The sequence below is a fragment of the Artibeus jamaicensis genome, unplaced genomic scaffold, assembly GCF_021234435.1.
Source record: "Artibeus jamaicensis isolate MK-2021 breed Jamaican fruit bat unplaced genomic scaffold, CSHL_Jam_final contig_3176, whole genome shotgun sequence".
NCBI lineage: Eukaryota > Metazoa > Chordata > Mammalia > Chiroptera > Phyllostomidae > Artibeus > Artibeus jamaicensis.
In genome coordinates this window covers 2,197,072-2,257,183 of record NW_026521740.1, presented here as the reverse complement: position 1 = coordinate 2,257,183, position 60,112 = coordinate 2,197,072, and the positions used below count along the sequence as shown (strand labels likewise).

At 36.6% G+C, this 60,112-nt stretch overlaps 2 protein-coding genes across 2 annotated transcripts; one reads left to right on the top strand and one right to left on the bottom strand.

The window, feature by feature from the left end:
* Positions 1-3,722: 3,722 nt before the first annotated feature.
* GJE1 (gap junction protein epsilon 1) lies at positions 3,723-31,732 on the bottom strand. Its single transcript, XM_037144799.2, is given in 6 exon segments — positions 3,723-3,884; positions 3,886-4,057; positions 4,059-4,102; positions 4,652-4,837; positions 5,894-5,934; positions 31,627-31,732. Coding segments are annotated over 6 exon segments (711 nt in total).
* A 3,303-nt stretch (positions 31,733-35,035) lies between these two features.
* On the top strand, positions 35,036-51,482 carry NMBR (neuromedin B receptor). The gene is made up of 3 exons (XM_037144857.2): positions 35,036-35,457; positions 47,049-47,397; positions 51,081-51,482. The coding sequence occupies exons 1-3, from the start codon at positions 35,036-35,038 to the stop codon at positions 51,480-51,482; spliced, it is 1,173 nt and encodes a 390-aa protein (XP_037000752.1).
* The last annotated feature ends 8,630 nt before the right edge of the window (positions 51,483-60,112 follow it).

The following is a 60,112-nucleotide window of genomic DNA, read 5'->3' as shown; positions in this document are numbered from 1 at the left end:
TTTTGCAAAATGATGAACAGTTTTGCAGTGTGTTTGTTCACCCATTATCTTGCCATTGTACAGAGAAGGTGCCCAGGTATACTTCTTGCTCAATGCTGCTGACTAATAACATTGTAGGCATCAATTTTTCCTTCTAGCATCAATGACTTCAATACTTTTTCTTTCTTCTGTATCCCATACTATTACCTTTCACTTTATTTACCTCCATGAATAGCCTTTATTACTTCTTTATTTTGTTTTAGCCCACATTTTGAGAATTCATCTTAAAATGATTTACATTGCGATGACATCATTTTCAAGAAACAAGATCTCAAGCTCTGAACTTTTCCTCTGTTTACAGTTCTCTAATCAACACTAAACTGTCCCAACCCCTGAAGGAGCTGCTTTATGTCCTCGTGTTATCCCCACTTCATGTCCTTTGTCTATTTTTGTTTGCAAAGTCCACCACCTTACTCTGGGACCTTTTGTTTTTTCACCCAGCAAGAAACTGAGTTCTGTATTCTCCCCAATTTCAGCAACATGTTTACCACCACTTGAGGATGTATTTGCTACTAAGGGAATATTTGTGCCCCCAACTACCAAATTCATATGTAGAAACCTAACGCCCCATGTGATCACATCAGGAGGTGGGACTTTTGGGGGGTGATACATTTCTGTTCTTTATGAGCTATCCAGTCTGTGGCATTCTGTTACAGCAGCCTGAACGAGCAAAGGCATTATGATTTCTTTCTTTTACGACCACTATCCTGACTTTCTGGTCAGAAGTTGCTGAGTTGGTAGAAAAGTTAATGAAGCAAAGCAGAGTGGCATAATCATAAGTCTCTTTTCTCTGTTCTTATTTATTCTCTTGTGTCACTTCCAGATTCTCAACTGCAGTTGTCCTTAAAGATCATCTCAAAAGTTTTTTAACAAAAGTCACATCTAGGTCCCACTACCAGACATTCAAATTCAATGATCTGGGTTGGATCCTAAATATTAGTATTTTGAAAATGTCTCCAAGAAATTTTAATGGCATATCTAGGGTTAAGGAAAAGTGCCCTAATGAATCACTGTATGCACCGGATTCTTTAAGCCTTCGCAACTCTTTTTCAAGCTAGACCCTCTGCCCTAATTGCCTTAATTAAAGGCTGTACTCACTGCTATGGAAATCAAGGTCACCAAATAGGAATTGTTTCACCTTGCCTCTGCCACAAAAAAAAGTAATAATAACTAGCCAGCATTTATTGAGCATCTATTATGTATCATGCATTTTTCTAGGTTCTTTATATCGACTTGTTTAATCTTTATTACAACCCTATGAAGAAATTAGTATTATCATTTTCATTATTTTGCAGATGGGAAAAATGAGAAATAGAATTTATGTGACTTGTACCAGGCCACAGCCAGTAAGTATGAGTGTTCAACATTAAAATCCATGTTCTTTCATTTCAGAGCTTGTCATGCCAACCTAACCACTACTACTTGACTTTAATGGCTCTCTAGACCAATATATTCTTCTTATGTTTTGTCTTTGCTCCACTGCATCATACTTTGTCTGAAACAAAACAAAACTAAACAAAAACACCATTCTTTCTTTCCGGGAGAGCTGCACCTTTTTGTTATTTTCTTAACTTCTCCCTTTAGGAATAGAGGTTGCCCAAGGTCCCTTTCTCAGTTGCATACATTCTAGGAGTGAAGGGCAAAATATCCAATTAGTTGCAATCACTAGAATTATATATTTCTCCACCTGCTAACACAGTTCTTTTTTTCCTAAGCACAGTACTCCTGTCAGCAGGGGATAATTGATATGACGGGAAAAAGTAACAGAGATATTGTGAGCATAACAGTGCATTGAGATTGTGCTACAAATCAACATTAAGTTAGTTTACCTTGTTGATGTTTTACAATGAAGAAGTTACTATGATGCTTTACTCTGAAGGAAGACCTACACTCTCCTCCATCCAGCTCCAATTAATTGTTGAAAAATCTAACATGACCCTTCAGGATACAGATGGAATCTTGGCCAGTGAGGGAAAGGCAGAGATAGGGTTTGGGGGTAACCAGGGAAAAAATAAAAGGGAGAGAGACCAGACTGACAAATGTTTTGATGGAAAAAGCTAACTGTTTCCCTCCACTCCCTGGCCTCCAGTGTACGTGTGATCATCCCGCAGTGGAATTTTCTGTTCTTAATGTGGTCACAGCTATTTTGGTGGTGAATGGTGGGCTAAAACAGTGTACCACAGGTAGTACATACCTATTGTTGTATCCTTTGGGTACTTTGTGTAGGGCAGAAACTTGGGTTCCAGTATCTTGGGGCTCACATCTATTAGTTTAGCAAGCCCTAAAATAGAGATAGTTTTTCCTTAAAAAGTTCTGCAGAAGACTGAAAGAGAAGACCTAAAGGGAAGACCTTGATGGCCTGGCCAGGCCTATTGACATGTCCATGGCTGGGGCAGGTCCGGAGCTGAAAATTACAGTTTATTTTTTATGAACATCGTTTTTTTCAGCACCACTGAATTATGTTGGTAAATTAAAAAAAACACAACTATATATTTGTAGAACTATTTCTGATCTCTCTTGTGTTCCTGTAATCAACATACCTATCCTGTATAGATCCATACTGTTTCAAAGGAAGTAAGTTTGATTTTTCTCCTGTGTACTCATGTGGAGAAACCCTCACTAATTTAAACACCTTAGAACTAAAAATTAACAACAACAAACAGAAGCTGAATAATACTGAGAAAAAGACTGAAAACCTCAGTATTTGACTGACTCTACTCATTTCTCTAATAAGGTACCAGTATGAGGCTGTCATTCATAAAGTTCTTATATGACTTCAAATAAGGATGATTCTTAGTAATGTAAGCAGATAAAAAGAAGTGTATTAAATTGATATAAAATTGCCTTTGAAATAATTTCATGGCTATTTAGAAAGTCTAACTTATTGTAAATATAATTTTCCACTTCAATAATCTTGAGTATAGAAGTGATAGTTATACCTATGAGCACAGAGGTTTTAGTTTTGCAACAAGAAACAAGAAAATCTCCCACAATATTTTCATAACTTTTTTATTTATTTGGAGACTATATTAACATATCATTTAATACTTATATTTTTAAGAAAACAAGTAGAGTATAACATTAAAATGTAATTGCTCCATTTCTCCAAGTTAATGATCAAATATACAATGACTCTTTTGATAATTAACTTAACAACATTTGTGCTTAAATAAGTTACACTTTACTTGACTGCAAATATACTAGCATCCTCAGAGTTTAAGCTACATAGTTCAGGGGAAAGGGAAATGGCTTTAGAATGAGGTCTGGATTCTAATATGGTTGTATGAATTTGGGCCCATGTATTAACCTCCCTGAGTCTCAGTTTTCCACTCTGTATAAAAGGGATAATAAAAGTGTCTCTGGCCTCACAATACTATGCTCTGTTAAGATCTCATATCATTGTATATGAGAGAACTCTGTAAAAGTACTATTAAAACATGTTAACATTAGTTCTATGTATATTTTCTAATGCGTGACAAAATTAAAATAGAATAAAATGTTTGTTTAAGAATCCCTGACTTAGAACCTAGTATTATATTTTATATTAGACCTAAATTTTAGACCCACTGAGTTTAAAGAATAAATATTTATATTTGAGATTAGATACTCACTGAATGAGGTAAAAATAGATTAAAATGATGGCTAAATAATTGTGGCATGACTGTAGGGAATCAACCTTGGGGTCACTGCTTAATTAGAAAGCACAATCTAAATATGATCTCGAAAACCTCAGTAACACATAATATCACTGTAATTACAGTAAATGTATACATTGCAGTGAGAAAACTGGTCTTCTCAAAGTGTTCTGGCCCCATGCATTTTATAATAGTAAGTTTTTTTCCCAATAGATCCGGTATCACACAGGTAGAGAGATTTGATTTGGAAGCCAAAGAGGTGAATGTGAAGCCAAAATACCACCTCTAGACTAATTCTTAACACTGCAGACGGGATGTAAATCAGTGGGGATGGCCTTTTGAAGAAGGCATTCTTGATGGTGCTTTTACATGAAGTGTAAAGTAGCACCAGGGACCAGGACAACCACTGGTTGTAAAGCCCAGAACACCTAAAGTATGTCAAAAACATCTAATATATCTGATAGCTATATATCAACGCATAACCAAAAATGCTCTACAAAAACACTGATTTTCAGGAGAAGCCAACTTAAAAATCCCATGTTTTATGTCTTAGAAGAAATAAAAATAATATAATGAAGATAGTAATGCTTACCATATCTCTTTTAATTAATAAGATGTTTAAAACTTTAAACATCTTAGTAATTGTGCAAATGTAGTCGTACTTTACTATCATCACCTACAAATTACTCAGAATGATGAAGTACTTTATTTTAGTAGCTACCTGACCTCCATTTTCTAACTACAGGCCTGCAGTATAATTATACTGATAATACAAATAGATAATAGAATGTTGGAGTTGGAAGCAACTCTCAACCAGCTCAAATTTACTCACCTGAAGTAAACAGCTAGTTACAAAATAGTGATAATGCTAGAAACAATATCTGATGAGGTATTCTTTATCTTATTATGATATTAACTTACATTTAAAAGAAAATTTTATCTGGTGTAGAGTAAGGTCCGTGGGCACACAGGAAAACCTGCTGTGGAGTGACTGGCCTGAACTGGTTTTAGCAGAAGTGGTTTATCTCCCTCTTGTAGGGATCACAACTGCAGTGCAAAGCCTCACTTCCATAGGCTGCAAAGCCCAGCACCCACAGAAAGAACATTTGGACGGATCCCGAGACAAGGGTACAGAACTGACTGATCACAGTTGGAGGCTTCAGCTGCTATAGTTTTAGAGAAAAATAATCTTTTGAAAACAAACATTAGAGAAGGATATTTTATTGAACTTTTTGCATTGTCACATTTAAAAAATTAAGATTCATGAAGTTTTGAGGCAAGAAAGAACCTTAGAGATCATCAAACCCACTGCAAACCCTGCATTGTGAGATTCCTCAGCCCTTTTTACTCTGAAAATATAAGTATGACAGTCAAAGAGTGTCATGAAGCTAATCAAATGTATAATTTGGGAAATACTTAAAACACTTGAAATTCATTGGATATCCCTAATCCTTTTCTAATAAAATTAAGAAAATCTTAGAATATTTAGGGTCTCTTCTGGGAAAATAAAAAACAAATCCAATATTAAACTCATACTATCTTAATAACCAAATAATGTCTATTTAATTGTCGTTACAGTCTATTTTCTACTTTTTTAATTGAATTGTGATAGAGTGAGTTATTTTAAAACACTAGGAGCTAAAAAGTACTTTCCGAAATATTCTAGTTATAGTTTTAAATTCAGAATATTTTTCAGACTATAAGACACAACCTCCCCCCCAAATTTGGGAGGAATAATGGTTGTTAATGATGCTGTTGAGTTCTGTTTACATTCACATTGGTAAAATATTATTTATGTTACTAAATATTTTACCACATTTTTTGCTTCAAAATTTTTTCCTATTTTCCTCCCCTAAAACCTATGTGCATCTTATGGCCCCCCAAAATAAGATATATGGTTGATATTCATACAAGGTCTGGCACAAATTATGCCCCTTTGTTATTACCAAATCTTTTATTACCAAATCATAAGCATGCAATTCTGTAACATTAACAAGATCACACTGAAGTACATTGCATGACATTTTAGTGAAATGTTCACATTAATGCTATAAACTATCACCCCCATATGAATACCCTACCAACCATACTCAAACAGGCATTGCTTCTGCTGGACCCTATAGTGTTCTCTGTATGTAGAGGAAGTTTTTAGTCAACATTCACAAAAATGAGGTTCAAATACACAGAAAGGACTCCTACAGTTTTTTGATAATACTTACACATCCTTCCTAGAAGTCTTTGATGTCATTTAGAGACGTGTCTCAGGAGGCGAATATCCTGGCAACCCTGGAGGTTAATTTTTGATCCACCTTGTCAATTGCCTTCTGCCGGGATCAAACTCATGTTGCGTCTTGACTTTTATAGCAGGAATCACCCCTGCGCATTTCTCTCTGCTCCTCCTTTTTTGTCTTTTTTTTCCCCACAGATATCTGGGACCCTAGTCAACTTTCTTATCTCAGTCCCAAAACAAAAGAAAAACAAAAAAAGAAAAGCCTAGGGCATGTGGTCAATCAACTACAGGGTTAGCACAGCCAGCAAAGCAAGAGGCCAGCTGGACAAGGGCTCTGAGCCCTGGATGGCTCTCAAATATCTGAGAATTACCTCTGTGGAGATCAGTGAACTCCAGCTTAGAGTTTTCTCAAAAATGTCATGACTTATTTTTTCCTTCAATTTACATGTGTGTGAATGAAAACATACGTGGGAAATATTCCTGATTCTTTTTTTTCCATAAAATGGAACTAATTTCTGAGAAGTTTAAAAAATTGTAGCATTGGCTATGATAGTTATTACATTGTTGAATATCACTGATGTGTTGCTATATTTGTCTTTTGGCTAAATGCTTACCACAGGCATGGGAAAATCTGCAGTTAGATCTCTGTTCCAAGGAAAAAGATAGGGTACTGCTAATCTACTCTAAAATGTAACCAGGATCCAGCACAAATCATGTGAATGATTCCTCCTCCCTTTCTTTTGTCCTGCATTAGATATACATCACTCACTAGACACTCTTACAGGCGCTGATGGTCAGCAGGGATCAAGAAGGATGAGTGGTTGCCTTCAGATGGAGACATCTGCTTAATATCTTCCATCCACCCAGAATGTTGCACTGCCCATAGTGGATCAAATCTACTTTCTTCACCTGCCTTTCTCGTCTTCGTTTTGTTTGTGATCTGTGTAAGTCGTGACCACAGGAGAAGTGACTGTGACATATGTCACTGTAACCAAAGGGCAAGGGTCAGTGGCCCTGTTGAATCAGAGTTGTTCTAGATGGGAAAAAATAAAAAATGAGCAAGGTAATAATCCTTCAGAGCTCTTAGGTAAGAGAGTGTGAGTATCTTTCCTCAGAAACAGAATTGCAGGTTTGCTGTGTGCTGAGATCTTCAAAGGGGCATCTAAAAGCCAAAGCAAACATTGGCATGGGGGGCTGGTTCTGCTTTGATTTCTGCCATTGTACAGCAATAAATATTTTTGTGCAGACAAATATATGCTAGTGTCAGGCATGTAAAAAAATTCATCGGTCTTGCTGTGTTCCTTCAGAGACAAAATAAACTTGAAGTATAATCGCACGTGTAGAAGAGAAAAAAAGTAGTATCATTTTCATTGTTGGTATCTATGACAGACCAAGCAAATCATACTGTCTTCACCTTACAGGCTGTGACCAAGCTGAGTTGTAAGACAAAGGAATATGGCAGAGAGAGGCCAAAATATCGCCCAATCATGCTCTTATTACCTCAAAGATTGTGTTGGAGGGCAGACGTGGCTTATCTCTTTGGGAAAGTGTTATTTTTAGATGCAGTAAAGTGCTAAGAAATAAATGATGTATGCCCAGTTTTACCTTCCAAAGTGTAAGGTAAACTCACCGCAGAAGTTAGCAATTAACAGTGAGGCTGGCCTGACATGTACGGTAATTGGTAGGGCTGTTATTCAGGGTAACACCCAGAGCTTCCTTAAATGCTAACAGCTGCAAGTTTTAAAAGCAGAAAAAGAGGGCCATTGCTAATGTGTAAGCATTTTTAAGTCTTCTGCTTGTTTCAAGTTTACTAAAGTTTCATTAGGCAAAGCAAGTTACTGCCAACTCGGATTTAAGAAGTAGCTTGTACCTTTTAATGGACTTGCAGGTACATCGAAGGGGTATGGGTGCAGGACTAAGAAAACTGCAGCTAATTTCATATCTTACCACACAGTGCGTCTTCTGATCACGTACATTCATCTCCCCCACAGGTCTTCACCCTCATCCCAGGCCGTCAAAACTCTCATCTAATTATAATATTGGGGTTAAGATCAGGATATTGTTATTTGCATCACGTGCCAATCTGGATATGAGTCAGATGAGGCTCCCTGTAATCCAGACTCCAATGAAACAGAAGGAGAATTTATCTTTGATTCAAGATCAATATATGATGGTGATACAGGGGTGGGATGACTTCAGTAGTTACTCTCACTTCAAAAATGGAAGAGCAGGAAGCACACTTGTGTCATCAGTTCATAATAATTCTGAAATCTTGCAGGAAAGATCTTGCCAGTTCTTCCTACTCTGGAGGGAGGGGAGTGATTCATGAATAAGCCACAATTCTATTCCTTAAGAGCTTTCTCTAGTCTACTATATTCTTACTAGAGCAGATAGGGAAAGAAATAAAAAAAAACTTTCTTATAATAAAAATCTAATAAGAGTGATTTTATATACTAATACGTGTTTTAAAGAAATTATCTCCCTGAATTCTTACAACTCTCGAAGTAAGCACTCTTATCATTCTATTATGCAGATGAGGGTTTGGGAGGTTAAGTAATTTATCCAAAGTCACAGTCAGTAAGTGGCAAAGCCAGGCAGTGACAGATAGTGAATGGGTTGGTAGTTGTCAACTGGAAGGCTACGGGGCACATGGCAGTTTGGTGAGGTTGATTGCTGGGGCCCCAAAACACGGAAAGTTAAAGGGAGATAAGCTCAGGCTTTCTTTCTTCTGTGGAGAGCTCAGGGTGTTATCGGGGTACACGGCAGCTGGACAGTGCTGCAGAACTTGGTCCTCACCCCAGACTCCTGCCCAGGTCTCATGTAAAGAGGAAAGGCCAAACAGAGGGCTAACTGAATAGAATACATACTTGAGAAACATGAAAGACTTCACAGAAGTGAATTCAGCTAATGGTTCTTCCTCGTTTGGCATCAGTGTGAGGAGGAAGGAGCATATGGTATTTAAAATCACAGGTTCTAGAATCAGAGAAACTGAGTTTGAACCTTGGTTTTACCTCTTGGCTTGATCCTTGGCAAGGAAATTCTTTACCATCTCATCTGTCTCTCCAGTGGGGGGTGACAGTGGTGTTTGCCTCATAGGGTTGTTGTATGTGGATTATTAAAGCATTTGAGGCAGCATTCCTCCTGTTGTTAATGAGAGCCTGAAGCCTCTATTATTTTATATTAATCTTTCATTTTTATGTAGACTACAGACAATTCAAAAATTAATTCTTTCTTAAGCAAGGGTGAGTCACCACTTCCATCTAAACAACTTTTGTGTTGGCTAGAAAATGAACAAGTTGTCTTTTTACAGCTTTTCTTATTTCTATCTCTGTTTAATCTTTTTGGGAAAGGATGTTCTCTTCCCACAGAGTCTATAAAGATGTCAAGACGTGAACTTTTGTTCAGCGAGGACTAGTGGGTCTGAACCCCAGGAATGCTTCTAGGAAATTTGATCATCAAAACTACTTCTCCCTGCTTTATAACATCAGAGAGATGCACATTAAAATCACAATGAGATTTCACCTCACACTTGTCAGAATGGCCATCAATAATAAATCAACAAACAAGTACTAGTGAGGATGTGGAGTAAAGGGAACCCTAGTGCACTGTTTGTGGGAATGCAGACCAGTGTGGCCACTGTGGAAAACAGTATGGAATTTCCTTAAAAAACTAAAAATGGAACTGCCTTTTGACCCAGCGATTCCTGATGGGAGGAATATACCCTAAGAATCCGGAAACACCAATTCGAAAGAACCTATGCACCTCTATGTTCACAGTAGCGCTATTTACAATAGCCAAGTGCTGAAAACAGCCAAAGTGTCCATCAATTAATGAGTGGATCACAAAACTGTAGTACATTTACACAATGGAATAGTATACAGCAGAAAGAAAGAACTCCTACCTTTTGTGACAGCATAGTGGAACTGGAGAATATGATGCCAAGTGAAATAAGCTAGTCAGTTAAAGATAAATACCATATGATCTCACCTATAAGAGGGATCTAATGAACAGAATAAACTAATGAGCAAAATAGGACCAGAGGCACAGAAATATGGGACAGACTGACAGTGGCCGGAGGGGCAGGGGGAGGGGGATACTGGTGGAAAGAAGGAGAAGGGATTAGTCAAAAAACATGTACGAATGACCTATGGGCATAGACAACAGAGTGGAGATTGACTGGGAGCAGGCGGTGGGCAAAGGGGGGAAATTAGGACAACTGTAATAGAACAACAACAAAAAAGAAAAGAAATACGAACAGCTAAAACAAAAAAGAAACAAAAACTATTTCTGTTTTCTCAGCTCCAAAGATTTAAAAAATGACCAGGATATCTTCATCAATTTCCTGAGTAAATGGCCTAAAAGTTGAGGCAACCACATCGGCTTGCTTGCTTAAAATTGCAAAAAGCTTCTAATCTCAGATAGGTAAAAAAAGGCAAGCTCAGGTCCACCACCACTGCTGCAAACACACACACACACACACACACACACACACACACACACGAACTACTGACTTTATTGATCCCCACTATCTTCCTGTAGTACTTTTAACTCTGAAAGTCACAAGTGGTCATTGAATAGCTACTCTTGATGTCCTAAAATTTCTGAGGTTAAAAACAGTTAAGACTTGTGGTCCAACTCAGAAAGGGGATAAACCTATAATTTTGTGCAAAACCCAAGACAGGACTGAATGCAGTGAAAGTATGGAAACCCTACACATAATGGCTAATACATGAAAATCAATCCATAAAAGTTATTTATTCCTATTGTCTATAATCTGTTCTAATCAGTACTTTAAAATATAGTTTCATGTATTGCTTTTAGAGCTATAATTCTTTATGTGTTTGTGCTTATTCATTCATTTTTTTCATCCATGCAATAAATATTTGACACCTACAGAGCCAGCTGCCCAGCTGCTCTGTAGGTGCCGGGAGTGTGCAAGAATAATGTAGCCCCTGTCTGCATGGAGCTTACAGAAAAGCCTGTGTACCTGTATCTATGTATGTATGTACGTATGTAGGTAAGTATGTATGTATGTATATAAATATGCATGTGGTTGATACATACTGTTGAGAATTTGCTTAAAATGAGCATTTATATTTAATCCTTCAGAATACAGTCACAGACTATTTTGGCTGATTTTACATTTGGTAAAGCAGGGAAATGACCTCTATATAAATTTCCTCTTTAACATTCTTTGATTTTTCATAACTTTGCATTGTTTCAGTAATTTACCGTCTCCTTCATGAGATAGCCAATGAGTGTTGAATGGGATGGAATAGATATCAAGTTAGGTACTCAAAATAGTGTGTTTCACAGAAGGGCAGCAAAGATAAGGCAATCTGGAGAGCTGCCTCAAGTCATAAATCAAAATCCTTAGCCAATTCGCATCTCATTGAAATCTCTGACCTGCCAAAATTGTGTTTGTCTTTCTGCATGAATAATTTATATTTTCTGGAATGAAATTGGGTACTGCTTAGAAAAAGGGTCAATAATCAATGATGTTATTTTAGCCAAAGGATATAACCATCTGGGTTACATTTGCACTTCTCCAAAAGAAATAACCTGGATTCTACAATCTGTAAATAATTTCACAATTCTGTGGTTTCATGATTCTAAGTATTATAGCCACACCGGGAGCTATTGTACTAGCTCTGAAATTTATTGTCAGTAATTTGTATTGTGACAGTAATTGCTGGAACTCATGGTAAAATCGAAGGCCTCATTTTCCTTTATGAGTAAGTTAATATTTCAGATATTTCTAAACTACACGATTTCTACTTATAGAATTCATTTGCCTTATTTCTTTTTCAGATAGTCTATTCACATAGCCACATCCACAAGAGAACACAGTCTGTAAATCCAGAAGACCTGAGTTTGTGTCTTTTTCTGCAACGTAAGCATTCTGGGTTAACTCTGTGACTTTGAGCTTTTCCTTCTGCAAAATGGGGGAAATTACTCTTACCTAAAAGAGCTATTGTAATTAAGTAAAAGAATATGTGAAATAACATCTAGCACAGCACTTGATATATAGCTGGTTTCTCCATAACTATGATTTTCCTTCTTGTTTTAAAGACTGAATGCATTCTATCAAGTTTGAGAGGAAGAATACCAAGTAGGTTAAAAACTTGGGTTATAAATCAGCAAACATATTTGAATCTTGTTATAGGTTCAAAATGCTTGTTATAAAAATGCCTCCAGAAAATAACCTAACAACTCTAAGCCTTAGTTTTTCTCACCTGCTTGGAATTTGTTGAACTTTCTGAATCTGTCAATTTGTTTTCAACAAATTTTTAGGGGTGGGGGAAATCAGCCATTATTTCTTCGGATATTTTTTTCTGTCTCCTTCCCTTTCGTTCTGGGACTCCAATTACTTATAGGCTAGACTGCCTGATATGGTCCCGAATGTACCTGATCCTATCTCAATTTTTTCATTGTGTTTCATTGTAAATAGTTATTATGCTAATTCCATTGATCTTTTCCTCTGCAAGATTTCATTGAAAATTGATCCTATTTATGGCACTTTTTATTTCTGGTGTTTTAATCTCTGGGTCAGGGCTTAGTGCACCATGGTGCATGGGCCACACACCTCCTGGAAAACACTGTTTATTGCAGCAGAGTCATGCCTGTTTATCTACGTATGGTCTAGGGCAGTTTAGTGCTACGAGGTCAGAGTTGAATGGTTGCAATAGAGACCATATGGCCCGTACTCTAAAATATTTACTCTCTGGCCCTTTAAGAAAAATTTTGCCAAACTTTCTGGAGCCAAGCCATCTCTACAAGTTGAATTTGGGTCTTTCTCAATTTTCCATTTCTCTAATCACCATGTAAATATTTTCCTTTACCCTAGTAAAGGAAAGGATTTCCATCATTTCTGTCTTTTTTGTGTGTCCATTTCAAATGGTCAATTTCCTTCTCATTATAGGTTATTTATTCCTGTTTTTTTAACCTGATAATTTTAACTGAATGCCTGACATTTTGTTGGTTGCTGAATTTTATTGTCTTTCTTTTAATAGTGTTAAAATTTGCTCTGGCATACAGACAGTTTACTGGAATCCGTAAGATACCTTTGAGGTTTGATTTAAGCATTGTTCAGGTAGCATTGGATTAGCTTATAGTAAAGGGCAGATTTAGGGTCACAACTGAAGTAATATGCTTCTGAGTATTCTTCAGGGTATACATGGTATCACAAGGTCTTTCCACTCTGGGGTGTGGACACAGACTACTGTCAGCCTAGTTTATATTTCAGATATTTTTGTTAAGATTTTATTTATTTATCTTTAATGGGGAAGGGAAGGAGAGAGGGAGAGAAATATCAGTGTATGGTTGCCTCTCGTGTGTCCCCTGCTGGGAACTGGCCTGCAAGCCAAGCGTGTGCCTGGACTGGGAATCGAACCGTGATAAATGCTGACTATACCTTTCAATCTGCTCAATTTTTCTGGTTATTTCAAGGAGTTACTGAGTATTATGCACTGTAACTAGATCCTTTAGATTTATTGGTCACAGAGTTATACTCGTCTTTCTGAAAAATACTGAATTTTTAAATTTGTAGTTGTCCAGTTTTTTTTTTGTTTGCTGTGAAACAAATATCTGTAGGAAGATAAACACCGGACAGCAAATATTTTCTGTGAAAATATTTCATATAGAGCTAAACTCAGAAGCTCAGGCTTAATAGTATTCCTTTGTGCTTATTCCTGGATTCACCCCAATTTCTGCAATGTGTGTTCTATAAGTCACCAATTAGTTGTAATTTTTCAATGTAGGACATAATGAGAAAGTATAAATGCTTTTGTTGCTTGCCTCAGTGTGGGGAAAATTAATGACTGTTTTATGTTTGGCAAAGGGAATACTCAAACTGCTTCTTAACTTCAGCATACTTTGAATCATGTTTTGCGTAGTACACATAGCATTCCTTTAATTTATAAAATGCACATAGGATTGAACTTTAGTGTATATAATTAGTCTTATATGCATAAACGCCAGATTCCTGAATTAAAACTCTGTGCTCAATTTCTGGGCTATCATTAGAACTTCCGTTCCTTATTCCCTCTGTGACAAGTTACCAGAGAAAATTCATTGCTTTGAATAATAATGAGCTTGAGACAAATTTAGCCCTAGAAAGTTGATTAATGTATTCCCCTGTTATGAACACCTAATATAAAACCACCTTTGCTCCCTTTTACACGGAAAGCTTAATGTCCATTTTTCTATGAATTTCTACTTATTAAGTATTAAGATGTGCTAATTTATCTTTAAAATGTTAATACAGATCTTGGTATGCAAATGTACTAGAGCTGGTGAAATAGGAAACCATATGTGAAATGATTGTATTAATATGCTACTGACTATAATTTGAGTTTTATGAGTCATATGAACTAAAACTGTCACATATTCTCTGATCATTTCAGAAGGAATGATTTTTCCAGTTTTATATGTTAGGGGTGTGCTGTTTTCAGAGCATTGTTAAAGGTCTTGTGAATGTCTAGTGACCTTTAGCGACCTTATCATCACAGGCATTCTTGTGATGAGTGGCAAACGATCCCAGTATTTATATTATTGAGATACAAACAATTTAAGACGAATCCATGTACTGTAAGTTTCTATATTTTTATCTATAAAATATATATAAGACTTCCTGACTTAGTTTGGGTGAGGGGGCAGTTCTCTGATACTATTAATCATGGTGTTAGAAGTTATTTTGTTAAAAGCAACTATGGAGTTATCTGGTTAACAGTGGATAAAATTTACGGTAATAATAATACGAAAGATGATTTGCCAATAGGCCTGTTAAAAATGCGCAACACTGAATTATGAATGGAAAGTTGAGTGGATAAGAAAATAAAAGGACGTGTAAATAACACATGGCTGAGAATTGCTTGTTGATGTCAGATGACACCGATCTCACGAAACAGCATCACCCTGTGGCATGTGTTCCCTTGAGTTGGTAGACAGAGGGATTTGGAATTGACTGGTACCACAGATTTCATATAGAGCTCTTCCACTGATTCCTAATAGGTCGGAATTCAAAAGCACTAGGGTTCCATGTCTATTAAAACCTACTGGGGTTTCATGACTGCCAGTCAAAGCATGGCTTGAGGATGAGTCCTTCACAAATGACTCTAAAAATGGGACTCCTTGGAGACCATTATCTGTGTCCACACAAGATTTTAATAACTTTGAATATCTCTTGATAGACAATTATTCTTTGTACAGCTTCTTATAGTAATTGTGGGTCAAAGATAGATTCTTTTGTGGGTGTGGGTGTATGTGTTTGTGTTGGTATATCTTTTTTGTGGGATTAAGAAAATGCAGAGCAATGGTTATTAAAGTTCTTTCTTTGATTGAATAATTTTATTAAATTACAATTCAAGGTCTTTAAATAATTTTAATGGCCATTATCTCTATGTAAAACTCCAAAAGATCTTAGTGTTTCAACTTGATGTCCACATGGATACATATTAGAGCTGAGAACTTTGAAAGAACTAATGTTTATAGGAAGACAGAGCAAAACTTCATTTCTAGTATCAATCTTCCCTCCTCTTCATTTGCACTACTTCAACACTAGCAGAGTTCAGGTCTGCTGTAATAGTCTCTCAATTGTTTTCCTATGGCCATATTACCTGCTCAAAATTTTTACACCAAATGCTAGGATAATCATTTTATATATGGCTTTATTGTTTCTCTCCAAAATCCTCTGTTATTCTCCAACTCTTAATAACCATAAACCACACACTTTAATTTAACATTTGTATTAAAGATTTTATTTATTTACTTTTAGAGAGTGGGGAAGGGAGAGAAAAACATCAGTGTGTGGTTGCCTCTAACATGCCCCCTACTGGGGACCTGACCCTCAGCCTAGGCATGTGCCCTGACTGGGAATCAAACCGGCGACCCTTTGGTTCACAGTCTGGCACTCAATCCACTGAGCTACACCAGCCAGGGCTAATTTAACATTTTGAGTATTCCACAAGTTAGATTTTTTTCCATCTGGTCTCCAATCCATCTAGAAAAAGCTATGCTTCAGCCACTTTGGAATATCTCTTATACAGCAAATGTGCCTTATTTTACTTTATTTTATCCACTCATGGATCTTTCACATTTTCCAAAAGGCTCTGCTTTACTCCGACCCCCAATCACATATCCTATACTCTTCATCTTCCCCACTGACATCCTATTTGTTGTTCAGACTAAATGTAAATTTCTTATGTCAATGTTTCCATCCCTGGTTAAATGAGCTACTAGCAAACTTTTCTCTCTGAATTTTTAGGACATTTGGCAACATGCAGGACCTAATACCAGGACACCCGACATCCTCAAAGTATTGGGAAAATCTCTCCATCTCACAGGTACACAACTCAGAGAACAGACAGACTCTCAGTGAATTAGAAAAAAGAAACTAGCTTTTTAGATGAGTGGATCAAAAAAATCTGCATTACTTCTACAGCATGGAATACTTTTTACACAATGGAAGACAACTCCTAAAACAGAAGGAAATCGTGCCTTTTGCAACAGCGAGGGTGGACTTGGAGATTACTGTGCCAAGTGAAATAAGCCAGTCAGAGAAAGACAAGGACCCTATGATTTCACTTAGGGGTGGTGAAAAGGAACTCAGTCCTTGCAGATGTAACTCCTTGACAGACTGTACGGCTTAGCAAACGGAGATTCATTCGATTTCAGTTCTCTTTTGCATCCCTGTCTAGCTGGGTGACCTTGGACATATTACTTTATCCCTCCAGACTTAGTTTTATCCCTTGTGAAATAGGGATAATAACATGGAGTTCATAGTGTTGGTAAGATGACATGAGATAATGAATGAACTGTTTCGCTAGATATTCGGCATATAAACCCTAATCAGTAAATAGTACTGACCTTTACAATTATTATGTTTTATGCTACCACTACCCTTAGTTTCAGGGCTAGTGTGTTTTTGTCATTGAATTGAAGTTTCTGATACAAAAATTCAATATATTTATAGACACAGATGCACTTTTTTTTACTGAAATTTTTACTGATCATCATTATCAAGCCAGTGCTTCTTAAGTAAGTATTAGCAAGACTACATTTTTTGAACCGTGAGGCATTTTCGTCTGCTGTTGACGTTAGCTCGACACATACTGACATACGAACCCAGAGAGAAAAAATAAATATGAGGAAGGTAATAGTCCTATTAATACCCTGATCTTGACTTAAAATTATGATGGAATTTGAGGAAGACATCTGTTAGCATGATCAATCATCCTCATCCAAATAATAAGAGCACTTTCCATTTTCCGAAAGGCTGTTTATAAAAAATATCAGATCACTGACCACAAACATTTACCCCCCCTAGTTATTTGGGGGGAAGGGGGAATAGAGATGATTCTCATGCAATGACAAAGTAAAAGGCCTTGGCCTTGACCGATGGAAATTAGCTTCAAGGCGATAAGGTAATTTATTTTTTCAGCCTAGACTCATTCAAATTCTTGTTTTCTCTGGCAATATCGCTGGAGGTTATATTCAGTGGACAAAATTCATATCAGTCTTTTAACCTCTCCAGAGCACTTTGTAACTGCATGTATCGGCTTTGAGTGGAGCTTTTCCTGTTTTATAATTGGCCTTTTCGTGCTGAGAAACCTCTGGGGGGTCAGGAGAGACAGCCAGGGAAATGTGAATGTAGGAGGGAATGGGGCCAAAGGAAAACTTCTCTTAAACATTAATACATTTGCATGTGCAGAGTGTGATCGACTTGTATGTTTTGGCCAGGCTTATTTACAATATATTAAAGTCTTTATGTGAAAAGGAAGGAAACACTTGGGCAAAATCAGCAATTCAGGCAAAAATGGCAAATGTTTACATGTTTACAGGCATGTGGATGTTTCTAAATCAGTAAGCTGCTTGTTTTGTGGTTGGAGGCTACAGATTAGAAAATATTCAATGTGAGCATTGTTTGCTTTCCCGGGCCTGGTGTTCTGCCTGCATTAGGGGTATGGTCGAAAAAAGTGAGTGTGATAAATGTATTTAATCAGCTACATGAAATTATTTTATTGTTAACGATGATGTGTTGTTTTATTATTTCTTATTGTTTTATCACTTTAGACAAGATGTCCATAAAGGTCATGAAAGAACTAAAGCTTGTGAGAACTTTTCTTATGTGGAATCATTACGGTTGAATATCAGTGAACCTGATACTTAACTACTAAGTTCCTCATGACTCTTAAATAGTTTCAGCAAAATCAGAAGTTTCAATTACCAGCTTTTCATAGTTCATATTCAGTAGTATGAGTCACTGCATTTCGAGAACTGAAAAGTCATATGACTTTCGCCCCTTTATTTTTATTAGAAATGAAAAGATATTAAGAAAGAATTTCTAAACCATCAAGCGCAGAAAATCTCTTTTTAATAAAATAAAATATTTCAGCTTTCCAAATGCTTAGATCAATTGAGCCTAAATTATTAGCATATCTTGGTTCAGAAGTTCAGTTGTGCCATTTAAAAAATGTTTGGGAAAATATTAAACAAATGGAAAAGGTCATTTTATGGTAGGTTAAACTGTATAGAAAATGTGACATTAAAAAAATTTTATGGTCCCCAAATATTTTTCACGTGCATTGTTGTATATAATTATTATAAATCTGTGATATAGCTAGAGTAGGTATGGCTTAATATTAGTTTTCATCAAGGTAAAGCCTCTTTTAATCAAACTAAGTATTGCACTTAAACAAGTGAAATTTAAAGCTAATTCTCTTTTTCTGAATTTCACTGTTCTTGTTGCTGCACTTATACTGAGGTAGTTTGGATGAAAAGGAAATGCTGGAGATACAATTATTCTATTATCATCCTTTTGTTACTTCCATTTAGCTCCTCTTCCGTTTACACCAAATTGACTTGTAACTGAGACTTAGGAAATGTGACCAGCACTCAGTAGGTGGCGCTAATGAGACATAAAACACTGACTTGTCACCTATTGTCAAAGATTTATTATTATAGTGTAGTAATGAGGATGTTGGGGGAAAGACAAGCTGATTGTACTGTTTTCCACCTGAGGAGTTGCTGATGCCACATCAAATTATTTTCATTCAATTTCTACTTTATATTGGATTTGAAGATAATATTTAGTCTTGTTTATTTCATAATATTTGAAAATATTAAAACACCTCTTTCCACAGAAAACTAAGCCTAGTTGTTTGCCTATAAGAACTGCCTTCCAGTTACATGCTGCAAGGCAGAAAAAATAATTGATCACATTGTGGTGATTCTGTGAAATACAAACATGGAATTCAAAAGATATTCTTAGGAGCTGCTAACTCACAAGGATTTATAGTCCTGTTTATCTTTGAAGGAGACCTAGCAGATTATTTTAGGCCAAGGGTTTCAAGTTGAAAATTTCTTTTGATTTCTTGGTTCTACTAAATATTCAGAATGAAAACCAGATGTATTGTGGCAAACACATGGACCTTTCTGAATAGGAAAATACAATTTAACTAGGAAGGACTGAAGTACATGCTTACTTTGTCAGTCTAACAACACAAATGACATTTGCTTTTGTGTTAGGTATGGGCTTGGTGGTGTGTGAGCAGGTTCTTTGAGTGGTTCCCCATTGGGAGTGAAAGAGCTGCATTTAAGTGGGAGTTCAATGGAGTTTTCCAAGTTACATTCCTACAAGGATTAGACTATCACTGATATTTCTGGTATCCCAAGTTTTTCAATGTTTAACTTTCTTTTTCTAAAACCTCATGTCATTCCAATTCTATGTTCTACTTTGCCTAAAGTAATTCATTTTACATTTTTGTGAATCCTAATTGAAAGCAATGGATGGATAACCCTCTTTCAAAGACGTTTCCTCTTAAGTGACTATGGTTAAGAGACTGCTACATAAGTGAAGGGTAAGTAAATTTTTTTTATAAGTAGCAATTGGAAAACTCATAGAAATTGCGTGAGTATGTAACCAAAGCAACTCTTTCTTGTTAAGAAAATTATTATTCTTTCTTTTTTATCAAATATCAGAAATTATGACTGTTGCCTTTATTGCCTTTTCCCAACGGAAGTGACCTCTTCCCTGGCACCAGATTTTGTTGTGCACAGTGGGTGGGCCAGGAACCTCTCCTCAGTGAGTTGTGGTTTGAGTATTTGTGGGCAGAGCCACAGATCTCTGATCATTTTATAGGGTTGAGTGGAAATGGTTTCCCACTGGGAGGCATCTTCTAAAACAGCCCAGTGAGTTATCAGTGGGATTGTCTGAGAAAAATTTACTGCAGTTTCTGTCCCCACATGGTCAACAATTGGGTCTGACTTACTTGTATTTATTCATGGAAGCAAGCTAACAAGGAGAGTGAAGTGAGTTAAATTCCCTGTTTAGAAACTTCCATGATTTAAGGGGTCCATGAATTCTCTGTAAATGGACTACGCAGTTAAATACAAGCTAATGATGCTACTCTTCCTCTTCCTCTTCTTCTTCTCTTAACACCTGTATTGATACACAATTTGCATACTACACCATTAACCCATGTGAAGTACACAATTAGATGGTTTGTAGTATATTCACAATTGCATAACCATCACTGCAATGAATTTAAAAGTATTTCATTACCCACAAAACAAAACCCATGCTCATTAGCACTTTCCCCATCTCTTCTTTTTTAGAGGATTTCATGGTTAGTCACTGTGTTGTCATTTATTAGGTGTGCTATTTCCTTATTTATTTATTTATTCATTTCCAGAGCGAGGGGGGAGAGTGAGGGAAGAAACATTGAAACATGTGTGCCTGTCGCAGGCTCCCAGCCGGGGACCTGGCCAGCAACCTAGGCATGTGCGCTGATGGGGATCGAACCAGTGACCTTTTTGTTGGTAGGCCAGCACTCAATCCACTGAGCCACAGCAGCCAGAGCTCCCTATTTCTTGTCATTTCCCCCCAACTCCCCAGTCCCAGACCACCACTGAGGTTCTTTCTGTCTTTATAGATTTGCTGATTCTAGATGTTTTGTATAAATTTTATATAAATGGAGTCATACAACCGCTGGTCTTTGTGGTTGTGTTCTTAGCATAATATTTTCAAGTTTCCTCTATATTGTGACATGCACGAGTACTCGATTTATTTTTCATTTCAAATTATATTCCACTGTATGGATATATCATATTTTATCTGTCCATTCATTAATGAACATTAAAGTTGTTTCTACTTTTTTATAATTCTAAATTAAGCTACCATTATTTGTATATAAGTTTGTGTACCATAAGTTTTCAGTTCTCTTGGATTTATACTTAGGAGTAGACTTGCTGGGGAATGTGGTACTTTGTAATAATCTTTTGAGGAACAGCCAGGTTGTTTTTTACAGTGGCTAAACATTAAAAAAAAATTTTACCAGCAAAGTACAAGGGTTTGAAAACCCCCACATCCTTACTAAAACATATTTTTAAAAATATCTGTTTTTTAAAAATTATAGCTATATTAGTGGGTATGAAGTGGTCTTGATTTGCATTTTCCTGATGGAAATGTTGACCATCTTCTCATATGCTGATTGGCCATGTACACTTTCTTTGGAAATCTCTTTGGATTTATATATCTTCTTTGGGTCTATTCATACTCTTTGTGTGTTTTTAAATTGTGTTATTTATCTTTTTATTATTGAATTGCAGAGTTTTTTTTTTATATAGTTTAGCTAGAAGTCCCTTTTAAGATGCATGGTTTATAAATTCCATTCTGTGGATGGCCTTGAGATCATTCTGGAAAACACAGAAGGGATGCTCCTCTTTCTATCTGATTTTAATAATTTGAGTCTTCCTTCTTTTTCTCTTGGTCAGGGTAGCTAATGCTTTATCAATTTACTGATTTCTTTAAAAAACAAAGTATTGATTCTATTATTTTTTGCTGTTTGTTTTCTATTCTTTATTTTATAATCGTTGCTCTAACCTTTATTGTTCCCTTTCTTCTGCTCGAATGCATACTTTTCAGTTTTTCTTCTCTTTTTATTGCTTTAGGAAATAGGCTAGATTATGGAATTTAGATTATTCTTTTTAAATATGTTTTTAGAGCTATACATTTCTCTCTAAGCACAGCTATAAGATTTTTTTATGTTGCATCTTATTTTCATCTCAAAATACTGCTAATTTATCTTTTAATTTCTTCAACACATTAGTTATTAAGGAGTATGTTTAATTTCCACATATTTGTAAAGTCCCCAAGTTTCTTTTTTATTTATTGTGAATTTTATTTCATTGTGGTCGGAAACATACTTTGTATGTGATTTCAGTAACATTAACATGTATTAAAGCTTATTTTATGGTCTAGCCTAACATTCTCTCTCCTGGAGAATGTTTCCTGTGTGCCTGAGAAGAAAATGTATTTTGCGGTTGCTGTGTGAATTGTTCCACAGATGTGTGTTAGGTCTAATTGGTTTATAGTGTTATGGTTTTCTTGTTGCTCTTTTGTGTAGTGATCTAGACATTATTGAAAGTGAGGTATGAAAGTCTCTAATTATTATTGTTGAATTGTCAATTTCTCCATTAAGTTGTCCAAATTTGCTGCATGTATTTTGGTACTTGGTCATTAAATGTAAATGTGTCTATAATTGTATTTAAAAAATTTTTTGTTGGATTGTTTTCCATTACCATTTAGCCCCCTTATACTGCCCTCCTTCCCAGCAATCCCCACTCTGCTGTCCATGTCCACGAGTCCTTTTTCTTCTTTGCTTGATCCCTCAACCCCCTAAACTCCCCCCATACCTGTTATCTTGCTCTCTATCTGTGAGTTTGTCTCTCTTTTGCTTGATAGTTCAGTTTGCTAAATAGTCTTAATGGATTGATCCTTTTATCATTATAGAATGTCTTTTATTATCTCTAATAATCTTTTTGTTTTAAAATTTCTGTTTTTTAATTGGATAGTTTAATCCATTCACATTTTATATTATTATTGATACAGTCAGGTTTTGTTAGACTTTTTTTGTATGTCTCAGATCCTTTTTTGTTCTTTTGATCCTCTTTTATTACCTTCTTTTGTGTTAAGTATGTATTTTTCAGTTTAACATTTTACATTTTTAATAATTTTTTACCAGATGGATTGTGATATTTTTTAATGGTTGCTCTAGGTCTTGCCATGCATACATTAACTTACCAGAATCTACTTCAGATTTTTACTAACTTCATGTCGTGCAAGTGAGTTGTAAAATCATTACTCTTATGTAGTTTCATTCTCTTTTTTTCTTTGTGCTAATATTATTAGACATATTACTTTTACATATGTTACAAACATAGTAACCCTTTGTTATAATTTTTACTTTGTATAAGAAACTGGGAAGAGAAAAGAGAACAAGTACTTACTTATAGTTTGTCATATTAAATTTTCTATTTGACATTACTTGTTCTTGTGGGTTCCCGTCATTTACACTCATGGATTCATCCCATGTATTTTCTTTACTCCTGTAATAGCTCTGCTCCCATCTGCCAATTTTGTATACTTATTATCAAATGTTATTATATTCCTACATATTAGAGACCCAAGAACACAATTATATGAATATTGTTTTGTACAATTAAAAAATAATTAAAGAGAAGAATAGAAAAAATACACATATATTGTCTTTTTAAAATATATTTACCCACATTTTTAAATGTGGATTTGAACTACTGTCAAAGCCACTGGCTTTCTGCCTGAAGAACATGCTTTATTATTTCTTGTAAGGAGGGTCTGTTAACAAAAATTCTCTCAGTTTTTGTTTTTCTGGAGATGTTTATTGTCTTTATTTTTTAAGGTAGTTTCACTGCATGTAATATTCTTGGTTGACACTTTTTTCCTTTGATGCTTTTAAGATTGTACTTTTTTTCCGAATATTTTTACTTGGCTACATCTGGGTGTAGATCTCTGTGTTTGTTTGGACTGTGCTGAGATATTCAATGTGTGCATTTATACTTAATGTTTTTCATTAAATTTGGGAAGTTTTTAGCAATTATTTTAAATATATATTAAAACTATTTTATTAATTTATTTTTAGAGAGAGGAGTAGAGAGGGAGAAGGAGAGGGAGAGAAACATCAATGTGTGAGAGAAACATCAGTTGGTTGCTTCTCGCACATTCCCAGCTGGGGACCTGGCCCGCAACCCGGGCATGTGCTCTGACTGGGAATTGAACCTGCAACATTTTGGTTTGTAGCCTGGCATTCAGTGCACTGAGCCACACTAGCCAGAGTTAGTTTTTAAATATTTTTATGCTCCATATTCTGTCTTCTAATTCTGGTATTCCCATCATGTATATTCTAGGATGTTTAATGACCTCCCACAGTTCTCTGAGTCTGTTCCTTTTCCCACTCTTTCTATATCAGGTTGCACCATCTCTGCTAGTTTATCTTCAGGTTAAGTGGCTCTTCTGCCGGTTGAAACCTATTTTTGAACCTTCTAGTGAATATTAGTCTAATTATAGTGCTTTTCAACTCCAGATTTTCCATCTCGTTCTTTTAAAAACATTTTTATTTCTTTATTGATATTCTTCATTTGAATGAGACATTTTCATCATATCTTCCTTCACTTATTTAACTACAGTGTTCTTTAAACATCATTTATGTAATTGCTTTGATGTCTTTGTCTGTTGCATTTGACCTCTGGGTCCTCTCAAAGGTAGATTTTATTTGTCTGATTATTTTCTTGTATGAGTCACGCTTTCCTGATTTTTTGCATTTTTCTTAGTTTTGTTGCACATTGGACATTTTAGGTAATATATTGCAGCAGCTTTGTGTACTGACCTTTCTGCCCACTTTCTGCTGTTTGCTTGTTTATTTGCTGAGTGACCAGGTTGGGCTATTTCACTGTTGCCTCTTTTCCCTGCATTATGCAGTCACCCTGGGGTGAAGTAGTTTTAGCAGTACGTTCTTTGACTTTCCCTTTTCCTGACCCCTTTATTAAGTTTACTGCCTCTGTGGGTACAACACTGAGCTATTAAATACCACTAGTGGTTGGTTGATTGCTGTATTGTTTTTCATAATTTCTTGAGATCATAAATTCCTCCATAGTTAAACTAAATCCAGGCTTCTGCAAGAGTACTCCTATTTTTTCTTTTTGTTCAAGTACAATTGTCTCCATTTTTATTCCACCATGACCACCGCCCGACCCATCCCTGCCTCCCACCTTTGAACCTACCCCTTTTGGCTTTGTCCATTACATGTTCCTAGCTAGTAATGTGTCCTTTACACCTGTTCCTTGATGGTCCTTATCCTATTATTCCCCATTATTCCTCTCACCCATCCCCTCTAGTTACTGTCAGTTTGTTCTTAATTTCAATGTCTCTGGTTATATTTTGCTCATTTGTTTTGCGGATTACATTCCATTTATAGGTGAGAGCATATGGCTTTTGTCTTTCACTACTTGGCTTATTTCACTTAGTTCCATTCGTGCTGTTGTGGAGGGTAGGATCTCCTTCTTTCTTTCTGCTGCATAGTATTCCATTGTGTAAATGGCCATCATACACAAATCAAAAAAGTGTTGAAGAGGTTGTGGACAAAAGGGAACCCTAGTTTACTGTTGGTGGAAATGCAGACTGGTGCAGCCACTGTGGAAAACAGTATGGAATTTCCTCAGAAAATTCAAACTGGAACCGCATTTTGACCTGCTAAATCCACTGCTGGAATTATACCCTAAGAACTCTGAAACATCAATTCAAAAGAACCTATGCACCCCAATGTTCACAGTAGCACAATTTATAATAGCCAAGTGCTGGAGGCAGGAAGTAAATGAGTGGATCAAAAAACTGTGGTGCAAGACCTGTCTTTTATGGTTGCTCCAACCTCAAAGGGATTCTTCTTAGCTATCTTTCTTCACTTACAAAGCCGCACCTGGGCTACATTTTATTTTCTTGCTCACAGAGCTACCAGCCTCCTCTAAGTTTCATGTCACTGTAATCTCCACTGTTTTGAGGAGTGTCCTTCAACTTGAATTTACCCATACTCTCTTTCCAATAAAGTCATATCCCTTAGGAAGAGCTTTGGAGTTCTCTGTGGAGTCAGGGACTGGGACTTTTTTCTCCGAGTGACACCGCTGATTTATTAGCTGGGCACTGGGCAGAGTGCTAACCTCTGGTCTCATTGGTTGCCTCCTCCAGGAAAGCGTCTCCCCACTACAATCTAGCTGGGGTGGAGCAGGCTGGGGCACCGGTGTCATGGCCTGCTGGGCCTGGGGTAGAACTTTTGCCCTAGCAGTAAGGACCGAGTGTGGAGAAATAGGTCCAGACCACTCAGCTGCTCTTCCCTGGAACAGAGCATGAAACTGATGCCAGTTGGGAGTAGCTGCCCCTTTGGAGGGATATCACGGTGCTTGACCCGGAACTGGCTGCACTCACACAGGAAGTGGCTTCTGTCACATTGAATGGCAGTGTGGGGGACAGAAGTCTCAAATTGAGTCCTAAATGTCAGACTTGAAGTTTTTACTGAGATTTAGTAGATATTATTGAACAGTATTTCATTTGCTATATGAAGCTTGGACAATTCCTAGAGATATTTAATATTTGCCTATTTAATATTTACCTAATATTTATTTACAATTTTAACCAGTTGTGGATGTTTCACTGGAGCTCTTGTGCTGCCATTTCAGAAGCTCTCCTGTCCCTCTGGGCTATGTCTGCTTCTATTTGTAATGGTATGTGTGAAAGTCCTGCTTGATTCCGAGTACAAGTGCCTCCCATGATTTTCTCGTCACATTTTCTTAACATTTCTTCTACAGAAGAAATTCATTCAAATTTCTTAACCAGTCTAACATGATTGCCACCATTTGCCTGCTCTCTGGAATAGGATAACCATAGGCATCTTATTCTTGCTAGAAGTTTCTGTCCTTTGAAAGTCTCTGGTATATGTTAGTGAGAGTCAACACGTAACCACAATAGTGTCTTTCCATTTAGCCAGTGTAATGTTTTCTGTGGTTTTACAAATAAATATGAAATAAGTCATTCTAATAGATCACGCTTTACAGGTCCGCTGCTCCCATGCCACTGCATTTTGTTGCAATGATGCAGAGGTTTCAGCCAACAAAGTGTTTGCCCTTGTAGAAACCTCATGCAAAGGTGAGAGACAAAATTACTACCTTTATGAACTTATCTTGCAAGGTAGCAAAGTTATACTTATTTTTTCATTTTGAATAATTAATTTGTTAGCATCCTTATTCAAATATTAATTCCCATGCTCTCATTCATTTTTATCATTTATTTTCCAAAACATTTCCTCCTAAAATAGGTCCAGTTTGGTGGGTAGATTCAGCTTGGCGACTGAACTTCCACTCTTTCTGGTGCCCCGGCTCCTATACATTTCCAGGTATGTGGGGTAACAAATCTGTATGTCTTTTATTGATTTTTTTGTCTTAATGCTTCAGCTAAAACCGCTGTAACCACATTAAGTAGGTGTAAGAGCAGAAATCTGCCTTGCTTTTCATCTCAGGTGAAAGGCATTCCGGATTTTCACCAGTAGGTAGAGGGCTCACTTCAGGGGTTTTTGGTAGCTTTTTAAAATCATATTGACAAAGACCCCTTCTATTTCTTGTTTGCTGAGAACTTCTAGTGTAAATAGATGTTGGATTATCTCCAATGCCTTTTCTGCATCTGTTGAGATATTAATAGGGTTTTTCTTTTTTTAACTAAAAAGTGAATCACACTGGCTTTTGAAATGATAAGCCACTGGTGCAATCCAGGGATAAACTCTCCTTGGTTATGATATATTATCCTTTTCTAAAGACACAATTTTGGATTTGATTTGTCAAAATTTTGTTAAGAATTTTCATATCCATGTGCATGAGAAATTCTGGTCAGTGTTTTTTTTTTTGTGGTAATATCTGTGTCTGATTTTAGTATCAGAGTTATTGCAGCCTCATAGAATGAGTTGGGAAGTATTTACTTCTCCTCCATTTTATAAAGGATTTTGTTTAAAATCAAATCACTCCATCATAATTTTCTATTTATTTTCTTAAAGCATTTTTCTTACTTCTTTCTTTACTTACTCTTATGATCTTTGTTTAAAATTGGCATTATTTCTTTCATAAGTATTCAGCAGAATTCATCAGGGATGTCTTATCGACCTAGAACGTTCTTTGTGGGACAGTTTTCAAATTTAGTAACCTATTCATATAAGAATATATAGGTTATGAATTTATTTTTGTGTTGGTTTTGGTAACTTGTTTCTTTCCGAAGGAATTCATTCATTTCTTCCCAGTTGTTGAGTTTATTGTCACAACATTATTTATTATATGGTATATATTTTAAAAATATCTATAGAATGTATTGATTTCCTATCTTTCATTATTGGTATTTCTCATTTGTGTCTTTTCCTTTATTCTGACAAGTCTGGCTACAAGCGTATCAATTTTATTGATCTCAAATAATCAGCTCTGATTTAATTGATTTTTCTACTATTCTTTTTTTTCTACTTCATTAAATTTACTTCTCCTTTATGTCTTTTCTTTTGCTGAATTTTGGTTTAATTGGCTATATTGTTCTAGATTTTTAAGATATAAACTAAAGTAATTGATTCTGTTCTGTTTCAGGCATTTAGTGTCAGAAGTCTCCCCGCATCATTTTTTTGATTGTGTTGTGCAAACTTACATAGATTGTGGGTTTTTTCATTAACTGGAAATTACATCCTAATTGCCTTTTGATTTACTCTTTGCATAAATCTTTTGGAACTGTTTTGCTTATTTTATATAGGTTTTAGGATTTTCCAAGTAACCTTTCATTATTGAGTTCTAATTTAATTTCTTTACTGTCATTTAACATATTTTTAGATTTTGAATTTTTTTCTACTTATTGAGATTTTTTTCTTATGGCCCAGAATGTTTTACCATTATGCAATGGCCCAGAATATTGCACACATGTTCTGTATGCAATAGAAAAGAACCACACACTGCTATTGTTCAGCAAAGTGCTTCATAAGTGCTAATTAGTTAAAGTGGGTTGATAGTATTGCCATCAACCTACATGGCCCGATTATCCCGGTCAGTTTGTCCCAGTCAGTGTTCAAATAATATTATACCACTTACTATATAGATAAGAACCTTACACGGACATACTTGCATGTCTCTCTTTCTTTCTTTGTTCTATCATTATCATATGTTTTACTTCTGTGGATGTTATAATTCACACAAGCACCCCCATATATATGTATGTATATATATATATGTGTGTATATATATATGTGTGTATATATATATATAAAACTTCTGCTTACTCAATTATCTTTTAAATAAATTTAAATCATAAGAAACTCATTTATGTATTTACCATTTACACTTTTTCTTTATTTGCAGATAAAGATAGAATCATTTTACTTAGAAGTCTGAAGAACTTCTTTTAGTGTTTTAGTATGGCTCTGCTAGTTATAAATCTTTGAGCTTTTGTAAGTGTGAAAAATTATAATTTTAACCTATGTTTTTATTATTATTATATTTTTATCGTTGTACAATTACAGTTGTCCCCATTCCTACCCCCCCCCCATTTGGACTCTCCCCTGGCCCACCCACTCCCCACCTCACACACTCAATCCTCCCCTCACCTGATTATTTCTATCCATGGGTCTTTTATACATGGTCCTTGACTAAACTCTTCCCCTTCTGTCCCCCATTAACTCCCTTTCCCTGTCCCTTCTGGTCACTGTCAGTTTGTTCTTTATTTCCATGTCTCTTTTAACCTGTGTCTTTTAAAGATACTTTGAGTATAAAATTTTAAGTAACATTTTCTTTTCTTTTAGTGTTTTAAACATACTCTTCTATTGTCCTCGGGCTTGAATTGTTCCCAGTAAAATATCTCCTGTCATTGTTTATTTGTGTCTCTGCACATGTTTGTTTATTATTTTGTTTATGTCACTGATAGTAATATTTTTTCTTTGTCATTGTTATTTGATTATGATATATCTTGGTGAAATTTTTTAAGTCATGGTTGTAGTTTGTCAAAAAAACAAAAACAAACTTAAGTAAGACATCTTTTGACACTAAAATATAAAGCAGATAATCCTATCAAGTAGTTTTTATAGCTATAACTATCTAGATAAAATGCAGCATATTATTAGATAAATACATTTTTGTCATATTTATCTTCTTAAAAATCAGACTTTACTTTTAGATCAATTTTAAGAGCAGTTTTAGGTTCACAAAAAAGGAGTGAAAGGTACATAGATTTCCTACATATTCTCTTCCCTCACCCGAGCACAGCCTCCCGCAACGTCAGTATCCTGCATAGAGGGACACATTTGTTGTAATGAATGGGCCTGTATTGCCACAGCATCATCACTCACAGTCTGTAATTTGCATTAGGGTTCCCTGGGTATTGTGCATTCTATGGGCTTCGACACAGGTATAACGACATACCCAGCATCATGACACCCTACAGAGTAGGGTATTTCAAGTAGGTGACACCCTACAGACTAGAAGTCTTCTGTGCGCTGCCTCTTCTTCTTTCCATCCTCCCTAAGGTAACCACTGGCAACCACTATTGACTTTACTCCTTCCATACTTGTGCCTTTTCCTCAATGTTATATATTTAGAATCACACACTATATGATTCATTGAGTTAGAATCATATAACGTATGATTCTAACTATATAACGTATGATTCTAACTATATAACATTTCTTCCATGTCTGTTCATGGTTTGTTAACTGATATTTTAGAGCTGATTAATATCCCATTATTTGTATATAGTGCATTTTGTACATTAATCCACTAGAGGACATCTTGGTTACTTCCACGTTTTGGCAATTATGAATTAAACTCCTTTAAATACTTATGTGTGAAAAAGGATTATATGTGAAGTAAATTTTCAACCCATTTGAGTACATACCAAAGAGCACAATTACTGGATTGTATGGTAAAAGTATATTTAGTTATGTAAGAAACTGCCGACTGTCTTCCAAAGTGGCTGTAGCATTTGGCATTCACACCAGCAATAAATGAGAGTCTCTGTTGTCATTTGTTACCACTAGTTGCTATTACTGTTTTTGATTTGGGTCACTATAATAGGTAAGTAGTGGTATCTCATTGTTGTTTTGATTTGAAATTCCCTGATGAGTTATGATGTTGAGCAGCTTTTCATGTGCTTATTTACCATCTTTACATGTTCTTTGGTGAGGTGTCCAGATAGTTTGCCTATTTTTAACTGTTTTTTTCATACTGTGAAGTTTTAATATATTCTCCCCCCCCCCCCGGTGTCTGACTTGCCTTCTCATTCTATAGGCAATGTCTTATGCAAAGCAGACGTATTCAATTTTGATTAGCTCATTAAGTCAAGCTTATCCATTCTTTCTTTCATGGATTTTGCTCTTGGTATTGTGCAGCCATGCAATGCTTAACAGAGGGGACATGTTCCGGGAAATGCATTGTTAGGTGACTCCATTGTGTGAACATCACAGAGTGCACTTACACAAGCCCAGAGGGCATAGCGTCCCTTTCGAGAAGAGGGAGGTTTTCTTTCTTTAAAAAAAATCTTTTATTTATTTATTTTTAGAGAGAGGAGAAGGGAAGGAGAAACAGTGGGAGAGAAACATCAATGTGTGGTTGCCTCTCATGTGCCCCCTACTGGGGACCTGGCCTGCAACCCAGGCATGTGGGTTGCAGGCCAGGGAATTGAACTGGTGACCCTTTGCCTCACAGGCCTGCGCTCAATCCACTGAGCTACACCAGCCAGGGCTGGGAGGCTTTCATCCAGAGTGAATATTTGCTCTGGCAAGTAACTTTTCTCCACAATAGATTTTTCCAAAATTTCTTTAGTTGCCTTTACATCAGCACTTGCAGACTTACCTCTCACATCCACATAGTGTAATAAATGATTCTCGAATTGCTCACACCACCCAGAGCCAGCAGTAAGTTCAGCATTGTAGTCAGGTCCAGACTTTTTTTCCAACATAGATGTTTAAACATCTAGAACCAAACTTTTTGCTTTGGTCGTGATTGTCATGGTGCTAGAAGAGATGCACTTCTGTGTCTGGTCTTTAAGTCATTAGAACTTTCCAAGTTTGATCTAGAACTTTTCTGAACTTTGTTAGTCTTGTTGCCATCAATAAAGCAGATTTTTAACAGCTTCCATCAGTTTTTCTTGTTCTCGAGATTATAGCTGTGGTGGAATAGGATGTGTCTGACTGGTGAGCAATGAGCATCACTAATTTTCCAACTTTCCAGTCCTTAATCACCCTTAATTTCAGAACAATCAGTTGATGTGGCCTTTTACCAAAAACATTAGCAATGGATTTTTTATGCTTTAGGGGCCATAATAAACCAAACAACACATGACCGAATCAAGCACAAGAGAAAATGATGGGATCTCAAGATGTAAGCAAGAGACGTTTGAGGTTGCTGCCAGTCCAGCATCACATGATGTAGTGTTTTACTGAGAACTTTAAAAAATTATGTACAAAAAGTACACTTTAAAATAGCGACAAAAACTATAGAATGGTAAATACATAAATCAGCCCTATAGTAGTTTATTATTATCAAGTGTTATGTACTGTTTATACTGTATGTGCCATATATACTCTTATATGAACATAATGTGGTATGTCTTACATTGATTACATTAAAACAAAGTTGATTTCTTCAGTAGGTGTTTATTTCTGATGTGTATCAATTCTATGCAACTGAGAGAATACCCATACGCTTATACATAATTTGGTGATACATCTAAGTAATATGTACATAATTATATAATGTATTGTAATAAAGTATTAAAGTGATGCTATTAAAATATTCATTATAATCTCCACTCCCATTAATCCAAGTCTTTGAGTAAATACCTGTGAATTCACTTGAAACTGAAAAAAAGATCAGTAATTCAGATGCTTATTTCTACAGTGCCTGGCAGTTGGATATTTGTTAATTCAGTTTTTAGGCTCGATGTTTTTCAAGTAAGCAATTAGCATCATATAGACAACATTAGAAGAAAATATAGATGTCTATTCAGCAATTTAGACTGCAATATGTTTTTATATAAAACAGATTAAGATGAGATAGTTGTAGTTTGAAAGTTTGAGACATTTCATCATTTAGAAGATTGCTTTAGTAATATACTTTGCATAATGATATTGGATGTTAACATAAAAATTTAAATAATACTGAAGATAAAGTACCTAAAGACATTCTAAAATTTGTATGTGATAACTATGAATGTAATGTTCACCTATATTCAGTTTTGTGTGTGTGAATATTCTATTTGGCCAACATTCCCTTAGTAACATTAAGTAGTGAAATCCAACTAGTGAGAAGAGTATCCAATTGAGAGATTGAGCTAAAAAACATAAAATTAATTACAACATAAATGTTTACCTCCTCTAATTCAGTTACGATAATTAAATGTCATTCTGGGTCAGCAATGTCTGAAAAATTTGCTTAAATTATTTAAATGGTTTGAAACATTTATTGGCCCGTGGCCAGATGGTTGTAGGTAGCCCTCAACTAATTTCTTTGTTATTAAACTATTTTATTCTTTAAAAACCAAGAACTAGCCAAAATGTTTTCCCAATGAAAAGAGTGTTATTTGGCTAATTTCAAAACTGTGCCATTTTTGAGCAGCTCATATTAAACTCCATTGTTTTTAATTTGGGAAGTTATTTTGTTCTTAGGGACATCTTACTTAAAATAGTATATCATAAATATATTGAGTATATACTTAGGGATGGCATTACGAAGTCATAGGCATACTTATGTTTAGCTTTAAAAGATAGTGTCAAGCAAGTCTCCAAAAGAAAAGTTGAAATTTCCTTTGAAAAACTGTCAATTTCTGTTAAAGTTGAACATAACCATTGTAACCTAGCAAATCCACTGGGATTCAAATACCCACCAGACGACAGGTGGGAAAATATTTATAGAAAGGCTATTGAAATTAGCTTAAATTAGAACAAACCTAAGTGTCAATGGTCTTAAACAGGATAAGTAAACAGTGGTATATTTGTATATTTGTACTGGAATACTATTTGGCAGTGAAAAAGACAACACACACAAGCATGGGTGCATCTCACAAATATTCAAGAGCGGCCAACTAATCTTAGATGATAAAAGGCAGAACCAATACTGCTTACCATAGAGGCAATGGTCAGCTTGTAGGTTCTGAATGGTGGCTAGTTTGAGCTGTACCTTTAAGAATTGTGTATTTTATGCATGTTATATTTAAATAAAATATACATTTAAAAATAATATGTCAGCTGTAGGAAAGAATTTCTAAATTTGGGGTGAGAAAAGTGGATCAAGGAAGAAGAGTGGGGAGTGAATCCCATTTATTTACTTTATCCTTTGTCACTCATTCTCTCTCTTTTTTTCTTTTTCCATCGGTTATTTTATTTTATTTAATTATTGTTCAAGTACAGTTTTCTGTCTTTTACTCCCATCCCAGCCCACCCCTCAGTGCTCCCCAACTCCCTCCCATTTCCACCCCCCTTAGTTGTTGTCCATGTGTCCTCTATACTTGTTCCTGTAAATCCTTCCCCTTCTCCCCTGAAATTCCCTCCCCTCTCCCCTCTGGTCCAGGTCCGCCTGTTCTCTATTTCAACGCTGAGTGAAATAAGCCAGGCAGTGAAAGACAAATACCATATGATCCCACCTTTAACGGAAATCATTCCCTTTTCTAAATTCGGAGTTACAGCACCAGAGACTGGAAGCCTCCAAACCCTCAGAGCTTCGCAAACTTCTGGCCTGGGCCCCTCCTGCGCAGAGGCGGGTGTGCAGGGGCGCAGCGTGCCAAGGCGCTGGGATCCCCTCCAATGCCACACAACACAACAGGAACTGCAGAAACAACGGCAAAGCCCCGCTAGGAGCCAAATAGCAGGCGCCCCCCGGTAGCTCCCCGCCTTTCAGCCGCGCTTGGTGGACAGCGACAGGGACCCCCCCCCCTCCCCAAAGAACGCTCGGGCAGGCGCTTTTACTAATTTCAGGAGGATACACGTTTGTTCACAAAAAGAGCTGTTCTCCCTTGGGTATAAATGAGAACAAACCAGTGAACACTGGAACAACATGCAGCTGCTTTGCTGTTTATTTTTTATTTTTTAAATTCGGAGCCAGCAGGAGCCAGCGCACCGCTGGTAGAAGTGCCCGCGAGTGCGGACCGACTTCTTTCTCACCGGCCTGTCCCCTCCGGGTGACGCGCGCACCGCGGGAGGGAATTCCACTTCTCAGGGCACCTGTGCGCAGGGACACGCCAGCGGACTCTCCTGGAAAAGAGACCATGCCCCCCAGGTCCCTCCGCAACCTCTCCCAGACGGCCGGCGGGAATCAGAGCGGCTTCTTTCCCGGGCTCTCGGACCGGGATCTCCTGCCCGCCCCCGAGGGCACCACGGCCGAGCTGGTGGTCCGCGGTGTGGTCCCGTCCCTCTATCTGCTCATCATCACGGTGGGCTTGCTGGGCAACATCATGCTGGTGAAGATCTTCGTCACCAACAGCGCCCTGCGGAGCGCCCCCAACATCTTCATCTCCAACCTGGCCGCCGGGGACCTGCTGCTGCTGCTCACCTGCGTCCCGGTGGACGCCTCGCGCTACTTCTTCGACGAGTGGGTGTTCGGGGAGGTGGGCTGCAAGCTGATCCCCGTCATCCAGCTCACCTCGGTCGGCGTGTCCGTGTTCACTCTCACCGCACTCAGCGCCGACAGGTAAGGGCACAGGTAGAGGCCGAGTGGCTTCTAGAGTGGTGGGGAGGGGCGGGGAGAGCACCTGGGGGGGGAGGGGGAGAGGAAAGAGGGGGAAGAGGAGGAGAGTGTGGCTGGGAATTAGAGTAAACAAACGATGATGAAACCGACTGAGATGTGCAGCTGGAAAAAAACACATGAGAATTATTACTTTAAAAATAATTAAAATTGCATTGGTTTGAAAGTAGTTTTAAAACTGCATATCCTAGTCTTCCTCTTCCCTTCCACACATGTTGGGAATCTTCTGTTTCATAGGAAAGCTACAGAATAAATGGGCGATATTTATTCTGTAAATGGAGCTACCTCGTAGAAGCCGTCTCTGTGTGCTTAACACCTTAGACGTGCAGTTTCCTTATTCTGTAGCTTAACAACCTGATGGGTAAGAATGTCTGCTTTAATATTAAGGAAACGTTTGATTTTGACATTTTTTCCAAGTAAGGGGAAACATCATCTACACTTAAAAACTAAATTTTGCTACTTATTTGAAGCAAAAACAACTAGAATAGTAAATGTTCTGACACATGATGTCACACATTTTTTTGTTTTAATACCTCAAGTCAAGTGATATGTTGTTTGTTTTTTTCACAAACAGGTAGGTACCAACTATTTGTATTTTAAAAGTGTTGTAAAAATACACCTTAGATGTTAAATCTGCTTTACATATATGTTAAGAGTGGGAAGTACCCATAACTCTACCTTGCAGATCATGTAGTTCAACTGCATCACTTTCCAGATGAGGGTATGGAGGCCCAGGGAATGGAAGTTCACTGGCAGAGCTGGGAAAAGACTCCAGGCCGGCGAATCTGGGGTCCTGTACCACTGTTGAAGGCTCTCTGAACCGTGCTTTTGGACATTTAAGCAGGAGGGATGCCTGGATGGGAGGGGGCAAAATTGGGCACGTGCACATTTGAAGTGATGTTCAATCAGGTATTACCTCATGAAGCTCAGACCCATACAAATGGGTGTTGACTTAAACTATTTAGAGAAACTGTTTTAACTTAGATGATTAAGAGAGTGTCGCTCTCCACCTCTTTAGTTTATATGTTAGGTTATTATTAAAACTTGAATCCATCTGAATTTCCTGGTATTTGTAACAATACCCTTATATCACTTTGGTGTTAACTGTTAGTCTTCATCAAAGGAAGACAATATTCAGTGCAGAGTTGAGAGCTATTGTCTTCTTAAACTGAATATTACTGATTTTTAAATTTGTGTAATATTTTCTCTAGAACCACATTCCTATAAAAACAGGTGGCTTTGGATAAATTAGCCACCTAATTTTTTTGGCATGATTTTTGTGATCTTTTTTGAAAAGTTTTCTTTGCATTCCATAATTCAAATGTCACCTTTTAGTTTAACAGCCCCTCTTTAGGGGATCCATTTTAAATTGAAAGTTTTTTTAAAAAATTCTAGGTAAGGGTGAGAATAAAACAATGAATAGTTATCACTACAATAGTAAAAATTACTGTCGCTGTGCTTTCATTTTGAAAGGTGACATTGTTAACAAGACCCAGGGCTTGAGTTTATTTTACAGCAGTTTTCTTTCTCATTGTGGACACATGCAGGTAAATTGACTGACAATGTTATTCCTCACATATTTATTGACTTTCAGTTTGGTATGTCCATCAGGTACTTCACAAATAAGGCGTGGGTACTTTAATAACAATGATGAAGACCGGTGCACTTCCTCTTCCACTGGGTCCAGCGGCTACTCTTGCCTATCAGTGTGTGTTTTGGGAATCTAAATGGAGGAACTGGAGTCACTGGTGGTGGAATCACCCAGTACATTCCAGTATCACTTAAATGGCCTGGGAATGTTTTGTTTTATATTGTCTGCTCGTCTGTTGTTCTTCCAGAACATGGCAACCTGAGTGTTGGTTTGTACTTGACCTCCTCTCACTTTGTCTCACCAAATGGTTTACTTTCTTGTGGATTTGAAAACAAGAATAAGGCATTGCACATAGCACTGTGCTAAGTTTTTTTGTGTGTGAGTTTAAGACTTTCACAACACCCTGAAGTAGCCACTGTCATTATTACCACTTCAAAGTAGAGAAAACTAAGGCTTGCAATTAAGCAACATTTTCCCAATTTTGTAGTGGAGCCAGCAGTTGAAACCAGTTCAAAGCCTGCAATCTTCACCATTAAGCCACATTATTACAAATTACGAATTTTTTCCTGTTCAATGGCAGACTAAAAAAAATTACATTTAAAATATAGCATCAAAAGTAAAAAAAAATGACTGTAAAAGCTTATTCATTAGATTCAAGAATGAAAGAATGTCATAAATGTAACAGCAAAATTAAAAAAAAACACCTTGAATTCAAAATTAAGTAGCAGTTGTAGCAATAGGAAGACTAAAGAAAAGCTGTTATTAGAGTTTTTTTAACAACAAATTCAATTGTTTGTTAAGCCACATTAAATATTCTGTCTTCATGTGGTGGCTTATATAAAGTTAGAGAATTTAGAAATAGAGATCACAGTAATGCAGAAAAAGAAATAGGAAGATCATTAGATTTTTGGAAGGCATATCTCAATTTGAAGTGGCAAGTTAATGTTAGCTATCATAGTGAACAGCACCAGATGGCAGAGACTAAATAGGAAACACACCATTTACCTTGAGGCCTGTTACCTTGTTTGACATGGGTGGTATAGCTGACATTGAGTGGTGGTATCGATTATTCACCCTTGACTTTCCACATGCTTTTGAGGCGTTTCAGCTGATTCATCCTTAGGAAAGCTTGTTTGAGTCCACTGTGGATGTACTTCAGACACATTTCGTAACCAGCATGTGAGGAGAGACAGTGTGCATTCTGAAATGGTGATACTGGCGTTATCAGTTTACTTTTCAGTTTTATACTGATGGGTTTTATTACTATATCAGAAGTGTACTTCTTTTGCACGCTCACATTAAGCAGCTAATGGAAGGTATTGGCATATTCTGTGTTGTGTCATTTCTACCAGTTTTACACACCCACACACACATGTGCCACCCCACTGTTGGGACAAGTGTGCTGTGATACCAAGTAGGCGAATCCCCATAAACCACACTTTGCTTACGATAAGCATTATAGACATCTTCTTTACTCTCAAACACAGTTGCATTCCAAATAGAATATTATTTCTTTGACTCTTGAAGATCTTTTTGCCTCTAAATTCCATCATTAAAATGCAAGTAACTTTTAAGAATGAGTTTTCCTTTTTCTTTTACAGCAAAAAATTCCCACAGATTCATAGTGCAAAACTATAAACTTTATCATTTTTATTTAAAATTGTAAAACTTTATCATTTTATATTAAAAATGTAAAACTAGGTATCAATTCTTTATTGTTTTTTGTATAACTTTGATTAAAATGTATTTATAAATTAAATTATAAAATTCTATAAAATAATACAGGTGAAATTAATTTAATGCATCAGGTTACATCATTTTTCTGATACTAAATAGTCAATGTTGAGTTGAATGCAAAACAATGTTGCACTTGATGAGACCAAAGTGCTAATGTGTTACTAATTTCAAGACTTTGTTAGTTAGGATAAACATATTTAATTCCATAATTGAGTTAGTGCTGTTAGGTATGAACCCTGAATCATCAACATTTTATGCATGTTACAGCAGTGCAGACAGATATTTTCTTTACTGTAATTATTTATTAAATATTAAAATGGAGCAAATGTGGGTCCCAGGTCTAACACTCCCCAGGCCTTAGGAAGCTTTTTTTTTTTTTTCAAATCGGTCTTTGTCTAGTGGCAAAAGGGCATGCCATTATCTGTTTGCTGGTTTCTCATCAAAACTCTGGACTTGAGCTCAGGTGCTGATTGAACGGCTGGCTTTGCTTTCTCCTCTGGTCCATAGCCCTGGGAGGCAGTATGCTGAGAGGCCCCTGCCTCTCAGTGGGTGTTGGGATTGGTTCTCAGAGTGGGCTGTTGAGCTCTTTAGAAGTCTCTTGGCCGTACATATCTCAGAGAACAGTCCACACTCACCCTACAGATGACCCATGTTTCCAGAATAATGACTTATTTATTTTCAACTTGTGGCAAAAGAATTCAAGGCATCTTAAAGATAAAGATACAAGATACAAGGCATCTTAAAGATAAAGATAAAGATACACCACAGGAATAAAAAGGGGAGGAAAACCAGGTATAGGCAAATCAAAGTTGAAACATATGAAGTCGTCCCCACTTTCACAAAGTGGGAGTCCTCCAGTGCATTTGCCTGAGAGCTTTCCAGCTGTCAACGCAAAAGGGCGATTTGTTTGGTATGGCAAGTGCTCAGTTATTTTTACATCACCATAGAAACGGGATGAGTTGGAATCTGCACTTAATTTATTAGTTAATTTGAATTTATTTAAAGTTTGTTATATTCGACTCCAATAATCAGATATATTTTATTCATTAGTCTCAACTACTTCTAGCTTATTTCCTTTTCCTTTCTAATTTACACATTGAATTAGGTGCTGCATCTCCTCAAAATATTCACACTATTGTGCATATGTGTGTATGTATACAGATGGCATACATATACATGCATGTGTGTATATGCAATGCAGACAGTGTATATATATATGTATATATATATATATATATATATATATATATATATAAAACTTTATAGGTTTTGGAGATTATTTATCTACCTTGAACTGAAACTTTTGGAACACATCATATAAATAAAGAAAGAATGCGCCCTGCCTATTATGGCTCAGTAGATTGAGTGCTGGCCTGCAAACCAAAGGGTCGCTGGTTTGATTTCCAGTCAGGGCACATGCCTGGGTTGTGGGCCAGGTCCCTAGTAGGCGGCACGCGAGAGGCAAACACACATTGATGTTTCTTACCATCTCTTTCTCCTTCCCCTCCCCTCTTTCTAAAAATAAAAATAAATAAATAAAAATCTTTAAAAAATAAAGAGAGAATGTACCAGGCTGGGGTTTATGGCATCTGGGTGCTAGTCCATACTGTTATGTCCAAATGTTCGAGTTGGAAAAAATGATAAAACAGCACAAAAGACATGCTCACAAATCAGTATTTTCCTTAATAATGATTTCCACTGTGGAGCTGAGGGTTGTAAGATGGAATCCTGTTACCTCCTCTTTGAGTGTTTAGCAAACAGTGACCCAAAGAGAACAAAGGACACTAGTAATTGGTGAAGCAACAGGATGCTCAGCTCAGTGCGCTAGAGCTCTGCCTGTTGCACTATTCCACGTGACCATGTCTCAGGCAAGTCTCTCATTTAATCACTCATGCCAGTTCTATTTGTACATTTCTCATTGGAAAAAGAGGACTCTCTAAGATGAACCTCTCAGTCTTTCGCCTGGACTGAAATTAAATAGGGGCCATCTGTTATGGATGAGCCACGAGGTCAGACAGTAAAGTTCAACACTTTCCTTATTAGTTGTCACCAGAAGTACAGTTCTTATTGGTGTGTTTCAAAACCCAATATAACTTACCTTGGCTCTATCAATTGCAGATTGCTCAGGAGAGATCACCAATGTCAAAGGCCTTGTTGTAGGTTTCATATAATATTGTATGTCACTGGTAGACTACTTTTAGCCCTTTGGAGAACCTTACCCACACCCCAAATACACCGACAGCCTCATATGTCCAAAATATATTTGTTTAATTTCTGTACAAAAGGACATGTGTCTTCATTAAACGTTCCTTTATTTTTCTATTGTTTGTTCTTCTTTGTATCTTTATTATCATTTGTTTCCATGATCAAGGTTCTTTTTATGTTTATGCCCCCAAACAATTCAGCTTAATTTTGCTAGCGTTGAAGTTAATGCGCTATCTCAACTTACTGTTATTCAATGTTATTAGCTCCACACCCTACTCCTGAGAACACTGCTGGTTTATCAAGGTTCTTGGCAGTATTTTCTATTTCCAGTTACTTATAGGTTTTCCTGGGAAGCGGAAATAAACACTAAACCTTCGCTTCTCCCTAGCACTTCCCTTGAGTTCCTTGATTTTTAATTTTTTTCTTATAAAGATTTTCATTAAGAATATTTTTAAATTCTAATGTAGGCATTCTTAAAATTTATTATTTGTGGAAATTTGCAGGTAAATATTTTAAAAATTAAAATTTTAATTGTGGTATAATTGAAGTAATTTTTGAAAAAGAACCACATAATTTTTTTTTTTATTTTTAAAGAGACAGGAAGGAAGAGAGAAGGAGAGGGAAAGAAACATGCAATCAATTGCCTCTTGCACACCCCCAACTGGTGACCTGGCTCACAATCCAGGCATGTGCCCTGACTGGGAATAGAACTGGTGACCTTTCAGTTTGCAGGCTGGTGCTCAGTCCACTGAGCCATACCAGCCAGGGTGAAAAAGAATCACATTTTAAGAGAGAACCAAATAAGCACAATCTTGAAATGATTATATATATATATAGTATGGAAATGCAGTTTTTACAGATGACTTAAAAATAGGAAACATTACTTACTGATAGTGTTGAGGATTACTTTCTTTACTGTAAACATAATTATTAAATTAAGAAAGCATAATTGCATATGTTAAGACCTGCCAGTTAAAAATACCATTGACTTTAAAAAAAAGGAGATCAAATGCCTAATGTTGGGTAGAGTAGATAAAGCATTTAATGTTTCAGTTGCATTATAGTTTAAAATATACAGGATTTCTAGTTACAACAGATGAGTGAATTCTGAGGTGTATGCTACCAGCTCTGTAATCACTCAAATGTCAGGTAATCCCTTAGTCTCAATGAGCTTTTCTGTAAAATGGGCTCCCTAAACAGTTTTGCAGCACAGGACTATTATATCAAGTGTGGGTTGCTGTGTAACTACTTCTAGTATATTATCTATGTGCCAAGATGACACATGACTCACTAATTGAAATCAGTATTTATTCACACTTGCAGTTAATTTTCAGAAAATAGGCGTTGAAGAGGAGAGGAAAATGAACCTATTGTAAAATTAATGATGATAATCTCTCTGTCACCTGCACTGTTTTCTCAGTTCCTTTAATCATAGACTGACTAGTTCTAACCTGTTGCCTTCATCTACATAAATTGTCATTATCACTCTCCTCATTATGAAACATTTGTGCAACTTAAGTCATGTTTTTAATGAATTAAGAACAAAGTGATTTCTATTCTGGTAAAGAACAACTAGAATAGCTGACCTCTCTATAATGAGAAAGGGGTTTTTCATCCTTGCAGTGTCCAAAATATGACATCCACATATTACAATATTTTTAGTAAGGTTACTTATAGTTTTAGCCATTGTATTGTATGCTAAGGGTAGATAGTTTTAACTGATAAATTAAGTAATTTCACTCAGAATAAGTTTCACAACTATAGGGTATCAGTACTCTTAAAATGTGATATGACGTATTGTAAAGGCCAGACAGCTGATCCTCCAAGCACTGAACTTCTGCTGTATTTCTGGTATTCTCAGTGATGCTGAGTGCGGACCCATTGCAGGAAGCCTGTGGGAAGATGCTCACTGCCGCAGTCAGTCTTCTCCAAGGGGCTGTCTGAACCTGGCTTATGTTCAGAATCCCTTGAAAATGTGATAAAAATGCAGAATCTCTCCTTTTACATCCTAAGGACTCTGTGCCGGTAAGACTGGGAAGCAGTCTAATACTCTCTATCTTGTTTCCATTCTCTGGGTGATTCTGAAGATTGACCCAGCTTGGGCATCAGTAGGCTAGACCGTGTCCATCTCTCACTTCCATACTCAAGGAAACCTAATCGCCAACAACTGCCATCCACCTCCACGGAAACTACTCTTAATAAAGTCGTCCCCTTGTTGCTTAGGCCGTATTTACTTATTAGCTCAGTACCCATTTACTGAGAACCTATAGGGGTCAGGCATTGTGTTATGCATTACAGATGGAGCAGAGAGCAAGGCACAGGTTCTGGTTTCAGGAAGCCTTTTTTCTGCTTTTAGAATATTTGACGTGGAGGCCTACACTTCTTTTTGAAATTCCTACTTTCTTTCTCTTGCTTCCACAGTACTCTTGTCTCCGACTTGCCAGGTAGTTCACACTTGGACTTTGTTAGCTTTCAATAAATGAAAGTTTGGTTTGAAAGAAGGACTTATGGGTAGTATAACTAGAAAGCTTGGCAGAAATTTATAGGCGGAGATTTTGAGATGTTTTGATAACTTTACATAAGCTAGAGTTATTTTCATTATGTTTCGTAATATGATTAAATTTACATTAAATTAAGACTGTATACAGATATAATAAGCAAGATTCATACAGACATTAATGAAGAAGCATGTCTATTTCTTGATATTTAATATGTGAATGATGATTATGTTCTCTTTATATGAATTTTGATTGGCTAGTTCCTAGTTTTCAGTTAGGAATAGATTTCTGAGACTATATGAAAGAAAAAAGCTTCTTTATACATACCTATTTTGCTATTAAATTCAATAAGATAGTTTTTATGCTGAGGGAATATTTCAGCCTTACATTTTCATAAACATTTAAAGGAAACATGATTAAAAATGTCCATATTAATTGTCCTGTATATATATTTACTTTTTGCTTTTTATTCTTTTGAAGATGCACATGAAACATGGGTTGGTGTATAACATATTATCTGACAGATGTGAGCTCTGGTTTAGTTCCAATAATGACACTTCAGTAACCTGTGTTTTAAACTATAGTTTGGGGATGTATAGAATGTGAAATACTCTTTTTTTGATCAAATGAATATTATTTATTGAAAAACTCATGGGATCCATTTTCTTTTTATGCAGGAGGTGGCTAAGAATCATCCCCACTGAAAAATGCCTTTTCTGCCCTTGCCCTGCGCCCCTATTAGGTCTCTTCCTCAAGCAGAAATTTTGCATCTGTTGCTGGCTTCACTGTGGCAGTATTATCAGGATGTGGCAGTCAGCCTGGTTTATTTATTTATTCCTATTTAAACTGTCCCCAGCATCCTTTATGATTATAGTGCTTCTGCAAATGTGCTTACCTCTGGGATAGGAGTGAGGGTAGGGAAGTGACTTTCCCCTACCCTTTAAATTCACGAAGGGAATTTGTTCAGAATATTCTCTGTTGTTTCTGACAATGTAAAAAGGAAGACTAGTCGACTAGTCCATTTCTACTGATCAGCAGACCCCTACCCCATTTCTCTGTCTTTCCCCACTTCTTCCACATGTGAAAGAATTTATAATCAGTTTTTTAGTACTTTGATCTTAAATATGAATTTTCAGGCAGTAAATATCTAACTTTTGTGGAGAGGTTCCAGAATAAAGGAACCAAACAAAAAAAATAAAACTTGAAACTATTCTAGATGGAGAAGAAAACTAAACATGTTCTGTATTAGTTCCATAGCTATATAATAAATAGAAAACTAGAAAGAACTTCTAGAATTTAAAAATATGATCAACAATTCAGAAAAGAGGAAGCTAAAGCTAATAAGTCAGCTTAGAAAATAAAGCCCAAAAGAAAGTGCAGATGAGTTTGATAAACTACAAAGTTAAGAAAGAAGAAAAATTGAGATAAAAAAAAACTGGGACTCTGATTATTCAGGAAGATGGTAAAATAACACTTAGAAAAGAATCAAATTCAGGTAAATGGGAAATTTTACAGCCAACAAAATTATCAAGCAACAACTCTAGAAAAATCAGAGCCAAGAATATAAAAAATAGAATGTCATAATATACTACCTTACTCTGCAGTGAGTGATATTTGTTTGGCCATAACTCTTATCTATTGAGTATTTTATAAACAATATAACTTACTAAACCAGGAACTTGGGAATGGGAAGACTAGAGGTACTCGAGAGAAAATCTTCAATTACTGTAGCAGGGTATCAAGAGCTAATATCTGTAATATTTGATTCAGGAGACAGTGGAAGAATTTCATTTCTTAGAATAATGGAGGAAAATGATGTGAAATTTGTTTTAACACAGGAGCAGGCCTGAGATGTAACAAGGGACTTCTGTATTTCTTTATAGCACTCTTACTGCTCTCTGAGTTCAAAAACAGATAAACCTCTTTGAACATTATTAATCTGATAAAAAATTTAAAAAGCAGAAAAAGTAGCTTGCTTTAAGTTACTGATTATACTCCTTTGTTTCTTAAGAATATACAATGAAACAAGAATGGAAGGGAACATCTCTATTGAGTTCTGCTCTGTGTGAAGTCTGGGTAACATGTAGGCTGTGTGCTGTTTCACTTAATTTGGTGTTGAGGCCCTTTGCTGTTGCTTTACTTTAATTTCCATGTTTCCTGTTCCACATGGGAAGATCCTCCAGATGAAAATGGAAATAACCTTTTTCCTCTAGAAGGTCTGGGAATGGCACTTTGGTGCAAGCCCTTAAGGAGAAAGAGAGACTTTCCTCAGAGTGGAATTGAGGCTGGGGGCTTCTCCTCCCTTGTGGGAAATGAAAAGCATCCTCATAGAACCTCAGAAGACCTTCACTGCTTATTATACAGCTTGAAATATCTGGATTTTCAGAACACCAGACTAAATGAATGGTAAATAAGGAGAAGGTACAGAGTCATGACATGGCTGGTGTCTGCTAATCACCAGGCATTGTATTGTAACTGGTGCTCTGCACATTTTATTTTTCTAATCATAAAGCTATGAGGGAGGTGTTTTTTATCTCCACTTTACAGAGGAAGAAAAAGATGGTAAGTGATTTTCCAGCAGCTAATCAGGGATAACACCTCAGATTTGTTTGATTAAAATCACTTTCGATTGCATCCTGTTAACCTCCGAGGTATACTGTAACCTGAAGCATTTTCCAAGACAAATAAGAACAATTTGGGGGTCCCATACCATTTTGGCTTGTTTGCATTATCAGCGCCCCAACATGTGTGACTGAATTAGCTGGAGAAGATTTGCATGGAGCTGAGTTAGCTCCAACATGTTAGCTGGAGAAGATTTGCACTGTTGGAGCCGGTGTGTCCCGGTGGGGGTGCCTTTAGCGCTGTGACGGTGTCAGTGGAGGGGGAAGAGAATTCCATGAGGTTTTCACTTTAAATGAAATTGAAATGTGAAGCAGAATATTATTCCATTTCTCTCGGTCCTTATGATTAAATTATGGAGAAAAACCCAGTTTGGATTAGTCTCTAAGATTTACTGATATTCTTAGGAAAAAAAAGTGGGTGACTCAAGCTTATAACGTTAAAAAAAAGTTTCAAGGTAAAATATAATAGTATGTTGTGGGCATTTTCTATCTTATGGTTATTGTATATTATAGCAATTTCAGTAGTGTTAGATTTTTCAAAATTAAAAATATTTAATTAAAAATATTTAATAAATGGTGACGTAGTATGTGTAGATTTAGAAAAAACCTTGTGAAAGCGGTAAGGAAATTACTGCCATTTGGGAAATGACAATTTCAGATATTTTCCTCTGTCTTCCTGTCTTCGGTGTTGATAAGCAGACAACTGACATTCTCACAGAGAAACCAGGGATCTTAGGTATTTCCTACACAACAGCTGGGGAGTGGTGGGGTGTTGGCATCTCTCTCTCAGCAAGTAAGAGTTCCCTCCCTCCCTCCTGCCCTCCCTCTCTCCACTTTTATTGCCTTTCTTTCCTAACAGTAATTTGAGACATAATGTCTTCCCAGGTACAGAGCCATTGTAAACCCCATGGATGTCCAGACCTCAGGGGCGCTGCTGTGGACCTGCACAAAGGCTGTGGGTATCTGGGTGGTCTCCGTGCTGCTGGCTGTGCCTGAAGCGGTGTTCTCTGAAGTGGTGCAAATTCCTAGCTTGGATAATGGCAGCTTTACAGCCTGCATACCCTACCCTCAGACTGATGAATTACATCCAAAGATTCATTCAGTGCTCATCTTTTTTGTTTATTTTCTCATACCCCTTGCAATTATTAGCGTTTATTATTATCATATTGCAAAGACCTTAATCAAAAGTGCACATAATCTTCCTGGAGAATACAATGAACATACCAAAAAACAGGTAAGGGGTGTGTGTGTGTGTGTGTGTGTGTGTGTGTGTGTTGGAGGTGGGCAGCTACAGTCCTGCTATGTTGTGTTCAGTCTCATGGACTCTCAAAACCAGAAATGATTAGAACTGAGTCAGAGGGCACAGGGACATGCACGGCCTGAGCTAGAAGGGACATTGGGGGTCTCTAATATGTGGCCATGTCATAGCTTTGTAATGGCTCACTGAGGTTCTGCTTCTCTGTCTCTCTGGGCCTACGACCACTATAATTTTGGAAGAATTTTTTATCTGGAAATGTTTATGCAAAGAACTACATAAGAAAACAGAAAAATTTCACAGTTGAAGTATAGATTTACTTAATTTTTGTTTCTTCTCCCAGTAGCCCACTAAGGATGACAAGAAGTGGGATCAGGAACAGACTGGGAAAACTTCCTGGGGTCTGGGAAAGAGGTTTGGGTGGGAGGTCGGAATGGGAGGCTCTGGGAGCTGGGCAGCAGCAGAACGGGAGAGGAAGCAGAGGCTGCTGCTGGAGTCGTTCTTGGTCTAACTCAGCTCTACAGACTTTCCTATAAAGATTGTATACTAATTTAAAAATTGCAACACATTACATACTTTTTCTTCCTTGAAGAGTATGAAGCACCAAATTAAGGAAAAATTACAGTAGTCCACAAAGAGATGGAAATACTGTACTAATGGGATAAATTTCATGTGCATTCCTAGTGAGGAACTTCTTCCAAGGGTACAGGGAGGTTATGGGTGACTCTTCTCTAATTTGAATGAAGACACATTGAATTTCAGATTCTTAAAGTTTGCTGTGTTGTAGATGGAGGCACAGGCTGGGCCTTTGGGCATTTTAGCCACAGCAGAACCCCACACAGGTTTCTTACTTGGAAGGTAACCTCTATTTATTGATGCACATCAACCTGAGAGATCCCTCTCTGCTTCAAAGTCTTAAAAATTTAACCAATCATTAAAGTATTTGTTAGGTAAAGTACTAGGTTTATTTTCTAAACATATGGCACCTAGAAGCAAAAATGTCCAGGTCATGTATTTTTTACTTTTCATATCATCCTTAAATTCAGAGCCTGTGATTTAATTTTTATCTCAGTTTGGGTGTTTGAGGTTTCGATCTGGTTTCTAAAGTTGAGTTTCTCTTACCCTCTCCACCATCATTTTTTATTTAAAGGCCTTAGTTCTGCCTTTATTTTGTAAATGTCCCTATTGAGACTTATAACCTCAGGCTGAGTAATTGTGCTTGACATTGGCTGAGAAGTAATCTCAATGCTACGAGCCTGCCTGTTCATTTGCTTGTCCAAGGATGGATTGCCATGAAAGGCTGGCACCCATGCTCCACCTGCTGGGAAGAACACTGCTTCGTAATATAAATTTTACATCGGCCTTCCCAGTGTTGCCCGCTCGCCTACCCTCCGTCGCTGAGAAACATCTGGAGTACCACATTCTTGTGCCCGGACTGGACTCCTTTGACTTGCCCCTTCCTTCACTGCCACCACTCATGACCGCTCCGTAACATCAGTCCTGGTTGATTGCTAAACACTTCTAGTCTCTTCTCCCATATCTAGTGGACTATCATTAGGTTTAGCTCAGAAGGTATTATGTCTCTTGCTAGCAATATTATCAGTATCTTTTGATAAATTGTTTTCACACTGATGTTGGCTTATTTACATATTAAAAAAATCAGACTTGTATCAGCCAACCTTGAATTCTAGATATTAGAACATAGTTTTTAGGTTTGAAAAGATCAATGTCCAATAGTTGAATTGTGTCATAGTTTGTCACATTCCTGAAAACCTGCCTATAAAACAATAAACACGGTATGTAAATTTTATGAAAAGAAAGAAATTGCATAGAATTGACAATTAGGTTGAGTGCTTTTGATTTATGTGAGTTTAAATCTTAAGGGTTTTTTTTTGTGCAGTAAGGGTTAAAGAATTATACCTTATTTTAATAAGTCTATTTTTCCTATTTAATATATTCTGATTTAAAAAAATGTAAGGTTAGCCCTGGCTGGTGTGGATTGAGTGCCGGCCTGTGAACCAAAGGGTCCCACATTCTATTCCCAGTTAGGACACGTGACTGAATTGCAGGCCAGGTCCCCAGCGGGGGACGTGTGAGAGGCAACCACACATTGACATTTCTCTCCCTCTCTTCCTTCCTTCCTCTTTCTCTAAAAATAAATAAATAAAATCTTTAAAAAAGAAAATAATCCTGTGGCTCCCTCAGTGGATTTAATACAAACAGAAGTGATTTATAATTAAAGAGAATGTGTAACTGAGCAGATGGGGGCCTGTCCCCACGGTGCCTTGGTGAATGACCCAACAGTTAATGCTGGGCGGAATGGTCTTTATTCACAATACTCTTAATCTCGTGGGGCTTCAGAGCACCTCATCTCGGAGCCCTGTTCTCCCACGAGACCCAGCACTTCCCTTGCTCCCTAAAAGGCTGTAAGCCAAAAGCAAACCCAATAGTTCCCATATTCTTATCTTAAAGCAGCTGCACAAAGGGTGCTCCAGTCTATCTGGAAGGTGCCAAAGTTACCATCATCACCTAGTAGCCCTCTCCTTCAGAATCTGGGGTATGTTGTCATCAGCCTCTGTGCAATAGTCCAGGAAAACATGTGCTGTAGTGTACTGCATGGTGATGAAGTTCAGGAAAGTTCTAAGTTGCAAGAGTCCAGATAAAGCCTGGGTCAGCAAGGCAGCAGGTCAGTGTCTTGCAAGGCAGAGTCTTTGGTGGTGTCTGAGTCAGCCTGAGCTGGTACAATCAAAGCAGCATGCTTGCTTCTTACTTGCCCACGGTGGACCAGTTCCTACAGCCCACATGACCCTATCTCACTGCCAGTAGCATGATGGAATCTGCCTTCACTACCAGATGCATTCTGGCTCTCTCTTGGATCTTCTAATCCCTTCTAAACCACATGGCTGAATCCCTACAAACTGCAAAGCTGCTACTTCACTATTGGGAGCATGGCTTCTTCTACACCCTTTCAAACAGCAGGGTGGAATCGCTCTTGGCTCTTCGCCCTACATTTAAATCCTGATCCAGAGCCTCCTTTGTGACCTCATCTGACTCCTCCCACAATGAGCTACAGTGGCCAGTTCTCCTGTATTGTTTACATTTATTTGGCTGCCACCCCCATTCAGGGCAAGAATGACTCCGTGATCCAGGGAGACCCCACCTCCCCTGGCTATGTCTTGAGTCGGGATGCACCCTTAAAGTCATACCCTCCCTGCCCCCAAGTAGTAGCACAGCTATTAAACTAGTCTTTGTTATGAAATTATCTTAGTCATATCATCTGCTTCCCCATCCATGAGCTATGGGGGAACATGCTCTGTACCCTGTAACAAACACAATAACTTTAAGCTAAAGGACAATATTTAAAAATAAGAGAACTTTTTAAGATCACAGTTTTTTCCGTAGAGACATAGTCATTTCTTAATAATTAGTTATCTAATCTTATATAAACTGTCAAATATTATGAATGGGAAGTAGTATAGTGACCACAATAGGATTAATCAAACTGTTAAAATCATCATGGTGTTGAAGAATATGAATAGTTTTTGTATTTTTGGAAATGTTTGCCTGCTGTAATAAATTTGCTTCTTTTTGTATCGTGATGTTTCCAATATGGCTGGTTCCACTTTCACTTTCCTAACGGGACTATTTCCTTGTATTTGCAGATGGAAACTCGGAAACGCCTGGCAAAAATTGTGCTTGTCTTCGTGGGCTGCTTTGTCTTCTGTTGGTTTCCAAATCACATCCTCTACATGTACAGGTCTTTCAACTATAAGAAGATTGACCCATCTCTGGGCCACATGATTGTTACTTTAGTTGCCCGGATTCTGAGCTTTTGCAATTCTTGTGTCAATCCATTCGCTCTTTATTTACTCAGTGAAAGCTTCAGGAGGCATTTCAATAGCCAGCTCTGTTGCAGAAGGAAGTCCTATCCAGAGAGATCAACCAGCTACTTAGTCAGCTCTTCTGCAGTGCGGATGACATCTCTGAAAAGCAATGCTAAGAACGTGGTGACCAATTCTGTTTTGCCAAATGGGCACATCGTGAAGCAGGAAATGGCACTGTGATGCTGGCCATTCAACTTACGGCCTGGAATTAATTTGCTCTTCTGTTTCTAGTGAGCAGAACGAAACTAAGCAATTTTCTCTTTCTTAATACTTCTGAGCTAATTCACTAGACAATGTCATGATTGACTTGCAAAGGGCAAGACAAACATAGCTAACATTATTCTCTGAACAGAATTTTAAATTATACATATATAATATTAAAATGATTCAAAAGTCAATCCTACATGTATGTAAATCAACATTGTTTCTGGACTTAAGCTATTGCTAGAGCCAATGCTAGTGTTACCTTAAATTTATTTGTACTTGAAGCACGACATAGTTATTATATTGACTCAGTGATTCAATGAGGGTAATATTCAAACTTCTAATATTTCAAATATAAGTCACATTTTTCTGGTGAATTTTATTCATACTTAGTGCATGTATGTATCTCCTTTGTTTGAATAAGATAATAGAAAACCCAAAGGTAGAGCTTAATCAAAATCCAATACCTATTGTGATTCTTTGTGTGATTAAGCATAATTTCTAGAAATGACATATCTGTAACTTCTAGGATTGAGGACATTTAATTAGAAATAGTAAAATAGATATCATCTGAATATGATTTACATTATAAATGTAAAATAGGTATCATATATTTTAACTTGTAAAACTGTGATTCAGAAACTGGCATGGCCATTTTGAATACACTGCCAAATCCCCAGATATTTGAATGATTCTGAATAGCTATGATAAGATTTGTGTAATTTTGGTGAGTTCAACCACCTACTCACTCTTTTTTGTGACAGCCAGGTGTTTACTCTGCATGGTAAGATAATTTTTTCTGAATAAGTGTCTTGGATCTTTTTCACTAAAATAAAAAATATGTTTTTTTCACTAAAATAAAAAAAGATTAAATTCTAAAGTTATTTCTTCTTAAGTATGATTAATAAGTCTAACATTTGGATTAATATATTTCATACTATTTCTCTTTCCAAATTTGCTGAGTAGAAAGAACACTGGGTTAGTATACTAATCCTTTTCTAAACATCTCTCTCCTATGCTATTTAAGATACAAAATTCTCAATTTTATGTGGCACTAGAAAGGATAAACACCAGGAAATTGCCTGTGATCATTGATAAAAATAATGATAATGAATATTCATCACATTTTCTGTGTTCTAGGCATAAACCTAAATCGTTACATGTACTATCAAACTTAATCCTCAATAAAACTCCTTAGGTGAAAAAGGAAAGGATCCAATTTGGGGTAGGATATGAGTTACACTGTTAGAGGTGTCTCCACTTAAAAAAATACACAAGGTTGTAAGTTTCACAAAAAATACTTGATGATATGAACACATTGCCAGGGCCCTGAACTTATTCCTCTGAAATATGTCTAGATATTGTCTTTATTTTTAAAATGAGGAAACTGAGGCTCAGAGATATTAAGAAACATAACAAGGACTACTCACTATGGAAGAGTGGGATTTAAAAATGGCTACCACACCGTGATGCCTGCACCCACTTCCCACCGCCACTCAGTTTCAGGTTTCTTTCATCTCGAATAGTTGTTCCCAGTCCTTGGGAAAGTTGTAGCTCATCAGAAAGGTGCAAGATATTACACACGAATTTTTTTTATTGACTCTGGGTGTGTTATAAACCTTTTAAGGCCCATTCATTAAAATTAAGAATCGAGGCTAATCCTTGCTCAGTGCACAGTCTTTTTTTTTACTGGTATTAAGATGATGGTAGAAATGTATATATGAAAGATGGCAAGATGCATACATCTTGTAAGATCCTTTTAGTTTCATATACATGCATATTGTTTTATGTATGTATATGAAACAAAGGGACACATATATATTTTAGGTAGAAAGTCCTGACAATTTAAGGTTTAAAGAATAATGTTAGATAATCTGTTGATTTAATTTTCAAGACTGAAAGATATTCATTCATTATTTTAGAAAAATTTTATTTACACATATTTTATTAAAATGTTTTTCTGTGATGATACTAATGAAGTAAAAATGGCCTCACAAAGTTCAGTTTTCCTTTTTATAAAGAAAAATTTTAACATTTTCCTCCTTGAAATGTAGAGGCTACCTGGTGATAAAGGAAAAAAAAATGGAATGGTTCTCTGAATTTACTTTTATCATTCTTAGGGTAAGAATATACCTTAAAATTTTGGTCATCATCCATGTCGATACCTTTATAATCATAATTTATCCCCAAGTTTGTTTTTCTATTTCATGCATGTTATGTAGAAATGGGGGGAAGAGAATAATAAAAATTAATGAAAAATTTTTTGATACCAAAGCAAATATTTCATTCAACTATTTGCATGTTAGAACATGTCTTAAACTTTTATATGATTCTGTATAGCTGTGAAATAGTTAATGGACTTTGAACAAGTACGTATTTTCATTTACTAATATTTTATTACTGGCTTCATTGCATACTCGGGCAGTATTTCTATTAAGCTCCTGACAAATGAAGTGTTTCAAACATCAGGCTTTTCTTAAAATAGAACAACTGTATATTTCAACTTCCAATAAATTAACTTGTGTGCACATTTCCCTTACAATTTTTCAAGACAATGGGACACAGTGTGAATAAATACAGTCAGTTTGGGTGCAGAAAGCCATCTTTAAAGTCATAACGAAAGAAAAAGAAGATTGCCAAAGAAAGCCTGGTTTATCTGCATCTTTAATGATTATTGAGGAAACATTAACTATATACTAAGGTTATACCACTTCACACAATTCCATTTTCTAAATTATTTTTAAAAGTTATTCCAAGATCTCTATTCTTTCATATGTTTTGTCTTACCAAATTTTGAGTGGGAATTTTCTTACATAGAGAATCAAGTCTGAATCTGCGGTGCTTAACCTGTGTCTGAAGCCGTACACAGGAAAATGTGACAAAGATTTCACTTACGGGACCTAACTCCTTTCTTGGGCAATAAACAGACAATGATTCCTCATAGTAGAAAAATAATAGAAATTTAATCCATGTAGAAACTTAAAAAGTGTTTTAGAAAATGTTTAATGGTACTTCATAGAACTATTTGAAATAGTAAACCTGTCATTATTTGAGGTATTTTGGCATTGTAGATAATCAAATCTTTTTTAAAAATATGTTCCAAGTTTATTTATTTATTTACTTATTTATTTATTTTAATTGTGTTCAGTTACAGTTGTCCTGCCTTTTTCCTTTTGTTCACCCCTAACCTGCCACCTCACTCCCATTGTCAATCTTTCCCCTCACATTGTCCATGGCTGTGAGTCCTCTATTCCTGTTCTCTTGCTGCCCTTTCCCCTGTTAATCCTCTCTCCCCTCCCCTGGGGTCACTGTCTGTTCTTTGTTTCCAAGTCTCTGGTTCTATTTTGCACATTTGTTTGTTTTGTTCATTAAGTTCCACTTACAAGTGAGATCATATGGTATTTTTGTCTTTCTATGCCTACCTTGTTTCACTTAGCATAATGTTTCGTAGTTCCATCTGCGTTGTTAAGTGTAGGAGTTCTTTCTTTCTGTTGTGTCGGATTCCATTGTGTAAATGTACCACAGTTTTTTGATCCACTCATTTACTGATGGGCACTTAGGCTGCTTCCAGCTCTTGGCTATTATAAATAATGCTGCTATATTGAAATAACAACTATTTGACCATTCATATTACTTGCATATGTTGTAAAAATTTAATTGGGAAACCTGAGTCTATGCTTAAAACTTCTAATTTTCTAATGAATATTAGAAATGTACCCATTTGCCTTGCAGGTGTGGCATTCTGATATTCTTGAAATCAAAAAGTGTGAGCCCTCAGTGGTATGACCCATCTTCTGCCATTTGCACATGTTTACTTATGTGCATGTATAATAGAAAAAAAGAGCATGTAAAGATGGTCCTTTCAGAGTGCAAAAACAGGAGAGGAGGGAAACCCATTAGTTATTCTAATATGATGCTGTTATCTCCATTGTACTTATTTGTCCTCCTAAATGTCTGGTTTTCAGTTGGTAAATCTTCTTCATGGCAATGCAGGAAGAGTTTGGTTAAACAACTATATGATGGTTTGCAGGTACTTAAAACAATTTAATGGGAAATTGAATTTAGTGTACACTCCTGGTTCATTTTAAAAACACAGATTTTTCCAAATAACAAATCGCTAAGGGTGGTATTATTTCTGCTTATGTATATAATCAATGTATAAATCTCTTGGAATCAACAAGGACTGTATAAAAGTGCGTACTGGATTTCAGATGTGCTTGAGCTACCATCATTCCTTTGGTATTTCAGCCTAAGCAAAACAAGCCGTCTAGAGTATTTAAAAATGAGAACTGGTTTCTCCTCCCCAGGCAGTTTTCCAAGAAGCATATTAATAAAGTGCATCACTGCCTGAAAAAACTGATCTGGCCTATCTCACTGCATAGTGCAGGGAGATGCATTTCTTTAGGAGGATTTATTATTTGTGAATGAAATAAAATATAGAAAATAAAGATAAATGTTGGAACACTTTTAATGCTTTTTAGTTCTTCATTTTATATTGACCTCAGTTTTAGGATACCATATTGGCTTCTTTTAAATAAAAAAAAATCTGAATAAAATCAGGGTGGAAAGGTACACATTTGAAGATGGAAATTACAAGGTTCCAGAGTCAAGTTGTGTAATCTTCTTAGAACACTAATTTGGTGTCAGTGGAGACCTTTCTATTTCAATTATCTCATAATTATATGTTTTGCTTTAGTATCATTTCTTTAAATCATTCAAAATTTAAATATCATTATGCATATTATTTTAGGTTAAGATAATTATATAATTTTTAGCTTAAAACTAAAATCCTGCCAAATACTTATGAGGATAAACTTCCCAGATGAAACTGTAGAAGCAAGAGTTAGGAAGTAAATTGGTGTCAGACTGTGAGGGGTTTGAGAGGCAATGCCATGAATGGATTCTGTGTTGTAAGTCAAGGGCAATCACTGGCATTGAGCAAAGGAATGTTTTAATCAGACTTGTTCCTTCGGGTGGCTAATATGAAAGTAGCCTGGATGGTTTGCAGAGGGGAGCAATTGAAGTTGGAGACTGTTGCGTAGAGTAGTGCAGGTAAAAACTGGGAAGGTCTGAACTAGGGTCTTGGTAGTGGGAGAGAAAGATGACGAGCACCGAAAATAATTTCAAGATAAATTGAGCCCCCAGGGTACTCAGTAGCCCTCAGGGTAGTCGAGAGTTGTACTAGGTACTTATTCTTCAGTTTAATAATTGCCTGTGTATAAGATTTCTGACTGGTACAATTAGCTCTATTATAGAGGGAACCTCTGAAGCAGAAAATTTCTTGATCTGGGAAGAAAGCAAGGGCACGCTCACTGAGACTCAGCTTTCAGAGAAAGAAACTTGAAGTCCACACAGTGCAGAAAAATCCACTAGCATTTCTGATCTCAGGGAAATGTGTGTAGCCCTGCTGGGCCGGCTGACCAGGTACAATTAAGAAATGGATCAGAGTGGGGGCTGATGCATGCTGGGAGGACTGTGATCATGGGGCCAAAACCAAGGGCTACCAGTAACACTTCAACTCTTCTCCTGGGATGTGGTCTGCAGTCAGCGCTGTGAAGTGCCAATTTGGTCTTTTGAGCCAGTTTTACTTGAGTGGTAGTGTTCAAATAAAATTAATACATTTTACTACTACCATTGCACACTACAATGTTTCATAGCTATCTCAATTAATCTGTTATTGATGAGCACACTTTAGCTCACATTTGGGACAACCTGCATATAAGCTTTCAATTTATAAACAAAAGTTTTTATGGAACCATTTTTACTTTGCGAGTCTAAAATTTCACAACTACACTGGACTTAATATGGAAGAATATTTTCTTTTAGGAATGGTAATATCAATATTAGAACAAGTAAATCATTTATTCAAAGCAATTATTTTTTATCCCTAATATTGCAAATAACAGGTATTGTAATAATAAACTATTCTGGTAGAATAAATATATGCTTTATGCATTTAAATCTTAATTTACTGTTATCTCTGTAATAAAGAAAATTCAGTGTTGAAATATATATAAACACTAATTAAATTACTCTTTGCTGTCTTTGATCTTCAATTTGGCTTGGCATCTTAACATTGTAGACTGATTATTACTTGCTACTCACAACCAGGATTCAGTTTCAATGACTTTATCAATTTTGTATACATTTTAATCAGCTTTTGTTCCATGTCGGAATATAGTTCAATTCTATTAAATAATTTAATTTGCCATTAAACTCACCTCTCAGTGGTGCTGTTTATTAAATATGGTGTTTGGAGGAAATCCATATTACTAAACGTTCACTGTTGACATGAATTATCTCCCAAAGATGGTGTTGTGATTCAATGCCATAAGTTATTTGGACAGCTTTTACGGTAACTCTGTTTTACTCTTTAACACCTCATAACTCACTGCTGTCAGCTGTAAAGGGTGGGAGGAAGGCCCCAGATCCAAATGCCCTCTTCCATTAGTCCTCCTCCATTCTTTCCTTGGACAGAAAAACTCTGTCATAGTAATCACTAGTAGAATTCCCCTTTGAACTGCATAGCTTATGCTTTAAGTTTTTTTAAATGTAAAACAATTAAAAAACCTCTTAAAAGAAGTGGGAAGATTCTGATCCTTTCAGTCCCTGGTGGATCCATCTTTCAACTTTCTGGAACAAATATTTGCACTAAGACATCCTCACTTCTTCATGTTCACTTGGGGACTAAAGGCTTATTTGCAACTTGATGAGGTTACCCAAGAACTGCCTGAGCGTGTGCGAGGTCATTATGCTGTGTTAGAAACAAGCAGGAGGAAATATGGGGGGAGGGTATCTTATGGTCACGATGCAGAGGAACTGATACAATTATCCGTCATTTTAGACAAGTGCCAGAAGATGGCAGTCCTATTTGTTCAGGACTTAATGAATTTTGCAAAACCCGTGAGTCCTCTTCGGTTTCAACAGGATCATAGCTCATGAAAAAACACAGAAATTGGTTTTTGTTACCATAGAAACCAAGTGGAATGTCATATTTTTTTAAGAAACAGTCTCAAAAAACCATGTAAAAATAACAGAGTACAGTACTAGGAAAAAAGTGCCAGGGAAAACAAAACACTTAATTTTTTTTTTACTCGTTATAGCAGCATTATGATATTCTTAAGCCCTTTAAAATGCTTTTGGAGAGAGGGTTGTTTTTCTGTTTCTTTAAACAGAAGTGTGTTCAAGTTGGCTTTTGAAATGGCCTATTCCTTTAAAACAAATTACCTTAATTTGTATTGTTATACGAACAATAAATATATGAGTAGGAAGCTGAAATAATTTCTTTCACTATAAGAAATACACTGGGATATTTTTCATGCTTTTTAGTTGAGTAGAAGGGATTTCAATAAATATATAATCTGAAACAGTGCTGAATTTAGCAAACAAAATTTTCCTGTTTTCTTTTCCTCCTCCAAATGTTAAGAAAATCTTGCATGTGCTTTCATTTAATTCAGAAAATCTTGCATTTGCTTTCATTTAATTTATTTATTATGTGATCTACAAGGTGCAATGGTCATTTTTAATGACTCCAATTAGTGCATTCAACATTAGGACACTCAAGATCTCTCCTCGTATTTAGGATTTGCTGGGGCTTATAACTCCTTACCTTTAAATTTCACATGGAATCTACTAACAAGTGACTATAAGCAATTCATATACAAGCTGCATTTTAAGAAAGTGCTTTTCTTCTATATCTCGAGAGTAAAAAAATCACATGATTGTATCATGTAAGTCATGACGATCATGACAATTATCACATGTCAAGCATGGCCAGTGAGAATTCGTGAGGAAGAGATGCTCTACACCCAGCAGGGGTGCCCAACCCGTGGCCCATGAGCCGTGTGCAGCCCAGGATGGACGTGAATGTGGCCCAATACAAAATTGTAAATTTAAAAAATATGTGTTTTATTATTATGCTGTTACAGTTGTCCCATTTCCCCCCCCACACTCCCCTCCACCCTGTACACCCCCTCCCACCCACATCCCCCCCTTTAGTTTGTGTCAATGTGTCATACATATCAATTCTTGGCTTCTACATTTCCCATACTCTTCTTACCCTCCCCCTGTCTATTTTCTACCTACCATCTATGCTACTTTTTCTCTGTACCTTCCCCCCTCCTCCTCCCCCTCTCCTGTTTATAACCCTCTATGTGATCTCCATTTCTGTGGCTCTGTTCCTGTTGTAGTCAGCTGATTTCTCAAAAGAGACCTTATAGGCACGGAGGAGCTGGAAAGAAGTATTACAAATTATGAAAGTCAAGGACCTACATCCAAGATTGCTCTATCCAGCAAAGCTTTCATTTAGAATGGAAGGGCTGGTAAAGTGCTTCTCAGATAAGGTCAAGTTTAAGAAGTTCATCTTCACCAAGCCCTTATTATATGAAATGTGAAAGGGACTTATCTAAGAAAAAGAAAATAAAAAATATGTACAGTAAAATGACAGCAAACACAATTATTAACAACCACATCTAAAACAAAAACAAAGTTAATGACTAGAACAAAATCATACCTTTACTTAAAACATCATGAAGTTTTTTTTGGTGATTATGTGTTACAATGTATTTAATGTGTGGCCCAAGACAATTCTTCCAGAGTGGCACAGA

Bases quoted from the DNA above. Each gene is read 5' to 3' on its own strand.
- NMBR (XM_037144857.2), top strand. From the start codon at position 35,036: ATGCCCCCCAGGTCCCTCCGCAACCTCTCCCAGACGGCCGGCGGGAAT. The intron at 35,458-47,048 runs GTAAGGGCACAG...ATGTCTTCCCAG, and splicing joins ACCGCACTCAGCGCCGACAG to GTACAGAGCCATTGTAAACC. The intron at 47,398-51,080 runs GTAAGGGGTGTG...TTGTATTTGCAG, and splicing joins ATGAACATACCAAAAAACAG to ATGGAAACTCGGAAACGCCT.